Raw genomic sequence first — 72089 nt, forward strand, 5'->3', positions numbered from 1 at the left:
GGTGATCCTATACAAATGTATAAGACAATGAGGGGAATAGATAGGGTGAATGCACTGAGTATTTTTCCCAAGATAGTGGAGTCAAGAACTAGAAGCATAGGTTTAATGTAAGAGAGGAAAAATTCAGTAGGTTTTTCAACAGAAGATATATGCAACAAGCTGTCGAGGCAGGAACAAAATCAACTTGTAAAAGACACTCAGACAGGTACATGGATAGGAAAGGTTTAGAGCGATGTGGGCCAAATGGGTATAAATGGGACCAGCTTAGATGCCACATCTTGGTCAGCATGGACATGTTGGGATGAATGACCTATTTCCATGTTATATGATCCATGTTATATGTTATAGTAGGCAGATGCTATAGACCTGCACGGAAAGGTAGACGCACCCACCCCCACGTGTCTTGGGTAGATGGAGCTCGTCAGCCTGGGAAGGCAGTCCATCTAGGAGAGGGAAAACTCTGATTTAAAACCTCCACTGCCTTGTGGCCATATCCAGTCATGGAAAAGGCTCCAGGAGTAAACCTCAAGAAAATCCGGAGTTGGAGCCCCTAAGGCAGTTCGTCATTGTCTACAACCTCGCGCTGGCAGCTCCTGCGACGGTGCTGGTGCCAAACTGTAACAGCCCTGCTGTTCCTTTGGATCGATCAGCAACGTGGAGAGGGGGGTCGAGCTGCATGGGCAACAGCCTGTCCTCCATAGGACATCGCCCAGGCTTGCATCTGACCAGGATGCATCACCCATGGTCAATCATGACCGAGGGGGGTCTACTACTGACCCTATGACTCTGGTGGCTACAACAAGCTTCACCATTTGACCCACCGTGGCAATAGTTAACATTCTAGGTATAATCTACCAGGCATTGACTACGGTGGATAGCTGGTGCCATGTCCTGCCAGGATATCAATGGGTCTAAGCGATGCTGTAGGTTAGTCAGGTCTGTAAAATCCGTTCCCCAGGGGCAGGATAAGCTGCAGAGAGCCACAGCCATCTCAGTTTCAGCTGATTTACATTTTGTTGTTTTGCGATCTTGCTCCGGGCCTGACTCTGCAATGAATGGTGGGCTGCGGAAGGCAGCTTGTGGCTGGCAAAATGAAGATGCCAGATACAGGCTGCTTCACTGATCGGCTGCACTGTGCCAGATACAAAATCCTATCTGGGCATGGTGCAGAAGAGGTTTATTTAGAAAACAACCGCACAGCGAGAAACAGATTTGTACCAAATCCATACTCGCCTCTTACTCAATAACGTTGGAGAAATTTCAGCCTCTATTCAATGATCCATTAGTGACCCCTATGGGAAGGTTTTCCAGCTGTTTATGTCACAATATGCATTGAATGCAAATGGTGGGAAATATGAAAATATTAATATTTCAAAGGTTTAATGCTTTATGAAAATGCACAGACTTTAGCCAGTTTTTAACACAATATCTCACAAGGCCAGAGATCAACAATTTCTAAAGTGACACAAGATCATAACTGTTCCTCTGACGATTGATGAGAGGAGGTGCTGAATACTTCACTTTATTGCAACAATATTCCTCTGCACACCAATTTGAATCAAACATTAATTCATATAATTTTAATGGTTGCATGCCTCTGCTAAAATAGAGAGTAAAATAATTTCATATAGAGAGTAACTGTAAATGTACATGCCATTGTTTGGCCAATATGACTGAGTTTGGAAAATCGTGGCAAGCCTTTCTGTGGGATCATAATGGCACGTAGGTAATATGAAATTTCTATCTTCCTTTTGCTCTTATCAGGAAATCAAGATCGATCTTCGAGGCAAACTTCATATGTGAAAGATAATGTTACACAAAATATATCACTAATTATGGTGGAGTCTTGGAGTCATACAGCAGGGTTGAGTTGTGCCACCCTTTTACCCAACTCAACCCTGCTAACCAAGATACCCCCATCTAAACTGGAACCATTGGCCAGTGTTTGATTCATATCCCTCTAAATCTTTTCTATCCATGTACCTCCCCAAATGTCCATTAAGTGCTGTTATTATACCTGCCTCAACTACATCCTCTGGCAGTTTGTTCCATATACTACCATCCACTGAGTGAAGAATTTGGCTCTCAGCCTCCTCATATATAATTTCCCTCTCACCTTAAACCTATGCCCTCCAGTTTTTCATTTCCCTATGCTGGGAAACAAGACTCTATGCATTCAACCTATCTATTCCCGTCATGATTTTAGACACCCACCTCCAAGGAATAAGACCATGGCCATAAGACCTTAAGACCAAAAGATATTGAAGCAGAATTAAGCCATTTGGTCGATCGAATATGCTCCTCCATTCGATCATGGCTGAAAAATTGTTCCCTCTCCACCCCATTCTCCTACCTTCACCCTGTAACCTTTGATGCTTTTACTAATCGAGAACCTATCAATCTCTACTTTAAAAATACCCAATACCCCAAAAATACCCAATGACTTGGCCTCCATGCCATCTGTAGCAATGAAGTCCACAGATACACTCTCTCACTAAATAAATTCCTCCTCCTACCCAACCACTCACTATAACTTAGTCTTTCATCCTAGCAACATCGTAAATCTTCTCTGCACCCTTTTCAGCTTAATGTTATCTTTCCAGCAGCAGGGTGAGAACAATACTCCAAGTGCAACCTCATTAATGTAAATTGGGATTTAAATATATTTTGATAAGTTTATGATTCTGGTGAAAAAGTGAAGATCTGTGGTTATTTTCATTTCTACAGTGATTGTGTGTGAAAGGATACTATATTGGGAAGTCGAAAGATCTTCTAGTATTCATCCTCGAAAAATTCTATAAGCCGTCAGCCTTTCGTAAAATGCTGAACCATTTTCACCACTTTCCAAAATCCCATGCATTGATCGTGGCATGATCGTAAGTATGAGAATTTAAGAATTCCAAAGCAAAGACAAAGATATGACTAATGCATAGAGTATGATTGGAAAGCCTATCTGGCCCTGGGGATTTACTATCAATTTAATCCCGAAACCTGGATTCAATTATGACTTTATACTTATTGTCACGTGTACCTGGTACAGTCTTCTTCATCTTGAGTATGGCGTTTACTACCTAAAGTTGTAGGTCAACTTGTTCTATTTGATCTATTTGTTTGTACACGTCGGGTTGATTGCATTAGTCGAAACAGCGTGGAAAACGTGAAGGTTGCAATCTCCCACCCCATTACATTTTTAAAACCATTTATACGTGGTACAAAGCCAGGTACATTAACTCACAAAGATAAATAAAGTGAAAATGGCTAACAAGTCAAATCTAAAACCAAATTTATAGGAGGAATATCAAATAATATAGAGCAAATAGCAGTCAAGACAATCTAATATAACTACGTTTTTTTGATTGGCAAAATAGGTATGCAAAGTTAATGGAAATGGGAACTGATTTAATATAACTGATCAAAGATTTTTGTTCAAGAGAGTCAAAGGTCAAGAGCATTTTATTGCCACATGTCCCGAAAAGGATCAATGAAATTCTTATTTGTGGCAGCACAACAGATACGCAAACATAGTACTCAGGAGACACCATGATAACCAGCAAAAATAAGTTGAATATATAAAAATAAACAATATAGTGCAAAGATAAAAACAAAGTCCCAAGTCCCTAGTGCAATCGTAACGCAATATGTAGTTTGGAGTTTAGTTGGAGTTCCTTGGAATTAAATTGGAATTAATTATTTTACATCAGAAGTGGCAACTGTAGTTGATGTGGTTCTAATGCTGAAGCATAACGTTGAAAGTCATACTGAATTTGTAAAATTAGAAATCTAAAATCAACTTGAGCTTTTTGCCCTTACAGTAGTCACCATAAAATGCATGCTCTATTATGTAAATCAATCCGTCATATAATGTTGACTGAGTGGTATTTGGGACTGGAACCAATGTCTGGAGAGAGATCTGAGACCTCTCTATTTTTTTAAACGGTTTCAAGGTCAAGGCCAGTTTATTGTCATGTGTGCCAATTAAGGTACAGTGAAATTCAAATGACCATACAGCCATACTAAAACAAAAGCAAGAAAACACACAACTACATAAAAGTTAACATAAAAATCCACCACAGCGGATTCCCCACATTCCTCACTGTGATGGAAGCCAATAAAGTCCAATCTTCTTCCTCTTTATTCGCCCACGGTCAGGGCAGTCGAACCATCCGCAGTCAGGGTGATCGAAGCTCCCACAGCCGGTGGTTGAAGCCCCCGCGTTGGGGCGATCAAAGTTCCCGTGTCGGGTTGATTGAAGCTCCCGCGTTGGGGCGATCGAAGCTCCAACAATCGGGGCGGTCGAAGCTCCTGTGGCTTGGTTCCCGAAGTCAGTCTCTGACAAGAGACCGTGAGCTCCACGATGTTGAAGTCCGCAGGCCCTCGCGGTTGGAGCCCAGAGGTCCATCTTTGGCAAAGAAGGAAAGGACAGACAGACTGTTGGCGAGGCAGCCATTGCTCGCGCCACCCGGTGGTCAAGCACTCCATGAGTCGTATGAGGCAACTAAAGAACCATTTTCATTAATGCAAGTTACCACATGATATTTGTAAGAAGGAACTGCAGATGCTGGTTTAAACCAAAGATAGACACAAAAAGCTGGAGTAACTCAGTGGGACAGGCAGAATCTTTGGAGAGGAGTTTGATATCTATATAATTAAAAGTCACATCTTGACCACTTCCTCTCTGCACTATACGGTGATTTTAGAAAAAATGATACCCTGTATCGCTGTGAATTTTGGCTATCTTACTCACAGTCCTCCTCTGCTGAGCCAGCCCGAGGATTTTTCCCATCGATGAAAAAAAAAGTTATGAGTGTTTAAAAAACCTTGAGATCAGCTGATTGGTCTTCTCGCCTGTTAAGCACCGCGATTAAGGTAACACCCCTTCTGGAGTGCAGGACTATAAAACCCCGGATGCCTGGACGTGAGTCAGTCACTCTGCAAGATTGCGAGGGAGAGGACACGAATGTCATTCTAAGCTGTGAATCAACTGAACTGTGAGTCTGCAATGTACTTGCAATAAATGATTTGTTAGCTCTTAATGACAATGCCATGAGTTGTTTGGCCTGCTGCCCTGCCTGTGCTTGAAAGTGCAATGCTTAATTGGAAATGAAATGAAGTGACAATGCCATGAGTTGCTTTGACCTGCCGCCCTGCCTGTGCTTGAAACTGCAATGCTTTATTAGGTCCCTGCAGAGAACACCTATAGTCAGGATTAAACACGGGTCTCTGGCGCTATAGGGCATCAACTCTCCCGCTGCGCCATCGTGCCTGTTTTGGACATAAATCCCTATAGAGACCGATTCTGAATTGCTTGCTCCTGTTTACTGAATTCCATCTTTACAGCACTGCCCATTTGGTCACCATGTGAGAACAAAGGCTATATGGTCTTTCCCATAACTTGTCTCCTAGAATGGGAACTGATGCCCACACCAACTCTGTTACCCTGGAAGGTTAAATTGCATGGGATCCAAGCAGAGGTGGCTGAATGGATAGAAAATTGGCTTCATGGAAGGAAGCAGATGGTGATGGCGGAAATGTGTTTTACGGACTGGAGACCTGTGACTAGTGAAGTGCCTCAGGGTTCGGTGGTGGGCCCATTGCTGTGTGTAATCTATGGTTTGGTGAGAATATACATGGCATGATTAGCAAGTTTGCAGATGACCCTAAAGTGAATGATATTGTAGATGGTGAAGACAGTTGTCAAAAATTGCAGCAGGATCATGATCGGTTAGGCAGGTGGACTGAAGATTGGTTGATGGAATTTGATACAGAGAAATGTGAGGTGTTGCATTTTAGGGAAGTCTAATGTGGGCAGGACCTACACAGTGAATGGTAGGGCTCTGGGGAGTGTTGTAGAGCAGAGGGGTCTAGGAATCCAGGAACATAGTTCCTTTAAATTGGTCACAGGTATATAGGATGGTCAAAAAGGCTTTCAGCACATTGGCCTTCATCAGTCAGAGTATTGAGTATAGAAGATGGATGTCCTGCTGCAGTTATATAATATGTTGATGGGGCACTGTTTGTAGTATTGTGTTCAGTTTTGGTCACCATGTTATAAGAAATATGTTGTCAAGCTAGAAAGGGTACAGAGAATATTTACAAGGATGTTGCCAGGATTTGAGGGCCTGAGCTATAGGGAGAAGTTGAGCAGGCTTGGACTTTATTCCTTGGAGTGCAGAATGATGAGGAATGATTTTATAAAGAACGTACATAGTAAATGCACAGTCTTTTAACCAGAGTTGAGGAATTGGTAAAACAAGAGGAGATATGTTTAAGGTGAGGGGGAAAGAGTTAATGGGAACTTGAGGGGTAACCTTTATACACAAAGGGTGGTGGATAGATGGAACAAGCTGCCAGAGGAGGTAGTTGAAGGTAGAAGGTAGAAGCTACTAACAATTATTCGAGGTGAATCATCAAAGTCCATAATAAGGATTGTGAAGCTTTTAATTCAGTGTGTGCTCATATAGATAGTTAGAATAATTAAAAATAAAGATTCAATTTCAATATAAAACAATACCCTCAGCTTATATGATTCTGGTTATTTGACATCTCGAATACTGTCCAAATTGGTCCGCTTGCATGATAAGGGATATTGAGAACTTCTGAAATGTTTTGAGGAGGGCCATTCAATTGATCCCTAGTTTAAGGGCCCTTAATTATCAGGCCAGCCTTAAGAGCCGTGGCTTTGTCTTGTGAAAAACAAAGAGGCATTGGGAGTTATGATTGAAGTCTTTATAATGATGAAAGGATTAGATTCTGTCTAAGTGAAGAGGTCATTGAAACTAAATAGACAGAGAAGGATTAGGGGGCATCAGTACATGTTACAAAGGCAGAGTATTAACTTCTTTTCACAGATAGCCTTCAAACTCTGGAATAAATTGGCTACACATGCGGTGAACCTGGATTCACTGCAAGGGTTCAAAGGAAGCTGAATGAATGGCTTTGAGGTTTAGACCTCTCATGTTGCAGAAGGTAAGGTGGTTAATGGGGACTAGTGATATCAGTGACTGTGGTCTCTTGGAACTTGCTTGACTGATTTAAGGAACAAGTGAGGGATTTCCCACAGATTATTCCTCCTGAATTGATCTAAGGACTGTCAGACTGGGAAGGATGACAGTGGCATGGTGGCACGGGGTTGGTGAATGCATGTGAGAATAACATGGTGGTAGAGTTGCTGCCTTACAGCGACAAAGACCCGAGTTCGATCCTATTGTAAATTATCCCTAGTGTGTAGTGTTAGTGTTTGTGGTGTTCGCTGGTTGGCTTAGTCTCAGTGGGCCAGTTTCCATGCTGTATCTCTAAAGTTTGATCATCCTTTCCAGTAATTGTTCACTCACAATATAAACATGGGGGATAAAATCGGAAACATTCATTTTTTGAAATTTCTACTGTATGTGATAATTTGTTGAATGTCCTGGCTTGTTATGGTTTGTTCACCATGTCAGCAACTAATTAATGGGCAAACCACAAAGTGATGGAGGAACAGCAGGTCAGGCAGCATCTGTGGAGGGAATGGATAGGCGGCGTTTCAAGTTGGGATCTTTCTTCTGACTCTGGAGCCGTTACATCAGATGTACCCTCGGCTCTGCAGTAGGGTCTCAACGCAAAACATTGCCTATCCATTCATTCCACAGATGCTGCCTAACCCGTCTAGTTACACCAGCACTTTGTGTTTTGCTCTAGATTCCAGCATCTGCAGTTCCATGTCTCTCCAGTTAATTAATGGGAATGCATGAGAACCTCTGGTGTATCACAGTGGCATAGCAAAACAGTTGCTGCCTTACCGCACCAGAGACCCGTGTTCGATCCTAACTAAAGATGCTGTCTGTACAAAGATTTCACATTCTCACTGTGACTGCATGGGTTTCCTCCGGGTGCTCCAGTTTCTTCCCACATTCCAAAGATGTGCAGGTTGTAAGTTAATTGGATTCTGTAAAACAAAATTCCCTGGTGTGTAGGACAGAATTAGTATATGGCTGAACTGTTCCCACTGTGCCAAGGGACCAAGTTATAGGAGAGGTTGAACAAGCTAGGATTTTATTTCTTGGAGTGTAGAAGGCTGAAGGATGATCTTACAGAGATGTATAAAATCATGATGGCATAGATAGCATGAATGCACACAATCCTTTCTCCAGGGTTGGAAAGATCAGGAACTCGAGTGAATAAGTTTAGGCTGAGAGGGGAAAGATTTAAGAAGATCCAGAGGGGGCATTTTCTTCACACGAAGGGCAGTGGGTATATGGAACAAATTGCCAGAGGATGTGGTTGAGGCAGGTACAATGACAAACATTTAAGAGACATTTGGGCAGGTAGATGGATTGGAAGGATTTGGAGGGATAGGGGTCAAATGGAGAAATGGGACAAGCACAGATTGGTCAGCATGGACAACTTGGGTAGGAGAACTTGTTCCCATGCTCTCTGATGATGGCTCAGACAAAACTGTTATTGACATAATTCATAGGTAGACAAAAAATGCTGGAGAAACTCAGCGGGTGAGGCAGCATCTATGGAGAGAAGGATTAGGCAACGTTTCGAGTCGAGACCCTTCTTCAGACTGAATGCTAAGTGTATTGCTAAAATAAACAATGTTACATGATCTAATTTCTAGTCTGATGAATGTGAACATTTTCAACTGGCTGGTAACGTTAAATATTTCATTCTACTGGAGATTTATTATAAGCTAATTATTATATGATGTGGGAATGTGGAATACAGAATCCATATTAATTACCACGATAAGCTAATAATTCATGAATGACAAAGCCACAGGTGAGTAGAGATGGATTTCAACATATGAAATAAATAATACATTTTTTAGTTCTACATTGAATGTTTTCTTTAGGCCTGCTGCTAACCCATATTGATCAATCTCTAATGAGATTCTCAAGGTCTACCAGCGTAGACGGCCATCCAAACTACTCTCAATGGAAGCCTTCTCCCTCCCAAACTGAATCTGTTCGGAAAACAGTACGTAGCAGCACCAAGAGAAATGAATTATTATCTGGCCAGTGTGACTAAGTGAGTGTGACTATGTGACTTGAACTTAATAATTTCTGTAAGTCTATTAGATATACGTGGAGACGCAAGAAACTGCAGATGCTAGAATCTTGTGCAAACACAAGGTGCTGCAAGAACACAGCTAGTCAGGCAACATTGGAGGATGAGGTGGACAAGTGACTTTTTGGTTAGGAATCCTTCTTCAGACTAATAGGACTAGGAGGGAGAAACCCAGAAAAACGATTGGGTAGATGTGGATTAATATTGCATGAGAAGTTAATTAATCATTTTGAATAGTCGGTGTTTAGTTTAGTTTAGTTTCAATGATTCAAAGATACTTTATTGTGTACCTAGGCATAGCACAATTCTTTGTTTTTGCATACAATCCAGTTAAATAATACAGCAGACTACACCTACACAGTACACAAAGAATCGTCACATTGACTGGTGCCGACAGACTTTCAGAAGTGCTGATTACAGTCTTATCTTCTTGCAGTGGGAAAGTTTTGGAAAGGGATTACGCTATCTCCAGTCTGGAGATACTTAGTACACTAGGTCAATGCCCAACAAACTAGGGACAATTTACAGAAGCCAAATAACCTACGTACCTGCATGTCTTTGGAATATGGGAGATGACTGGAGCACTCGGAGAAACCCATTCGGTCACAAGGAGAATGTACAAACTCGGAAAAGACAGCACCCATAGTTAGGAATGAACCTGGGCTTCTGGAAACTATGTTTATATTGACCTGAAACAAGGCAATTGATGTGGTCAGTGACATGGAATATAGAATTATTGATGGATGGAGAATCTTTAAAGTGATGAAGGTTTGAATGAACTCCACACTGAAGCTGTTGGTACTGATGGCTGTGATTCCTCTTGCCCCTGCTTCTCCTCTTGTTGAATTTGCTGTTGTTCAGCTGTTGATAAAATCTAGGTCATTATAACACAGTAATGAAGTATGCCAACTATCTGCTTGGTATTGCTTTTGGCCGCTCAAACAGGCCAGCTGTGTCTGGGTTCCGAACATGAGTTAGAATCCAGGTTTGGAGGAATAGTCCTGGTCACCAGGTTGCCAACCAGGAACTTATTAGCTTGGCTGGGACAAAGGTGAAGCAGATGACTGACACAGTGTGAATGTGTTACTGGGCACAGATCTGCATGCTGCATTGCAGATGACTGCAAACAAACTGAGTACTGGGAAAGTGGAATCCTTTTTGATTGGAATGGAAGGCAGAGCGTTAAGGGGGAATACTTAAAGCAACAAAGCTCCCTCCCTGACAGTAGGGAGTTTGCATGTTCCCCCCATGACCTGCGTAGGTTTTTTCTGGGTGCTCCAGTTTCCTCCAGGACTCCAAACATGTGCAAGTTTGTAGGTTAATTGGCTTGGTAAAATTGTAAATTATCCCTACTGTGTGTAGGATAGTGTTAGTGTACGGGGATTGCTGGTCGGCGCGGACTCGGTGGGCCAAAGTGCCTGTTTCCATGTGGTATCTCTAAACTAATCTAAGCTAAAACATGAGGACGGTCTGTGTTCTCTTGCAATAGGTTACAAACTAAAATGCAGACAAAACCTTGTGTTCTCGATCCTCATATTGTCCATGGTCCACAGGGGAAGTGATATGAATGTTCTTACCAGTGTAGAGGTATTTAATGTCTTCACAATGCAACAAAAAATGACACCAGTTCTTATTGATATCAGGTTGTCTCGTCTGGAAGAAACCTGTTGCATAAATATTAAAGTTCATAATTGTCAAGGCAGGTCTGTGGAATATCCTTTAAAACACTTGACCACGGTAGAGCTGCTACCTTGTAGCACCAGAGACCTGGGTTCGATCCTGACTATGGGTGCTGTGTGTATGGAGTTTGCACGTTCTCCTTGGGACCACATGGGTTTTGGTTGGGTGCTCCGGTTTCCTCCCACATTTCAAAGACGTGCAGGTTTGTAGGGACAGCAGATGCTGGTTTACACCAAAGTTAGACATAAAATGCTGGAGTAACTCAGCGGGTCAGACAGCATCTGTGGAGAAAAGGAGTAAGTGAAGTTTCAGGTCGGAAGAAGTGTTCCAACCCAAAATGTCTCCTATACCTTTTCTCCATTGGTGCTGCATGATTTGCAGAGTTACTCCAGCATTTTGTGTCTATTTCAGGTTTGTAGATTAATTTGCTTCTGTATATTACCCCTGATGTGCAGAATGCAAAACTGGGATAGAGCTAGTGTATGTTGGCTGGCATGGACTCTCGATGGGCTGAAGGGCCTGTTTCCACACTGTATCGCTGAACTTGAAATAAACTTGAAGTGTGGGTCATGTGCAGAAACAGTTCTGGCAATCCAGGAGTTGTAGATATGGCAATTGGTTTAGGTTGGTGATGGTCTGGTGGCAAATCTATGCGTGTGGCTGCTCCGTTCCAGACCCCAATACAACTCTACAGGGCAGGCTGCATCTGGAGTGAAAACAGGTAAAAACAATGGAGATGCTGATCAATTTTTCAGGAAATTTGTTTTATAAACTATTTTTTCAGCAATCAAAAGCATAAAATTATAGTCAGAAGAGCATTATAAAATATATTGTTCCACAGTCCTTCCTTCCTGTCAGTCCACACCATAAGTTGTTTGCTGTCTGATTCTATTGTTCCGGTGTGTACCCTGAAAGGGTCCCAACCCAAAAATTCACATATTCATGTTCTCCAGAGATGCTGCCTGATCTGCAATATTTTGTTACTGCAATATTTTATTTTATTTTCTTATAGACCAGCATCTGCAGTTCTCTGACACGCCAGTAGAACACCAAACTCAACGCGCCTTTCTGTGAAAAGGACAAAAAGTGCTGGAGTAACTCTATGGGTCAGGAAGCATAGCTGGAGAACATGGATAATTGACGTTGCTGGCCAGCACTCTCCCTCACGCGTCTGTCAAACCAGTTGTCTGTGATGTGCGTTTGGAATTTTTTTACCACGTTAAACCTCCAAAATAGATATGTTTTTTGTTGTTATACTTGTGCTCTACTTATTGAAGGAATAGCTGCTGCTGAAATGGGAACTCTTATCCTCACCTGGATGAGCAAAATGGGTTGTACAACACATATCAGAGGGCTTTTACAGCCAATAACGCTGAATCTATTTTAGATTTCAAATCTGTCTATTGAGAAAAGTATTAAGGGATGGCATGGTGGTGCAGTGGTAGAGCTGCTGCCAAACAGCACCAGAGGCACCGGTTCGATCCTGATTACGGGTGCTGTCTGTACGGAATTTGTAGTTTCTCCATATGACCACGGGGGTTTTCTCCAGGTGCTCTGGTTTCCTCCCACACTCCAAAGACATAGATTAATTGGCTTCAGTAAAAATAGTAAATTGTCCCTAGTGTGTAGGATAGTGTTAGTGTACGAGTACAAGATACAAGATACAAGAGATACAAGATAGATTTTAATTGTCACATGTGCCAGATGGCACAGTGAAATGAATTCCCATACAGCCATACAATAAAAATAAACAGGACTCAACACACTATAGAATTTAACACAAAACATCCTCACACAGCAGAATCAAAGTTTCCCACTGTGTGGGAAGGCACCAAAGTCAGTCTTCTTCCTCCACTGTTCCCCGTGGTCAGGGTCTCCCCAAGCCCTCCGCAGTTGCAGCTACGGGCGGCTCGATGACCAGGACCGCTCGCCGGGATGATACCAGTCGGGGCTGCGGGACGTCCTCCGCTGGTCAGCGTGCTCGGTGGGCTGAAGGGCCTGTTTCCGCGCTGTATCTGTAAACTCAACTAAAAATATGTGAAAATACCATGCTGAAAAAGAGAAGATTATGTCCCGCACGTCACTTGCTTTGCTGGTTATGCCAAACTTACTTTGAACCTTGGAGATGCCAGATGACAAGCTTGGAAGTCATTGACAAATGCATCAAAAAACATGCTCAGTAGAAAAGAAGGCAGCTTCTCCATTGCAATGGCCGCGTGCTCTGTTGCTTAGCAACCTTCAGAAACCATCTCAACATCTGCAAGTTCAGAACAGTTTTAACCATTTAGCGTACAGCGGGAGGTGGCGAGTAATGACAGAAATGAAAACTTGTGGCAGAGAGTTCCAGAGATTCACCATTCTCTGTGTGAAAATGTTTTTCTTAAAAGATTTCCCCTTTATCCTTAAACTGTGACCCCTTGTCCAGGACTTCCCCCAACATCGGGAACAATCTTCCTGCATCTAGCCTGTCCAACCCCTGAAGAATTTTGTAAGATTCTATAAGATCCCCCCTCAATCTTCTAAATTCTAGCGAGTACAAGCCGAGTCTATCCAGTCTTTCTTCATATGAAAGTCCTGACATCCCAGGACTCAGTCTGGTGAACCTTCTCTGTACTCCCTCTATGGCAAGAATGTCTTTCCTCAGATTAGGAGACCAAAACTGTACGCAATACTTCAGGTGTGGTCTCACCAAGACCCTGTACAACTGAAGTAGAACCTCCCTGCTCCTATACTCAAATCCTTTTGCTATGAATGCTAACATACCATTCGCTTTCTTCACTGCCTGCTGCACCTGCATGCCTACTTTCAATGACTAGTGTGCCATGACACCCAGGTCTCGTTGCAACTCCCCTTTTCCTAATCGGCCACCATTCAGATAGTAGTCTACTTTTCTCTTTTTGCCACCAAAGTGGATAACCTCAAATTTATCCACATTATACTGCATCTGCCATGTATTTGCCCACTCACCCAGCCTATCCAAGTCACCTTGCAGCCTCCTAGCATCCTTCTCACAGCTAACACTGCCCCCAGCTTCATGTCATCCGCAAACTTGGAGATGTTGCATTCAATTCCCTCGTCCAAATCATTAATATATATTGTAAATAGCTGGTGTCCCTGCAATGAGCCTTGTGGTACCCCACTAGTCACTGCCTGCCATTGTGAAAAGGACCCGTTTACTCCTAATCTTTGCTTCCTGTCTGCCAGCCAGTTCTCTATCCACACCAATACTGAACCCCCAATACCGTGTGCTTTAAGTTTGTACACTAATCTCTTATGTGGGACCTTGCCGAAAGCCTTCTGAAAGTCCAGATATAACACATTCACTGGTTCTCCCTTATCCACTCTACTAGTTACATCCTCAAAAAATTCTATAAGATTCATCAGACATGATTTACCTTTCATAAATCCATGCTGACTTTGTCCAATGATTTCACCACTTTGCAAATGTGCTGCTCTCCCATCTTTAATAACTGACTCTAGCAGTTTCCCCACTACCGATGTTAGACTAACTGGTCTGTAATTCCCCATTTTCTCTCTCCCTCCCTTTTTAAAAAGTGGGGTTACATTAGCTACCCTCCAATCCTCAGGCACTACTACAGAATCTAAAGAGTTTTGAAAATCTATCACTAATGCATCCACTATTTCTGGGGCTACTTCCTTAAGTACTCTGGGATGAAGCCTTTCTAGCCCTGGGAATTTATCGGCCTTTAATCCATTAAATTTACCTAACGCCACTTCCCGGCTAACCTGGACTTCACTCAGGGTTCAATCCTGACCTTGGTTCCTGTGTGTACAGAGTTAGTACGTTCTCCCTGTGGCTTCTGTAAAATTGTCCCTAGTGTGTAGGATAGTGCTAATGTACAGGGTAATTGCTGGTGGCACAGACTCGTTGGGCCAAGGGGCCTGTTTCCACGCTGTATCTCTAAAGTTTGATAGTAGAAGAATTGTGCTCAGCCCGACTTTTCAAAGGAAATTTCTATGTGAATGATTTTGCCAGTTTTATACCAGAACCTTGATGTGTTAATTCCCTCAATCACTTCTGCTGCTCCAGAATAATGTGAAAATCCGACACAGCTTATTAACATTTTTTGCTCCTCCCTTGTAGACAAATGGAGAATGGAACTCAAGTTGTCTGTATTGTCCGAAAGGAAATGTACCTTAAAAATTTGTAGCTGCATCTCATCCCTGTCTTACCTGATGTCTGTGCAGGTGAGACTTTGGCCTTGAACAAGATGCCAAAGCTTTTACATTGACCACTTAATGCTGCTTATTTTATTACATTTTTGAATTATTTATAATGGATTTATGGTATCTAAAACTTTAGTTTAGTTTATCGTCTTGTAGACTGAGGTACAGTGAAAAGCTTTTGTTGCGTGCTCACCAATTAGCAGAAAGACAATACATGATTACAATCGAGCCAACCACAGTGTACAGATACATGATAAAGGGAATAATGTTCAGTGCAAGAAATGAATTTTCTCAAACTTGCCTCCAGGGTTAATATACAAGGATAATTAACAGAAGCCATCAAATTCATTTCCTAAAATCTAGATAAAGGAGGGAGATATTTGTCTTTTCAGGCCCTTAAAAGTTATGAAGTTCATTTTGAGGTTGTTGTTGGTGCTTCTCACTTACAATAAACTCCAAAGAAAAAATGTGAATAGTAAAATTGGTTTAAGTGTTCCAAAATATGTCAGCGGAAATCATTTCTGTCAACTTTTGGCACAATGTATAATGTCCTAAAACAAAAATAATTTTAAGGAAATAATTAAATTTGAAGAGATCAAACCTTTTACCTTACAGTATTTGTGTTTAAATGTGCAAATATAATTTTAGAAAATAGCATGCAATGTCATATTTGCATGCAGGTGAGTCAGCAAGTAAATAGATTAAAAACTCTCTGTTTCGTTTCTCTCCAAATGGAAAAAAAAGACAAGGGAAAAAAAGAATCTGAAATTGTTGATGATGAAAGAGCTAATAACTTGAATAGTGAGCAGATTAAAACTGTGCTGGTGCAGATCCCCACGTACGTATACCACCCTGCCTCTGGCAGTAATCCTGGCTTTATGGATCTGAAATTTCCTAAAGATGTATTAGTGTCTCATACACATGTGCTCTTGTGCACTCTTAATCCCTTTCACCAGCTTCTTAGCTGGTTTCTTTGTATTTAAATTTTTTCTCTCTGACCAGCTAAATCCCTTTGGACAAAGTGACAGGAGCTTTTCAGAACTCAGGCCTGGGTGACAGCTGGTGTGGAGTTTCTAAAAGACTGCAAAGTGTTCCTTGTGAGCTGTCTTCAAGAACAGTGTCAGCCACCAACTGAGCGATTTGTTAGCTTCTCCCCTCGGGCGGCAGTGAATCGAGGAGCCTCACATCACATACTGAAATAAGATCATGGTTGTCCATACCGATATACAAAAAATATATATAAAATAGGCGATAGGACTTCTGCAAATTAAAAAAAAAAAAGATTAAAATTAATTTAAAGGAAAACAATGACTGAACGGACTCCTGATTCACTAATCGTGGATGATAATTTATTTCCTTAATGAATTACCTTAAAGGCATTGCATGGATAACACATGTTACAAAGAAAAGATTTGCATCCCTTCCTGATGGCTATGTGTGTTTGCCATTGATGGCCATCATACAGAAAGAAATGGTTTAAATTTCGGTATTCAGCCTGTATTGATTTAACTGTTCTCAGGGGAACAGCAAGGCAATGCTACAACTGGTCTTGGTGCTCCTGGGCTGGGCAGAAGTGACCCCTACTGGAAGTCTGTCTGCATGTGGGTCTACTTCAGTTTGTGTTCTTAAATAGCCCACTGCTGCACACTATACTAAAGCCTACACATGAATAATGGTGGGGGACAGATACTCAAGGAATAAAACATTTAGTGAAACACCAAATAATTTATAATTTATGACAAAAGCTGATTAATATTAGCTAATTAAATTCAAATCTAACATTTAACCTACAAAGCACTCCAAACCTGACGTGTTTTTTTTTCTCTGTGGTTTGACTTGCTTGCTGATAATAATTTGTATTAATATATTTAACCAAATGCAAACTGATGCCCCAGAATCAGTTCTGGAACAATCTGAACAGCGATCTACAGCAGTACAGTGGAGCAGTGGTAGAGTTGCTGTTTTCCAGCACCAGGATTTGATCCTGACTACGGGTACTGTCTGTATGGAGTTTGCACGTTCTCCCTGTGGATTTCCTTTGGATGCTCCGGTTTCCTCCCACATCCCAAAGACATGTAGGTTTGTAGGTTAATCGGCTTCTGTAAATTGTCGTTAGTGTGTAGGATAGAACTAGTGTACAGGGCATCGTTGGTCAGCGTGGACTCAGTGGGCTGACGGGCCTATCTCTAAACTAAACTAAGAAAGGCAGCTTACAACCCAGCTGTATGAATATTTATTTTTTTAATTTCAGGTAGCTCCTGCATTCCCTCTTTCTCCACCCCTCCCATCAGTTTGCATTTGGTTAAATATATTAATACAAACTATTATCAGCTAGCAAGTCATATCACAGAGAAAAAATACGTCACGTTTGGGGTGCTTTCTAGGTTAAATGTTAGATTTGAATTTAATTCGCTAATATTAATCGGCTTTTGGCATAAATTATAAATTATTTGGTGTATCACTGAACAAAGTTTCTAGCGTAAACTTAATTTTCGAGCCAACCATGAAAAGCTAATGAATACTGCCCAAAATTATGGAAAGCCTATTGGCTTATTCTCCCTGCTCAGATGAAGAAATAGCGGTAAAGGTATTAACTTGCATACACTTTGTATTTTTCTTGCAAATGTTCTCACTTTTCAATCTCATAGTAAATTTGTTGACTCCTTTTAATTGTTTTATTCCTTGGGAATCTGTCCCCCACCATTATTCATGTGTCATCCTGTTGGTTCCACCGTTCGCATTAATATGTCCCTTCATTATCACCTCTTCCACGGCCAACAATGGACCATCGTGAGCTCCACCTTTCCTTGGTGCCGGCTCTGACTTGTTCTGAACCTTTTCATACCTCTACTCTCCATCTCTCCTGACTCACAGTCTGAAAAGGGGTCCCGACCGAAACGTCACTAATTCCTTTTGTCCGGAGATGCTGCCTGACCCATTGAGTTACTCCTGCATTTTGTGTCTATCTTCTATACAACCTATGCAGTTCCTTCCTAAGCTAAGTTATTGTTGATAGGAGATCTTTAAAAGATGGGCAAGAGAATGATAATGCAAAGCTCTCCACATTTCCATAGCTGTAAAATCACTCCATCTCTAAATGGTACAGGTGAATTTCTCTTGACCAACACACGGTAAATAATTTGCAGCATGCAAGATGCATCCATTGCCACTGCAAGAAGCTTCAAACACAGTTATCTTGTGCAAGTGTGGATTTTCTTTAATATTTTTGAAGCCTCCAAATTAAATCAGTTGGGTTTGCAGAAACACAACAAAGATCCAAGACTGCACCATTACAAGGCTGTGTAATTAAATATTTTTATGTGAACTTTCCAAGTTAAATTACTGTTTGGTCTTCAGCAATTTGCATGTGACTGCAGTGCTCACCGTGACAGGAATAGCCATGGATGCAAGGTGGTGAATTCAGGGATTTTTAATTAAGAACAAGTTATGACATTTACTGACAAAAAAAAAACAGTGCGCTACAGTTCCCAAAACAAAGGCACCATCCTGATCTTGCTGAGTCGTAGGCTAAACACAATTAATCAATTATGCAGCATGGAAGCTGGAGCGTGGGACAAGCTTGTAGTAAATGGGAGTGTGAAATCCATGAAGTCCCACTGTTACCATATTAAGTTGTCTTCTTATTTCTGATTACACTGTACACAAAAGAACATTGACTAGATTTACATCTCAAGTTCAGTTCTTCCATAAGACATAAGGAATCCCTTGTGTTGTCCGAGCAGCAACAGTCCATCTGAATTAAATATGTTAAATATTGGGAGGCCAGAGGTTAATTATTCCTTTAGTTCCAATGATTCAAAAACGTTAATGCATATATTAAAAATAATGTATTCATGTTATATTTACAAGGTATCGTGGCATATTTGTTACAGTCAAAGTGCAAATAAGACCTGATCGAATCTCCTGTTAGTTATATGTCTCTCATGGTTTGGTGATGGCAGCTCCTCGCAGCAGTGGTCTCTGCAGTCTGTCTGTCTGTCTTTTTTAAATTTTTGTCCTGTTGAGTGTATAGTTTGGTTGTAGTTTATATATTGTTTTTAGCAGTGTATATGTGGAGGGCGCGAAACTTTTAAATCTCTTCCCTGTACGGGGGACCCGACCTTTTCCCTGCCGGGTCTCCGTTGTCGTTGGGGCCTAGCATTGTGGAGCGGCCTCCAACCGGAACGACCTTGGGGCTCCAGTCGCGGAACCTGCGGACTCACCATCATGGAGCTGGCCGGCTTCGGAGCGTGGAGAGCTGTGGTGGCGCGCGGCTGTGACCCGCCTTCGGAGCTTCGGAGGCTCCAGCCACAGGCCCGGTGGACGGTGACATCGGGAGCTCACGGGTCCTTGGTGGGAGACCGCTTTTCGGAGCTCCCGCAACGGCATCTTCTCCGGCATGAATTGCGGGGTTGAAAAAGACCTGGAGCGGGGCCATACATCACCCGGCGCAGCTTTAACGGCCGCGGGACTTGCCATCGCCCACCGGGGGCTCCAACATCAAGACGTGGAGCGGGGCCTGACATCGCCCGGCGCGGCTTTAATGGCCGCGGGACTTGCCATCGCCCGGCGGAAGCTTTAACATCTGGAGAAGAATGGAAAACAGGGGACAGACAATGACTTTGCCTTCCATCACAGTGAGGAGGAGATTCACTGTGATGGATGTTTGTGTAAATTGTGTTAATTGTGTGTCTTAGTTTTTTTTTCTTGTTGTATGACTGCAGAAACCAAATTTTGTTTGAACTCCATTTGAGGTTCAAATGACAATAAACTGTATTGTATTGTATTGTGTATTGTATTGTGTATTGTATGGTTTTTGATTCCATTAACTTTACTTTAGACTAGAAATACAGCGTGGAAACACATCCTTCGGCCCGCCGAATCCGTGTCGAGCAGCGGTCACACATACACTAGTTCTATCCTAAACACTAGGGGCAATTAACAATTTTACCAAAGCCAATCACCTACAAACATGTTCATCTTTGGAATGTGGGAGGAAGCTGGAACACCCTCATTTAAACTGTTACAAAAATTACATCTTGCATCTCCCTTAATGTTAGTTAATAACTGCACTTCAGGACCCAAGCACACATGGAATCTGGCATTTCATCAATGCACAGGGAAGGAACGCTTAATTTTCTTTCCGATGATATTTTTAACTGAAAGATTTTTGCTGCTTAATTTGATTAAAAGATCCTTTGCTCACTTTCGAAGAAGAGCAAAGGAGTTTGCCAAGTATCCTGGTCAGCCTTTATTTCTCAGTTAATATCTTAGCTGGACATTGCCGTGCATAACACTATGATTACCAAATCGATGTTTACAGAACCATAGCAACTACATGTTTAAAATAAACTTAGAGACTCTGTTTTCCTTCAGGATTTGAAAAGCTTTGCAATTTTAGAATATAAAGCTACAAACATGATAATTCCTACCTTAGACTCATTTGGTAGCTCTCTTGCCTATGACTCGGAAGATTATGGGCTTCTGTGTTACTACAGAGATTATAATACAAAATATATGCTGGTCCTTGGATGTATTAACGTGAGATAGGGTATTAAAACTTTGTCTGTTCTCTCTCAGATGGAAAACCATATTGTCCCATAGCAAGTATCAACCATGGTCTGAAGAAGGATCGGAACTAAAAACATTACCTAAAGTTATCCAGAGATGCTGAAGATAGACACAAAATGCTGGAGTAACTCAGCAGAACAGGCAGCATCTCTGGATAGAAGTGATAGGAGACCCTTCTCGACCCAAAACGTCTCCCCTTCCTTCTATCCACAGATTCTGAGTTACTCCAGCATTTTGTGTCTATCTTCAGTGTAAACTAGCATCTGTAGTTCCTTCCTGCACATTTCTCCAGAGATGCTGCCTGATCCGCTGAGATACTCCAGCACGTTGAGTGTTTTATAAATCAACTACTGCAGTTCCTTGTGTCTCAATAATAGAGATTATCTCAATATGTGGGAACATACTCTGCCCAAGTTGGCTGTCAACTTTCCCATTTTACAGTTCTTCAATGGCTAGGATGAAAAAGGCTATATATAAATTAACCTCTTTGTTTCTTGAAGGTATAAATGGGTTTGTACCGTCAATATCTCACATCACATCCCCATCACCCATGGCAACAGTGACAGTGTAATTTCTACACCATCCTCTGCATAGAAATGTCCCAATGTTATTCCAGAAATATAGCGTGTTTCTTTTTCAGAGTGTTTCCGACATTTGCGATTTTCTTCTTGTTTAAATTTTCCAGCATTGGCAAGTTTTATTTTTGTTTCCAATTCCCCCGAACTGTTCCAGGCAACCAAAGATGAACCCCACTGAAAACCCCACTGAAAAGTAACCCTCAACTTAAGCCTGTGACATGTGATAACAAGTAATTACATTGGAAGTACAGTGCTGCCGAGCTCATAACAAAACAAATGCAGGACAGTGTTGCTTCACTCCTGCAGAATGACAGGAAGTATATGAAAGCCTGAAAAAGAAAGCAAATGTTAAAGGCTCAACATTTATCTCCAAGGGAACCTGCAAGACGTTGCCCTAAATAAAAATAATATGCATTAAAAGTGTATTCTACGCATTGTATGCATCATAAGAAATTTGCTGAGGCGTAGGTGTGGAATGTACATGAACAATAGCTCCATTTCATTGAAGTACATTTATATTTGCCATTTCAGAATAGAAAGATTCTTTCTCATTTTATAAATTTCCTAACGGTAGTAATTATTCTTCTACTGGTTAAAAAAAAACAGTTTCTTAAAAAAAATGGCAAATAGGGAATGCAAATGAGAAGTTGAGACACATACACAGTGCAGCCATCAAATCATAGCAACATCAAGGGTCTGTTTCCAAGGAGTTGTTTCCTATAAAATTGTAAATTACAGTGCCCTCCATAACGTTTGAGACAATGACCCACCATTTATTTATTTGCCTATGTACTCCACAATTTGAGATTTGTAATAGAAAGAAATCACATGTGATTAAAGTGCACATTGTCAGATTTTAATAAAGAAGGAATGTTACAAAATTTTGAGATTTTAAAAATCAATTCTGTAATTTGTCCCATCAGATAAAGCATAAAAATAAGTTTAAATTGATACCTAATTCACTTAAATATCTTCAGTATTAAAAAAGTTATGGCCATTTTCATACTCGAAAATTAGCATGTTGTTCCCTATTGCTTTTCCATTGACATAACACAAAAGCTGTGTTCGAAGACAGTCAAAAGCCCATAACTTTCTTAAAAAGTAGTAGAGCCGGATGAAATTTTCCGTTATTATAGATTGAAGCATTCTGAAACCAATATGAAACATTTTACTTGGATGACCTGAAATTAAAGCATATAATTAGTTAGTTACCTAATTGTAGCTAATTACAAAATTGACCGTTGTGACGGAAATAGTAATAAACACCCAGACTGCCTTGAAAATTCAAAAATGTTATATTCTCAAGATCAGAACTTTAATATTATTGTATTATATGCTGTAAGTCCGTAACAGATAGTTAAATAAGTTACAATTTCTAGCAATAGACAAAGTCTTTATGGAGAAGATCAGTTGCTAGCAGGTACATTGGCATATCATAATCAGTAGCATCATCATACTCCTCAGATTGTAACCAATAAGCAACTCTGTACACCTTGTTTTTCCTCAACTTTTCAATTTTGGCATTGTAAACTACAGGTTTTTGCTCTTCAAACCATGCATGACATGTCTTCCTGCCCACTACTTTCCCATTAAGAATGTCCTGTAGATCATCACATTTTGGAGTAGTCCAAATTCGGATAATCTCTGCGAATGCTGTCTAAATCAGTCTCTTTTGCTGGGCATTTGGATTGACAATTTTGCATTTCTTCTTCGGAGCCATCTGTTTAAAATGTAAAGGAAAAAAAACACTGAACAGCATTAACAGAAACAAGTTATTATTTGCAGTTTTAGAAAAAAGGTAGAAATTATAGTTAAATGCTAAAACAAATAGTAAATACCCAGCTAAAAATTCATATTCATCAGTTTCATCAAATCAATTAAATTAATCTAATCAATTCATCTAAATTCAATTACTAGATCTAAACATCTATCCATTTCTTAAGAAAAGGCTAAACATTTTAAATAGCCTAAGTATTCAAATAATCTAGAAACATCCACTCAATATTATCAAAATTATTATTTTTTGCACAATACACGTGACTAAAACTGTTGTGGATATTTAGTATAAAAATATTGATTATAGATAGACAATAATACAAAATATAGACAATTTATGACATGATTGTCCAAAAATAATTAGGGTTTAAATCATCTTGCGAGTGGGTGTTTCTGGAATGTGATCAATTGGAACGTTGCTGTTGTCTTGAATTTTAAGCCCACGTCGGCAGGCAAGACACTGCCGATTCTTATGGGGACTAAATAACATTTTCACATCGTAACATTAGACTAAAGCCACCCCAAGAAGCAAGATTATATGTGAAATAAATGGCTTACCATTTGTTTTGTCCTGATATTGCGATCCGTGGCGTTGAAGACGTTGAGGGTGTCAGAAGTCGCTTTTTACTTTAATCCAACGATTAAATTTTCCAGCGATTTAAAAAAAAAAACGGGAACGGAAGTCCAATCGATTTTTCTTCATTGACTAGCAGCCCGAGGAAATCCCTCTCCGACAAGCGATACAAACCTGCATTTTAATTCCCGTCCCTCCCCCAACCACTCCCCTCAAAGGCACCAGAGTTGCACACACAGCCAGTGGCAGATCTTGCAGCACCGCTGAAGGTAGGTTTAATAACATCGCTAAATAAAGGCCATTTTTATACATTGTGGTTTCACTATGCAGAAGTGACAGCATAGTCCTCTCATTTCAGGGCACCATAATGTTTGGAACACAGCAATGGCATGTAAATGAAAGTAGTCATGTTTAGTCGTTTGTTGCGTATACTTTCCATGCAATGACTGCTTGAAGTCTGTGATTCATCGACATCACCAGTTGCTGGGTGTCTTCTCTGGTGATGCTATACCAGGCCTGTATTGCAGCCATCTTTATGCTTGTTTTGGAGGCTAGTCCCCTTCAGTTTTCTCTATCTATATAATATTAAAACTCTGTGGCTGGCTGCTGGCTGGCTGGCTGGCTGTGTGTGTTTCTGACTTGTGGCTGCCAGCCTTTGATTCGTTGCTACGCCAACGTCAGGCCCAGAAACGCCGAGTTTTTTTCCATTTCGGTAGAGATTTCACTTTTCATTCCAAGTATCCACTCATTAAATTTCGTCGTGTTTATGTACACATTTTTTTTAAATCCTTCTCGCCCTCCCAATATTTCAAAAAACCCCCCCCCCCCCCACTCACTCATTTTGTCACCTCCTGCTGGCCAGCGACCATAACTGCTGCTGGCGCCCCCATCTCGCCTCAAAGACGCCATTTAAAAACAGCCGCACTGCTGATTCCTGAGCCACTTGAGTTGGAGGACCACGTCTCCCGTGGGGGCTATGGGTAGGGAACGGCTGCGTTGGGGGAGCAGACCCAACGGGTCTGCACTTGGTCTAGTAGCATATAAAAGGCATGCTCAATTAGGTTCAGATCGGGTGATTGACTTGCCACTCAAGAATTGACCATTTTTTTTTAAGTTTTGAAAAACTCCTTCGTTGCTTTAGCAGCATGTTTGTGATTATTGCCATGCTGTAGAATGAACTGCCGGTCAATGCGTTTTGAGGCATTTGTTTGAACTTGAGCAGATAGGATGTGACTATACACTTCAGAATTCATTATGCTACTACCATCAGCAGTTGTATCATCAATGCAGATAAGTGAGCCAGTACCTTCAGCAGCCATACATGCCCAGGCCGTAACACCCCCACCACCGTGTTTCATAGATAAGGTGGAATGCTTTGGATCTTGGACAGTTCCTTCGCTCCTCCATATTTTGCTCTTGCCATCACTCTGATATGTTAATCTTCATCTCCTCTGTCCACAAGGCCCTTTTTCCAAAACTGTGGTTACTCTTTTAAGTACTTCTTGGCAAACTGTAACCCGGCCATCCTATTTTTGCGGCAGCCAGTGGTTTGCATCTTGTAATTTCTGTATTTCTGTTCATGAAGTCTTCTGCGTACAGTGGTCATTGACAAATCCACACCTTACACCTGAAGAGTGTTTCTGATCTGTCGGACAGGTGCTTGGGGATTTTTCTTTATTATAGAAATAATTCTTCTGTCATCAGCTGTGGCGGTCTTCCTTGGCCTGCCAGTCCCTTTGCAATTAGTAAGCTCACTGGTGCTCTCTTTATTCTTAATGATGACCAAACAGTTGATTTTGGTAAGCCTAAGGTTTGTTTGATGTCTCTAACAGTTTTATTCATGTTTCGCTGTCTCATAATGGCTTCTTTGACTTTCATTGGCACAACTTTGGTCCTCATGTTGACAAACAGCAAGGGGGGTTGGACTATAAATCCCCGGATGCCTGGACATGACTCAGTCACTCTGCAAGATCGCAAGGGAAAGGCAACGACTGTCATTCTAAGCTGTGAATCAACTGAACTGTGAGTCTGCAGTGTACTTGCAATAAAAGATTTGTTAGCCCTTAATGACAATGCCTTGAGTTGTTTGGCCTGCTGCCCTACCTGTGCTTGAAACTGCAATGCTTTATTAGGTCCGACTGTGTTTGGAAGGAATAAATGCTTTATTAGGTCTGACTGTGTGGAGAGGCCACGCTCAGCCATGTGAGTATTCAAGAAAGTTTACTGCCATATATATGAGGTGTGAGTCAGTGAGTGTGAGTCAGTGAGTGTGTGTGTGTGTGTGTGTGTGTGTGTGTGTGTGTGTGTGTGTGTGTGTGTGTGTGTGTGTGATTTCAGTGACTGAGCTGTCCGTTCAAGAACCCATTTGGCCCACAATGTGCCTACTAGCCCTCTGGAAACCAGTCCCTTCAGCCCACTACAACATGCTAGCATTTGAGAAAGCCCCCCCCCCCCCCCTCCACTGGCCAGCAATATTGGAATTGGTGGAGAGGTGGAAAATTGTGTTGGGGGACCAGCCCTCCTGTGTGAAGCTGGGACCCAACGGGTTCCACTTAATCTAGTTTTCACTATAGAGCGAATCACCATTTTGACATTAAAGGGGATGGCGTCCATGCTCTGCGTCCTGTTGCAATTTGGTACCACACCCATCCAATGCTACGTGATTCCTTGCATTTCAACAAGACAAGTTTATGAGTTAATGAGTTTCTGAGTCTAGTTTATCATCACATGTACCGAGGTACAGTGAAAAGCTTTTGTTGCCTGCTAACCAGTCAGCGGAAAGATAATACATGATTACAATTGAGCCATTCACAGTATACAGATACATTATAAAGGGAATTATGTGGATGACATTTAGTACAAGATAATGCCAGTATTCTCCGATCAAAGATTGTCCAAGAGTGTCCAATGAGATAGATAGTAGTTCAAGAATGCTCTCTAGTTGTTGGTAGGATGATTCAGTCACCTGATCACAGCTGGGCAGAAACCATCCCCGAATCTGGAAGTGTGTGATTTGAGGGGAAAAGAGGAAGCGGCCAATTTCTCCCTGCAGCAATCATTCCCTTGATCATGCCTTTAAATCCTCTTTGTCAGCCTGCTACATCTGAGTCCCTACCTTGGACTGCTCTAGCAAATCTACGTTGTCATCAGTGAGTGTGCATCATTGTCCTCGTCCATCTTCAGAGACTGTTCTCTGACATAATCTGTCTGAAGAAAAGACATTTTAACAGGTTTGCTGCTGTTTGACAGACCAACGTGCATGTGAATTAATGGGGAAAGTATTTTAAATAACCTAATTTGGTATGTAAATTACATTTAATTAGTATAATTCATAATGTGCTAATAGCATAATAATTATGCTTTAAAAATTTCATAAAATAGATTTGCAGCTCCTGATATATAGAAGTCTAATTTCTAACAGACTTAGCTTGGTTTGCAAATTGTTCAATTATCATAACATTAATATATTCACTCCAAGAATATAACAAAAACATGCCTTAAGGTTCAGAACAAGAAGTCTTGTTTAATTTGCATTCAGCTTAGGTTTGATGTGGAAGTGCGTTGGTGTTGGTTGATCTTTGGACAGGGGTGATTTTCTTTTTGGTTTGACAATCTTTTCACATAGTTTTTGTATACATAACATCAAATAAACCATTGTGAACGTGCACGTATTTTCTGACTCCTATAGCAGACTTAAGTGTAAGAATCAATCTCTAACTGCATGGTTGAATAGATCCCCAGAATAACAAGAGAGTCCAAGCCACCTGATCTAAAAAGATCTGATGATGCATGGTAGATTGTCACAGATCAAAGACACAAGGAACTGCAGATGCTGGTTTACAAAAAAAAGCCACAAAGCCAGGCAGCATCTCGAGAGAACATGGATATGTGATGTTTCGGGTCAGGACCATTCTTTAAACTGATTATAGTGGAGCGGGGAGGGTGGGAGAGAAAGCTGGAAGAGAGGTGCGGGTAGGACAAAGTCTGGCAAGTGATTGGTGGATATAGGTTGGGGGAGGGTGATTGGGCATGTGGTTGGACAAAGGCCAGAGATGATTTGACAAAAAGTTGAGATAAGGGTAGAAGTGATGCGAAATGTGAAGCAAGAGGAAGGAATATAGGTGGAAAGGGATGGGGAGAATGAGATGAGGAGCTAGGTGTGTGCATCCAGATTGGGCGCTGGGAAGAGAAGGGGGAAAAATGGTGGGAGAGGGTGAGGGGAGGAGTGTTTGAAGAATGGTCTCGACCCGAAACGTCACCCATTCCTTCTCTCCAGAGATGCTGCCTGTCCTGCGGAGTTACTCCAGCATTTTGTGCCTACCTTCGATTTAACCCAGCATCTGCAGTTCTTTCCTACACACAGTGTTTGTAGGTTAGTTACCTAAAATTGGAGAATTCAATGTTCATTTCTGATGCTAGCTGTTGGCTGATCAAGAAGCTGCTCTTAGGTTTACTCCAGAGGGCTAATTTTACTGATGTTCTCTGCTGGAAATGAACCCTGATCACTGGAAAATGACAGAGGTGGTGGTCAGCTCAATCCATTCTAATCTATAATCAGGTGACTCAAATCTACAAATTTCAAACATGCGCTCTCAATCATTGAGGCTTCCTCGAAGCAGGTTCCATTTGGAAAATAAGCTTATACCTGCAATACCACAAGATTAACATTGCATACCATAGACATTACATATATGGCAGGGGCCGCGGAATGTTTTTGAAAGTGGGTGGGCTGAGCGATCACTGATCACTGGTACCCGGTGAGGGAGCAGAGTGACCGAGCGGGGGGAGGGTGGCACAATCATTAGTTTTTGCTGTTGCTCGCTCTCCAAAAACTGGGGGATAATACAGGCCATCCCCCAACTCAAAAAGTGGGGGGATGTATCCCCCAACCCCCCACCCCCCCCAACTCCCTCCCTCTCTCTCTCTCCCTCTCTTTCTCTCCTCTCTCTCTCTCTCTCTCGCTCTCTCGGGACCGTCTCTCTCTCTCTCGGGACCGTCTCTCTCGGGGCCCATGCTCCCTCTCTCCCGCTCGGCGGCTAATCACAGCGCTTCGTTCACTGCCCTATATCTCGACTGTGAACCGCGCTGTGATTGGCCGTTGAGCAGAGGGGGGGAAGGGTTTCGGGGGGAGCAGTCGGTTTCCGCCACGGCTGGTCATGGTTTTGCCCAAAGATCATGGAGCGGAGCTCCGCTCTATAATCTTTGGTTTGGCTGCGCTCACTGTGAAAAACTTGTTCTGAGATTCCGGATGTCGGAGGTCCTCAGAAGAAGAGTAAAATATACCTGCAGGGCGGATAATTTTGGGCTATGAAGCATGTCTCACCAAAAAAGTGGAGGGGCTACAGCCCCCCAGCCCCCCGGTTCTGCGGCCCATGTATGGAGTCATTGATGCCTTATAAAATGTATTTTAAGTATTAAAATTCCATTGTCAATGTATTATGAGTATTAAAATTTGCTGGTAGTAGGTATGTTACAAAACCTACCTGAATCACCATTGGGAATCTGCCCACAGCCATGTGTGTGATTTTGGCGCTGTTTGGAGGGGGCGGGTTTAAAACGCGATTTTTACTAGGCTGTACTAATCGCAGATGTTCAGCCTAGTAAATCATTAACGATAAATCGCTGCAAGACCCGGTCGCAAAAGGTATTATTAGTTTTATAGGCCTCGATAATATAGTTATAATAGTTTAAAATTACTCTCTGATTCCGCAACATCTCGCAGCCCCAGGGTTTTATAAAGCAAACAATTAAAGGTATGTACCTTATTTTTACATTAAATGGGGCATATATATAACCCTATATATCAAGTTATCTATAACGAATAGTTCATTTTGGGCTTTTTATATCCCGCAGTATTTTTCTCGGCATTTGAGGGCACTAATCTAGCGCTATGTCAACGTTCTAAACCAGCGCGTTCACATGAACCCACTAGAAAGCCGATTTAAATGGGCATTTATTTACAGCAATTGAACACTAAATTCCTTCCATTTGGCCTATAAATTAATGTAAATTAGATATAAAAATCATGTTATATTGTGAATTATTTGTGAATAATCTTTGGACACTTAGGCTATTTAAAAATGTTAATCTTTCCTTAAGAAATGGGCCTTTGATTATCCAAGATCACAGCTTTTTTGTAATGTCCATTGAAAATCAATAGGGAACAAGATGCTAATTTCCGAGTATGAAAATGGCCATAACTTTTTTAATACTTGAGATATGAAAGTGAATTTGGTGTCAAATTAAACTTATTGTTATGCTTTATCTGATGGGATAAATTTCAGACTTGATTTTTAAAATCTCAAAATTTTGTAACATTGCTACTGGTAGGGTTTTAGATAGAGGTTTGGAACCCGTTTGATGACATCAGCTGTTGCAGCAAGGAGATCACCAAATACTCTTGAAAAACAACAAATTACCAAGGTGGTCAATTGTTTGTTTAGTTTAGTTTAGAGATACAGTGTGGAAACAAGCCCTTTGGCCCACCAAGTCATAGAAAACATAGGAAATAGGTGCAGGAGTAGGCCATTCGGCCCTTCGAGCTTGCACCGCAAGCCAACCATGCTAATGCCAACCAGCGATATCCATACACTACCACTATCCTACACACTAGGAACAATTTCACAATTTTACCAAAGCCAACTATCCTACAAAACCTGTATGTTTTTGGTGCTATCTGTACAGAGTTTGTACATTCTCCCTGTGACCACATGGCTTTTTCCCCGGTGCTTCAGTTTCCTGCCACACTCCAAAGAGAGACACCTCCTTTCAGAGGCTGTGACCTCTGCTGGTATGGCACAACGGATCATCCAGAAAGGCTCTGGAAGCAAGGATGCTAGAAATTCGATGGTGGATCTGTACCCAAATATTATATCACAAACAAGCCAGGAATTCAATACCACTTCCAAGGAGGCATAAGATGTCTTCTTCCTTTGATTTTAATAGAAGGGATTGGCTGCGAAAGCTTCAGGCAATAATTTAGTAATCTAAAATAAAAAAAATCTTTAAAGACTTTGTTTTTAACATCTCACATTACATTGTAATTTAGATTATTAAAAGTCTTTCAAAAATATTTTCAAGCTTTAATGTGTTTTAAATGATGTTAGATCCAAGCAAAAGTTTTCAAGATTTTTAATTTCTTATGTTATATTATTTTCATATTATCCTGCAGCAGAGAAAGATACCAGTTCCCATAGCAATTCCATTAATCCCATTATCTAGTCTCTCTCGTATGCCCAAGAACTTCTCCCTGACTGATCTGCACACACCTATATAGAGAGAATTTACATTAGCCAATTTACATTAGTGATTGCCAGCATGATTTTGTCATGTGGAAGGAAACTAGAACACCCAGAGACAAGTCCCATACAGTTTTTAGACTTCACTTTAGACTTTAGAGATAAAGCGCGGTAACAGGCCCTTCAGCAACCAGTGATCCCCATACAGTTGCACTATCTAACCCGCTAGGGACAAATTACAATGTTATCAAAGACAATCAACCTACAATGCTGGGGATAGACACAAAATGCTGGAGTAACTCAGTGGGTCAGGCAGCATCTCTGAAAAAATGGAAGAGGTGACTTTTCGAATCGACACCCTTCTTCAGAGAGGTTTTACCCTGAAACGAGTCTGAAGAAGGGTCTCGACCCGAAACGTCACTTATTCCTTTTCTTTCGAGATGCTGCCTAACCTGCTGAGTTACTCCAGTATTGTGTGTCTATCTTCGGTGTAAACCAGCATCCGCAGTTCCTTCCTACGCTACCTACAAACCTGTACGTCTTTAAAATGTGGGAGGAAACCAGAACACCCAGAGAAAACCCACACGGTTATAAGGAGGGTGTACAAACTCCAATGCCATAGGGATAGTTGACGTTTCAGGTCGGGACCCTTCTTCAGACTGGTTATAGTATGGGGGAGAGAAAACTGGGTGGAGGCAGGACAAGTGAGGGGGGATTTTGAATGGCAAATGGTTCACAAAGATCAGATGAAAGGACATAAGGTTCTGAAATAAGGAGATAAGGACAGAAGAAGCATGAAATGTGAAGGCAGATGGAGGGGGATTGGGCAGAAGGGGAAAGCGGGAGAAGTGCAGGATTGTGGGAGAAATGGGTGTGCTTCTGGCGGGGGCACAGGGAAGACAGGGGAAAAAAAGTGGTGGAGTTTATAACCTAGAATGGGCAATTCAATGTTAATGCCAACGGGTTGTAAACTACCCAAGGAGAATATGAAGTGCAGTTCCTCCAGTTTGCCTGTAGCCTCGGGCAATGGAGGAGGCCCAGGACAGAAAGGTCAGCATGGGAATGGGAAAGGGAGTTAAAATGGTTACTAATGAGGAGATCCAGTAGGCACTTGGTGGTTGCTGGGGCTGTGCAGCAGTAACTAACTGCATTGCCAATGTGACATCCCTCAAAGTATTTGAATGTCTGAGAATGTTGAATAGTGAAAGGCCCAGATAGAGTTGAAATGGAGAGGATACTTCCACTAGTGGGAGAGTCTAGGACCAAAAGCCAAAGCCTCAGAATAAAAGGATGTACCCTTAGAAAGAAGATGAGGAGACATTTCTTTAGTCAGTGGGTGGTGAATCTGTGGAATTAATTGCCACAGCAGGCTGTGCCCAAGTCAATGGATATTTTTTAAAGCGGAGATTGACATATTTTTGATTAGTACGGGTGTCGGGATTTATGGGGAGAAGGCAGGAGAATGGGGTTGAGAGGAAAAGATAGACTAGCCATGATTGAATGATGGGATAGACTTGATGGGCCGAATAGCTTAATTCTGCTCTTATAACATGAACTTCAAAGATCTGACATAACCTTAAGAATGCTCCCATTCCCTTTCCTCTCTATATCCCCTGGGAGAAGATACAGGGGTTTGAAGCCCAGATACCCAGACTCCTTCCCAGAAGTTGTACTTTTACTCTCAACCTTATGTTATTTGGTTATTCCGTTATTGCACTTTAAACAAGAATTACACTACTTCGGACGGATTTCATGATAATCTTGCACCATTCTGTTTTCTTGCACTCTTGCATTGTATTTATTGCTGTATTTATCATCACTGTATGTGTATTGTTTACTCTATGCGCTTCATGTGGACGAGGAATTTCATTGCATCCATATTGCTCCATACTTCAATAATTTCCATCATCTCTAACATCATCACATAATCTGTGCTGCTCCTTCAAATAACAATATTTCAAATCTTTTCTCAGATTTATATTTCTTCATACCCACATATTTCTCTCTCACAGTTTACGAGATTGTCTAAATCCCTTGAGGATGTAACAGATCTGTAGCATACTCACATACATCATTTATTCTTTCAGCATACAAATTATACTCTTTGTGATTTCTTTACGGGAATTTTATTTTCTAATCAACCTAATTTGCATAAATAAATTAACTCCAATTAACATAATTCATTAATATATTAGATTACTAACATTTACATTGATATTTGTGTATAAAATTAAATGAATTTAAATCAGAATTTCAATATTACTGCTGCTTTCTTTCCAAATTGTTTTGCAATCAACATACATGCTTCCAGTTATCTGCTGATTATGAAGTGCATGAAAAGTATCAAAGCTATTACCTTCAAATAACAGAAGCTATTTTCTAGACATGAAGGGCACATAAGTCTTGAAGAAAGTTTTTGTAAAATTTCAACCTGCCTTCAGTAATTAGTTAAGTTTAGTTTAGAGATACAGCGTATAAACAGGCCCACAGAGTCCATGCCAACCAGCGATCACTCCTAACCTAATTTTTCCCACACACTGGGGACAATTTACAGCAGCCAATCAACCTACAATTCTGCACTTCTTTGGGATGTGGGAGGAATCTGGAGCACCCAGGGAAAGCCCGTGCACTCACAGCGAGAACATGCAAACTCCGCACAGACAGCACCCATAGTCAGGATCGAATCCGGGTCTCTGGTGCTTTAAGGCAGCATCTCTACTGCTGTGTCACTATGCAGCGGTAGAGTTAAATGAAGTTCCAGAAAAATTATCCAACCAAAGTTGACATAACCCACATTTGGCATGTTTCCAACATTACACTATGTTGGAGGTCATCATGAAAGCTGTGTATGCCAGAGCTCAGTTGTTGACAATGAAAACAGGAAATATTCAAAATTTGTAAGATGTCTAGGATTCCTAGTGATGTGGTCGTATAGATTCCGAATTGGCTTACTGAGAGAAGACTGAAGGTAATGGTGGAAGGGTGTTATTCAGACTGGAGGTCTGTGACCAATGGACTTTCACAGGATCTGTGCTGTGATTGTGTGATACAGATCAGCTACAGAAATGTGGCAGAGAAATGGCAAATGAAGTTTAATCGAAGCAAGTGCGAGGTGTTGCACTTTGGGTGATTGAATATAAGGGGAAAGTATTCAATTACTGGCAAGACCGTTAATGACATTGGTGTACAGAAGGATCTTGGGATCCAAGTCCATAACCTACTGAAAGTGGCAACACTTTTAAGTGTCAATGTTTCAAGCCAAATAACTTACATCAGAACTGGTGAAGGGGTTTTGACCTGAATTGACTGGAATCCATTATGGAAGACATATCAATGGATTGTTTCAAAGATCATGACATGATGTATAATTTTTTGGAGGGAAAGCTGTATATTTTTTGAAGGTGCAATCTGCAAAGTAAATAAGGGAGAATATATGGAATCTATATATCTGCATTTTCAGAAAGCATTTGGTAATGTTCCACAGGGAAGATTGTCACAAACAATAATGGTTGATGGGATTGGGCAAAGGGATTTTGACCTGAAATAACCAGTTTAGTATTTTGAACATTTTTTTTTTTTAATTTCAGACTTCCAACCTCTGTACTTTATTTGATTTACAAACATGGAATGAAGAATGGTTAAAGGACAGCAAGCAGAAAGCAAGAATAGGCAGCTACATTTTGGCTTATTGTCAGGATTGTTATTGGGCTCTCAGCTACTCTGTTTGCTGTAAGGGCTCAGATTAATTTTTAATTTTCATGTTGATATGAAGATAGGTGGAAATGATACAAAGTGAATAAGAAGGGATATAGAAGGATTAAATAAGAATGCCTAGAATTGGAAAATGCAATATTATATGTGAAATTGCAGTATTATTTCAAAGGAGGAAGCAAACATTTATTTAAAATAGTTAGAAACTAGTATACATGGGAGTACAAAGTTATCTTAGTGTGGTGGCTCATGAAAAGCAAGTACAGCAAGCAGCTACTGTTAGCATTTAGAAAGACACCTGCTATATTGGACTTTATACCATAGAGTCGAAATGCAAAAACAAAACTTACTGAGATTGTACAATGTTTTAGTGAGTTTTCAGTTGAAGTACAGCATATAGTTTTGCTCTCTCTGTGCTTGTAGAAGGATTGGATTGCCTTGGAGTCAGTGCAGTGTAAATCCGTTAGATTGATTTCTGGAAGGAAAGGGTTATCCGATGAAAATAAATTGAAACTTGCAAGTCTCTGAGAGGGATTTACTGGCTAGTTGGTGAAAGGCTTTTTCCTTTAGCTGGAGATCGAGTACTCTGGGACATGTCTCAAGATAAAGGATCAGCCATTTAGGATAAAATGAGGTGAAAAATCTTTACACAAGTCATAAATCTTTTGTGCTCCTTCCTCAGAGTGCTCTGGATTTCACTGAGCAGACCCAAAGTAGAAACTGATAGGTTTTTGGACTCGTAGCAAATTCGAGGATGTGGAGATTGAGCAGAACAGTGGATTTAAAGTATTGGATTAATTGCGTCCCGGTTGGAAGGTGAAACAGGTTTAAGGGACCAAATAGTTTAACTCTATCTCAGTTTTATGTTCTTCTGCTTTCCTTTCAGTTTAGGTTTAATTTCATAACCATTCACCAGATTTAATCTATTGTTTTCCAAGGAGTTAATGGGTGCTCTATTTATTGTCTTTGCCTTAAAGTTTTGCATACATCCACTGCACATTAGAAAGGCACTTCCTATTTATTATTATCAATGAGTCCTGTTAATATTTTTTTTGTTTATATTCTCTAGGCCATTCAAGGTGCAAGCACCTACCGTATTTACAACTACAGCATTCACACTTAAAAAAATAGATTATCTCCTCTCCTTTTTCCTTTCTATTACAAAAACTACACTGGCTCTCCATGTTGTTGAATGCTTTGCTGCAAAGTATATATATTGTTTTTCTGTCAATTCGATAGGAGACATCAATTGCCCTTTGAAGTTAAGTGTTCAAAATATACACAATTATTATTATAAACGTATACTGATTAAAGATCTAAACATGCTTAGAATAATTTGTTTAAACAGATTTTTGATTGCCCTTTTGATTTGCTGTGGATGTGGATATCGTTCCTGCTTGTAGAACAAACGTCATGGAAACAGGCCGATCAATGGTTCAATGGTTCAATGCTTTATTGTCACATGTGTGAAGTGCTAACACAGTGAAATTATTTTATCTTACAAATTGTCCTGTATATTCCCATACCCCCGATCCCCAATTAGCAAGTGTACAGACATAGTCTACTGAGCCCGCATGCCAAATGGCTCCAGTTTCAAAGTCCACGAACCAGTTCTTTTGAGCAGTGGCTGTTCCAGGCAAGTCCAAGCTATTGTGGGCCCCCAGCCATCTCCTTCCTTGGTGGTTACCTCCCTCTCCTTGCCCATCCTTTGTACCCCAAGAGCACCTCCCACAGCTGACCACAAGGGCATGGTCGGCTATGTAATGTTTGAGACCAGGTAAGGCCCTGTTGTGACTAGCACAAAGAAACACGTCCACCACCGAGTAAGGTATGTTTTAATCTCCAATGACTGTTATTTATCTTGAAGGTAACTTGACCTCAGTCACGAGGCACAGGTACACTTGCCAGCGTCTGCTTTTGGCCTCAAGGGGCACTGGCATTTATATTATATATTCCACTGTATATATATTACATATATTACATTACAAAGACATCACATCTCCCTCTTCACTTTAAAGACATCACAGGCTAGACCCTGGTTCCCTCTCCCCCACTACCAGCCTCGTTCCTCTCCCATCATCGTCACGGTCTCTGGTCTTCGGGGTGCGAACAGCGGCCAACATAGCGGCTTCCCCCTTTGGTCCACCAGGTCCAGCAAGTAGAGGACCAGCTTGGCGAATTCCTCCTGTAGGCCCCGATTTGCCGCACCTTGAGTTTGGCCGTAGGGGACTGGCTCGGTGGGCTCCCCTCAAGCTCTGATCCGCTGAGTCTTCCCTTCCGCTCTGTTCGGCCAAGCATCCGAATCCGTGCCGACCAGCGATCAACCCGCCCACTAGCATTATCCTACACACTAGGAACAATTTACTATTTGCAGATGCCAATTAACCTACAAACTTGTATGTCTTTGGAGTGTGGGAGGAAACCGGAGCACCCTGAGAAAACCCACATGTTCACAGGAAGAACGAACAACTCCTTACTGACAGCACCCATAGTCAGGATTGAACCCAGGTCTCTGGAGCTGTAAGGCAGCAATTCTACCGCTTCCTTACATATAGTACATTACAAAGACATCACATCTCCATCTTCACTTTAAAGACATCACAGGCAGCCTTGTGTAGTGTTTGGTGTTGGAAATGAATTTTGAAATGAGTGACAGCATCCCTATTATTTTCCCTTTACTTAAAAAATAATGGCAGGTACTTTGAGCTGAGGCTGGTCATTGTATCTTGATCCATGCTGTTGGTTGGCAAGGCTCTGTGCTGGAAATGAGGACAAAACTTGAAACCTCGATCTGCAGTGATTCTTTGATAGGGAAATTCTGGTGAAGGGAGCTATTAATTGGCAGTAATGTAATTGGGTTAATGGAGAATGAAGAGGATTTACCAGAAAGACTGAGACTCATTGTTCTGTGTGGTTTACTCGATTGTGTGGTAGAAAATGAATGACAATGTTGCAGAGCGAGAAATGTTGCTAGAATAAGCAGAAATTAGTGGGATTCCATATTCAATGATGGTTTAATGATTTACTGATATTTTATTGTCACATTTACATTGGTACTGGGAATTATCAATTTCCACATTTACTGTAGAAGCTACTGCTTTTACTAATTACTTACAGACTTCTACAGGTGCACCATGGATAGCATTCCGTCTGGTTACACCACAGTTTGGTTTGGGAACAGCTCTGCCCAAGACCATAGGAAATTGCAGAGAATTGTAGATGTAGCCCAATCTGCCATACAGACCAGAGTCCCCATCATTGAGTTAATCTCGACCATGCTGCCTTACTCAGCTAACAAAATCAAAGACTTGTCCCACCATGGTCATTCCTTTATCTTCCCCCGTCTGCAAAAAGGCTTGAGAGCTCACAGCACCACACTCGGGAACAGCTTCTTCCCGTCTGTTATCAGGCTTCTGACTGGTGCTTCCATTAGCTAGGTCACTGTCCAATTTACCTCTACCACATTGTGGAGTAGAATGTCTACGGAACAAAGCAGAGAACTATACTCTGCACTCTGTATCTTCACTTTTGCATCATCTATTGAACGAGTTTGACCTGATTGCATTGTATATAGTATATCTGATCTGTTTAGATATCATGCAAAACAAATATTTTCACTGTTCCTCCCGACATAGGTCAATAACAAACCTAAAGCTATATGCAATAAAGAGCTGGATGTTCACCTTCCATTCCCATCCTGACATTACTGAAAGAAGCTGCCATAAAGTTGTGAATCTGTGGAATTTTCTGCCACAAAAGGCAGTGGTGGCCAATTCACTGGATGTTTTCAAGAGAAAATTAGATTTAGCTCTTAGGCTAAAGGAATCAAGGGATATGGGGTCCCAGCACTGATGCAATTACAAAGAATGCACATTAGCACCTCCACTCCTGAGAAGATTACGGAGAGTCAGTATGTCAAAAAGGACTCTCTCGAACTTCTACAGATGCACAGTAAAGACCATGCTGATTGGTTGCATCGTGGCTTGGTTCGGCAACTCACGCATGCAGGAGCAGAAAAGAATGCAGAAAGTTGTGATCACTGCCCAGTCCATCATCGGCTTGACCTCCCCACCATCAAAGGGATCTATCACAGTCGCTAACTCAAAAAGGCTGCCAACATCATCAAGGACCTACACCATCCTGGCCACGCACTCATCTCTCCGCTACCATCTCACAGGTAGGATGTAAAGGAGCCGGAAACTGGTACATCCAGATTCAGGAACAGCTACTTCCCCACAGCCATCAGGTTATTAAACTCGCAAACAAACAGACTCTGAACTGTAACAGCCTATTGCACTTTATCTGTTTATTCATGGGTGTATTGAATTGAACTGAACTGTTCTGTATTTATGCTTACAATATTCTGTTGTGCTGCAGCAAGCAAGAAATTAATTGTCCTATCTGGGACACATGAAAATAAACTCTCTTAACTTGACTTAACTTGAAAAGCAGGAACGGGGTACTGATTTTAGATGATCAGCCATGATCATATTGAATAGCTGTGCTGGCTCGAAGGGCCGAATGGCCTACTCCTGAATCTATTTTTCTATGTTTTCTATGTTAATAGTGCCTGCATTGTGAAGGGACTTCATACTGGGCAGGCCGAAGATGATTTGATAAATGTAAGATATTCCATTATCTTCCTTTCCTTTTCAATATCTGCGGAGTTCAACGGCTGGATGGAAATGGTTCACTGAGAGTTTATGGAGTAATGGGCAGAGGAATTACTGAGTAAACTTAGTGTAATATGAAGGAACTGCAGATGCTAGTTTATACCAAAGATAGACACAAATTGCTGTAGTAACTCAGTGGGTCAGTCAAAATATCTGGAGAAAATGGATAGGTGACACTTGGGACACTTGGATTGGGACACTTCTGCAGACTGAGTAAACTTGTTGGGCCTGTAAAATGAATGATTGAATGAATGAATGAATGATTGAATGAATGAATGATTGATTGAATGAATGAATGAATTGAATGAATGAATAAGTTTATTGGCCAAGTATATTCACATACAGGGAATTTGCCTTGGTGTTCCGCCTGCAAGTGACAACATGACATACAGTGACAGTTAGGAATGACACATGAAACATTAAACATTAATAATAAAACATTATCAATTAAAAATGAGAATTAAATAAAATACCAGAGTAAAAGAAGGCTACAGATTTTTGGTTATTGTGTAGGGCTGCTACTCGTGGGGAAAAAAGCTGTTTTTATGTCTGGCTGTGGCAGCTATGACAGTCTGGATTCGCCTTCCACAGGGAAGTGATTCAAAGAGTTTGTGGCCAGGGTGAGAGGGGTCAGAGATGATCTTACCCCCTTGCATCCTGGCCCTTGCAGTGCACAGTTCATCAATGGAGGGAAGGTTGCAGCCAATAACCTTCTCAACTGATTGGACGATTCGCTGCAGCCTCCGGATGTCATGCTTGGTGGCTGAGCCAAACCAGACCATAATGGAGAAGGTGAGGCCAGACTCTACGGTGGTCTTATAGAATTGGACCATCATTGCACGTGGCAGATTATTCTTCCTCAGCTGCCGCAGGAAGTACATCTTCTGTAGTGCCTTTTTGACTGTGGAGTCGATGGTGGCCCCCAATTTGAGATCCTTGGAGATGATGGTTCCCAGGAACTTAAAAGATTCCATAGATGTGACTGTGGTGTTGTTGATGGGGTGTGAGTGGGGTGGGGGGGGGGGGGGGGGGGGGGGGGGGGGGGGGGACACTCTCCTAAAGTCCACAATACATTCCACTGTCTGAAGAGCATTGAGCTCCAGGTTGTTGTGATGGCACCAGGACGCCAACTGTGTCACTTCCTGTCCCGTAGGCAGATTCCTCCCCATCCTAGATCAGTCCAATCAGGGTTGTGTCACCTGCAAACTTGAGAAGCTTGACAGAGGAGTCACTGGAGGTATAGTCATTGGTGTAGAAAGAGGAGAGAGTACACAGCCTTGCGGTGCTCCTATGCTGAGGGTTTGTGGGTCCGAGATGTGCTTCCCCAGCCTCACATGCTGGTTCCTGTCTGTCAAGAAGCTGATGATCCACTGACAGATGGGTTCAGGCACAGTCAACTTGGAGAGTTTGGAGTGTAGTAGCTCTGGCACAATGGTGTTGAATGCAGAGCTAAAATCAACAAACAAAATCCTTGCATAGATCCCCTGGCGGTCTAGGTGCTGGAGGATGAAGTGCAGGCCCAGATTGACTGCATCATCCACAGATCTATTGGCCTGATATGCAAACTGCAGAGGGTCCAGCAGGTGATTCATGATATTTTTCAGCTTGGCCAGCAAAAATATAATGCTTATTCTCCCATGTCACAATGATGCTTCTTGCCTCCTCTTCCTTGCCAGATTTACCCACTCTACAAAATCCAGACTGCTTGTCTTTAGACATAAAAGGCTGCATATGGTAATGGGCTTGTCCCACTGTACAAGCTAATTCAAGAGTTCTCCCGAGTTTCCACCAATTCGAACTCGGAAAATTACGGTAATAGCCGCTCATAGGTACTCGGGGCTATCGTGGACATTTTTCAACATGTTGAAAAATCTTCACGAATCTTCACAAGCTTACCGCATTTCCCGAGTACCTGCCGTTAGTGTTACGAGCTGCTAAGAGACGTCCCGAACTCCAACATACCTGCTACGTACATTCTACGTGCTTACCACGAGTTTGATTTTTTTGAAACTCAGGGGAACTCTTGAATTACCTCGTACAGTGGGACAGGCCCTTAACCAGTGCCATATTTTGCAAGTGTGGAAATAATTTGTTCACTCCTTCAATCAAGTCAAGTAATCAAAATGTTGAAAGATTCATGTTGTGCATGTAATGTGCATGTAACTATTCTATACTCAATGGATTCTATTCAGAAATTACCCTACTTCCAATAAGCAAAGTTGCTGCTGTTTAAGATTTCTTTTCATTGCTCTTTAATCGAACCCTTTTGTTTGAGTAATGTTTTTGCCAGTGCTTGCTCATAACCAGATGCAAATGTTGTCTTCCCTTCAACTTACACATTGACACACCATTGTCCATAGGCTTTCTGAATATTGAAAATAAGACATCAAGCTTCTTTAAAATACTTCTGTGAAAACGGGCTGGATGTCCACCTTTATTCTGTCTCCATTAAAGTCCAAAAAGGCAAGTTCAAGACAGGCTGGATTTGGATTAGAAATGTTGGTGAGAGCAAGGGGAGAGCAGGGGGTTTACCCCAGGATGGAACCTGACTCATGCTCAACCACTAGTTTCACTGCGTCTATTAATTTCTGCAAGCCAATCTTATGCTCTGCTTGATATTATCATTGATATTGTGGCGCCGTTCTGGCGTTCCAGCGGCAGTCTGACTTGGAGCTGTGGCGGCGTTCTGGCATTCCGGCGGCGGTCTGACTTGGAGCTGTGGCGGCGTTCTGGCGTTCCGGCGGCAATCCGGCGGCATTCCGGCGGCGGACCCGACTTCAGAGGCTCGGCCGTGGGCCCAGTGGACGACATCGTCGGGAGCTCGCAGGTCACAGGTTGGTGACCTGTTTTTCTGGAGCTCCCGCAACAACAGCTTCGTCCACTGGACTGGAGGGCGGCAGTTTCGGCAGCTTCGACCACCCCGGGCCGCGGACTTACTTACTTACCATCACCCGGCGGGGTCACAACATCGGAGGCCTGGATCGCCACAGCCCAGAGGGAGAACAAGGAGGGAAGAGACAAAGACTTTAAGACATTTTCCTTCCATCACAGTGAGAAGGTGCCTGGTGAACTCATTGTGGTGGATGTTAAATTTGTGTTTATTGTGTGTTTTTGTTATTTTTGTTATATGTATGACTGCAAGGCAATGACATTTCGTTCAGACCGAAAGGTCTGAATGACAATAAAGGATACATTGACTGACTATTTAAAGCAGTCCATGGTTAGACAAATAAACAAGTCTCATGTACATGAACGTGTGCGTGTGCCCATCTTAAGTGAGCAATAAAGTGTAAATACTATGGGGCTCACCAAAGTCATTGTTCACCTGGATAATTGTCGGGAACCAAATGTCAGTAATTTCAACCAAATGTCACGTCCAAAACTAGAAAAATGTTTAAGACATCCACATGAAAGATGGCTATGTCTATTTATATTATGGATATGTATCTGAGGACTTAATTTCTCCATCATATTCAAAAATATGTGCTGGAGAAAAGGTCCTGAAATAATGTTATCAATGTTGAAGTCTTTTTCATTATGGAATTGCGTCAATGCATCCAAAACAAGGCAATAATTATTAAGCATCAAAATTTAAAAAAATACTAAGAGCAAGTCTTACTTTTAAGTTCGAAGATCTGTTTAGCTGCAATTTAATAAAAACCTGTGTTACTGATTATCAGTACCCAAGGAACATTCGCCATATTCCTTGGATAAAGGATTGAAAAAATAATGCAGGAAGGATTAAAACTCTTTAAAATGCAGCCAAACGAAAATTGAAAAGGTGGCTGATGTTGATTCTCTCCTACTCCTGGGCCAGCATATGCAGTGTAGCATTGTTTGATTCCAGGGGCTGTGATAATGCAATAAATGAAATAAAAGATTAAATTTAATTTAAAAAAAAGCAGACAGCACCACAAAATTAATTCTTCCCAGTTTAAAAAACTGGGACACAGCAATTTCTTAGTGAATCCACCTGCAGCGTTCAAATTATAACGTGCGTTCAGTAGATTACAGGTCACTCACACCAATCTGGAGGATATTATTTTCCTTTCCTTGCTCTTATTCTTCACATTCAGACAGTATTATTGATGAAGACCTCAGCAAAAAAATAGCAAAGCCCAAGACACGCCGATGGCCTTTCCTCAGTGTAATTATGCCTATTCTTGATAACGCCACAGACATGTCTTATTGGTATTGGCACTGGCTGGTTTCCTCTTCAAATACAAGAATTGTTTCTGGGGGGAGAGGGAGGAGGGGGGGGGGGGGGGGGGTGGTGGTGGTGGGGGGGGGGGGGGGGGGGGGGGGGGGGGGGGGGGGGGGGGGGGGGGGGGGTTGATGGCCTTCAAATTATCCGAGCAGAGTAACAGAAAGCAGAGTAATTTTATTTTAACTCATTTTATTTCTAAATTTATTCGCTAGTAGCTGGAACGTGATGACTGCCCCAGCAGTCAAGCCAATTGTTATCTGTGAACTTGATTATGTTTAGGCCCAGTCTCTCATTTTGAGAAAGACACAGTTAATGAGGAGAGAAATGAAAAGTGCATTGAGTCAAAGTGTGTTTGCAGTAATTTGTGACACATTGAAGCCAGTCGGTGCTTTATTTATTCCACCTTCTACAATCACGGTTCTTTGAAAGGGAAGAAATAAAGAGTAGATAAGCAAATTCACTGGAAGACTGTTAGCACTGTGGCAGTTAATGAAACTATCTGTATCTTTTCTGCTATTGTTGGCAGTAATTGGAGTAGTGTTCTTCCATAGAGCGAAATGCCAGCAAAGCCCTTCCGAACAAAACATCTTTCCCCATTATTTCACAACACATTTTTCATTGCTGCTTTTATTCTCTGTGTGTGTCTTTTTAACTGGATCTTTTCTGCTTCAGTAAATAATAGATCATTAAACAACCTGCAAGAGCTCTGAAAGCAAACACATGATAGTAAGAAGGTGATTGGAAGATGCTAATTAGGAGAAAAATCATTTCCCTTACAGCAATTAATGTTGAGAGTATCCGTTTGAAGCACCTGGAGCAGACAGCATATTCCTCACATCCGGAAAGTAATATATTTTACTCATTAAATATATAACAAATTTTGGGCTTTCATTGGCAGTGATTTAGACTTTAGACTTTAGAGATACAGCGTGGAAACAGGGCCTACGGCCCTCCAAGTCCGCAACAACCAGCGATCACCCATACAGTAGTTTGATCCTACACACTAGGGACAATCTACAGAGCACAAACCCTGCATGTCTTTGGGATGAGGGAGGAAACCGAAGCACCCGGGGAATACCCACACAGTTACAGGGAGAACGTCCAAACTGCACACAGACAGCACCCGAGGTCAGGATGCAACCCGGGTCTCTGGTGCTGTGAGGCAGCAGCTCTACCAGCTGTGCCACCTTGCTGTCTCACTGATCTTGATTTCACTGAAAATAAAAATGTGAAGGGATATAAATCAGCCAATTGCTTCAATCACATATTTTAGACTGTTGCATAAAAGCAAGATCTGATCTAGTGTTGGTATTTTATAATCATAATTTAATTGTCTTATATGATGATCATCATAGTTGATGGAGTTAAGTTTAGTTTAGTTTAGAGATACAGCCCCTTCAGCCCATCGAGTCCGCACCGACCAGTGATCCCCACGCTTTAACACTATCCGACACACACAAGGGACAGTTTACATTTATACCAAGCCAATTAACCTACAAACCTGTACGTCTTTGGAGCGTGCCGGTTCACGGGGAAAACATACAAACTCCATACAGACTGCACCCGTAGTCGGGATCGAACCCGGAATTCTGGGCTGTAAAGCAGCAATTCTGCCGCTATGCCACTGTGCCATCCTAGAGTTGATTTCAATTCAATTCAATTCAATTCAATTCAATTCAATTCAATTCAATTCAATTCAATTCAACTTTAATGTCATTGCACAAATACGAGTATGGGTACAACGAAATGCAGTTTAGCGTCAGTCCGTAGTATAGTGCAATATAGAAATAAAAATAAAAATACAGAATAATCAAACAATAATCGAACAATGTGGACGGAGAGACTGGAGAAGTCTATCGGCGGGACTCCGAGTTCAGCAATGTGATGGTATTATTGTAGAAGCTGTTCCTCATCCTACTGGTACGAGACCTGAGGCTCCTGTACTGCCTCCCTGATGGGAGGAGGGCAAACAGTCCATGGTTGGGGTGGGAGGGGTCTTTAATGATCTTCCCTGCCCGTCTCAGACACCGTTTTCGGTGGAGGGCATCCATGGCAGGGAGCGGGGCACCGATGATGTACTGCGCGGTTTTCACCACCCGTTGTAGTGCCTTCCTGTCCGCTACGGTGCAACTGCTGTACCATACCGTGAAGCAGGTCATCCTTTCTAGACTTAAATGCAATTAAACTCTAGTAAGAAAGAAAGGAGCCCTAACCTAGTAGGAGAGTAATTCTATTTCAAATCGGCAAAATACACACTGATAGTACAATTGCTCTTCTGATTTATCATATTCATTAATTCAGGCTAAGTAACTAACTAACTAATACGATTATTCAAATAGCTATGACATAAAGTCAAACACCAAAGAACTTAACCAGAATAAACATTTCAGAATTCATCTTGTCCAGCAAAAATATCACTGAACACACTGATAAATAATTTGTTTTCATTAATATGGTGCGGCACGGTGGCGCAGCAGTAGAGTTGCTGTCTTACTGCGTAGGTTCGATCCTGACTTCTGTGTTGTCTGTACAGAGATTGTACGTTCTCCCAGTGATTGTGTGGGTTTTCCCTGGGTGCTCCAGTTTACTTCCAACTTCCAAAAACATATAGGTTTGTAGATTACTTGCCTTTGGTAAAAATTGTAAATTGTCCCTAGAGTGTAGGAGAGTGCTTGTGTACGCGGATTGCTATTCGGTGTGGACTCGGTGGGCAAAGGGCTTGTTTCTGCGCTGTATCTCTAAACTAAACTAAAAAATGAATCTGAACAATGACTGGGATACATAAGACTCTGTGGTGTTTATTTATTTTCCATTTGACGACTTATGATTTTGACGAACAACTTTCCAAGTAATCTTATTATATACCTGTATTGTTGTGGAAGAGGTAATGTAACAACAGTGATGATGCAATTAGAGCAACATTACATTTATGAGCATTGCTGATGATAATTGCTGCAGCAATTCTAAAATATTAGAAGACAAAACATATCATAAAACACTCACAGAACACACACCAACTTTTAATGCTCAACAGATTGCTAAGTTATACTCCAATACATTTTCTTGCTGCCAATTTGATTTATAAGCACTGTTTCTAATGTCATAATTTGCTTGGATCTGCTTTTCAAGACACAGTTTCTTTGTCATGCATGCCTGTTGTGGGAATTGTTTTGCTTCATGTAACAATGTGTTACACAACTTCATGCTTTTCATCTTTACTTTCTCCATAGCAGCCTTAATAACTCAATGGTACAGCTCGTAAGCCTCTGCCTCGCAGTACCAGAGATCCAGATTCAATCCTGATTGTATGGAGTTTGCATGTTCTCCCAGTGACCATGTAGGCTTTCTCCAGATACTTGTTTTTTTATTCACAGTCCAAAAACTTGCAAGTGGGCAGGTTAATCTAGAGGATGTTGATGAGAATTTGGGAGGCAGAACAAAAAACAGGTTAAATGGTGAAATAGTAAGAATAAGTGACTAATGGTTGGCACGGATTATTGAGCTGATATTTCTGTAACTATATATCTCTACTGCAATGCTAGCACTGGGTAGACAATTACATGCAGTTATTGTTTAGTTTAGTTTAGTTCAGAGATACAGCGTGGAAACAGGCCCTTCAGCTCAGCGAGCCCGCATTGACCAGCGGTCCCTGCACATTTACACTATCTTACACACACTAGGGACAATTTACACTTATACCAAACCAATTAAACTACAAACCTGTACATTTTTTGAGTATGGGTGGAAACGGAAGATCTCAGAGAAAAGCCACACACTCACGGGGAGCATGTACAAATTCCGTATAGACAGCAACCGTAGTCAGGATTGAACCCGGCTCTTCGACACCGCAAGCGCTGTAAGGCAGCAACTCTACAGCCACACCACAGTGCTGCCCATTGCCCATCTGTTGTATACAAATGCAGAAATAAAACAAATCATAGAGCTATATGCGTAAAAGTCATAATTGTTAATTACATATCCATTTTTTTTAAACTGCAAGGGACTAGAGTGGAAGAGAAGTAGGAAAACAACCATTTTACAAGGTAGGGGAAGGAAGAATGAAATAAATGTTTTGGGTCCCGATGAGGAGAAGAACATGGATATGCACATTTAATGTCCTGGAGTCACTGGTGCAATGGTTTGTTTATTGTTATATGTGTAAAGTGCTAAAATAGTGAAATTATTTTCCTGTATGGGTATTGCCATACCCCTGATCCAATTCCAGAATAAAATTATTATGAGGTGGCAGCTTCAGAGACAAATTTCCCTGGAAAACCTCTATCTCCCAAGATGTCTTGCAGGCAACACAATCGCCTCATTCAGTTGCATCTAAAGGAACATAAACTATATTACTTTCATTGCATTCTATTTTTAGCTTGCATGCAATTTCCATCCCAAGATTTTAAAGAAAGTAGGTGATAATATTGAGGGTGGCACCATGCGCTCTTCCACAGCGTTCTTCCACAGTGGTAATTAGTATAATGCAAGCCTGAATCAGGAATTGCCTCACAGTCCTCTGACTGAAAACCCCTTGCCTGAGTCGCCAGAGTGCATAACACAATCTCTTCGACCAGCCACTCAATCACGAATACTGGTATTGAGAGCCTACGGATTATTATAAATACATTGTTGATTCACAACATGAACCTGCAGATCAGATAAAAAATATATATTATATGCCAGACTAGCTTCCTAGCTTCCTGCTGGTAAATACCTAACCCAGAGAGGATGGCAATGATGATTCCAATGAACCGGAAACTCTAACTGAGGAGAAATTAAACCATGTGTTGAGGAAGACTTCAACCACTTAATTCCTCATATCACCTCAATCACAGATGATGAGGCAGTGCTTCCCTGGTCAATATGACCCATATGGCCAGCCAGTTCCATGATGGTCTACCCTGAACCAGGGTAACCAAACTGCTCCTACTTGGAACTTGCAGAGGTTACTATGCAAGGCCCCTGCCAATGTCTCTACATCAACCCGATCTATCCCAGAGACAGTGAAAAAACACTAGACAGCCCATGCTGCCTGTAAACCCAAACCTGGGCTGACAGACTGCTCCATTTGTGGTTTTACGGAGGTTAATAAAGAGACCTTACCTGCCAGCGTCTCTGACCCCGGGTCGATCTGCTTGTTGGAGCTTCAGCGAGGTTCCATTTGCAGACCCTGTCTGTCATGTTTGTCATTTCTTCAGCTGGTGTGATGTTAGATAGCTGATGCTGCTGGCCAACTCCTCTTGTAGTGGCTTGCCCGTCCCCGAGGGAACAGCAAATTTAGAGGCAAGAGCAGGCAGCTCTTCCTTATGCAACTCTCATACATCATGCATTAAAGCATGGGATACCGGCACATAGCCATGTGCGGAGTCATGTTTGGAGTCAGTTCCATACTGATCTCTGACACTCTCTTAGAGTGGGAGAAATAGTGCACCCCGAACCAGGCATTACCACAGGCGTATGCCTCGGACTGCCTGTGCATGCTTCCATAACATGGAGCATATTTAGCGACATTGTCTTCCAGCCCTGAACCAGGGGTAGCTACAGGCATATGACTTGAATTGCCTGCGCATGCTTCCGTAATATGGAGCATATTATTTGGTACCATCTCCACCACTCCTTTCATCTGAGTGGGAGGAATATTGCAACCCTGAACCAGGAGCTGCCTCAGGCGTATGACTTGAACTGCTTGTGCATGCCTCCGTAACACAGAGCATAATATATGGCACCATCTCCACCACTCCTTTCACCCGAGTGGTAGGAATATTGCAACTCTGAACCAGGAGCTGCCTCAGGCGTACGATTCAAACTCCCTGTACGTGCCTCTGTTAACACTGAGCATTTCTCGTGCCACCATCTGATTCATCAGATGTTCCAATTGAGACAAACGGCCAATCATATCTGGCATAGATGTAGGGACAGCATCCTGTTGACCCAAATCGTCCTACAGGACAGGTCCCTGCTAGACTCCCTTTGACTTCAATGGAGTATTCAGGGAGGTCAAGAGTGCAACCCTGTACTAGACAGAATGGGAGAAATACTGCAACCCTGCCAGGCGTTGTCACAGTTCATATGATTTAAGCAGAAGCATAGATCAAAGATTTGACTGCTTAGTTGATCCCCATGTTTGGGGTCTTTTATGAAGGATCCCCAACAGTCCCCTCAATGAGCGGAAATTATCATGACGTACCCTGCACTAGGTATAGCTCCACAGGTGTCTAATAGACAAAGCTTCCCAAGCCAGGAGCTCTTTTCTGGAGCCTCAATGGAGTTCTGCCGAACAGCCACCTGCTCCAGTGGAGTCCCATTCTGTGTTGAAATGGCAAGTCAAATTTGTCTACACCATATGGTGTATGATGATAAATGTCCTATCTGCAGCGATAGTCACAAACGTGATCGAACAGCAATGGCTATTACAAACTGCCAATTCTATTTTCAAGATTCAAGATTCAAGATTCAAGAAATTTATTGCCATGTCAACAAGTTGATAGGAATGTGTCTTGGTTCGCTCTCAGACAGATACAATACAGTACAATACAACCACCACATACACCACAATAGATAATACAGACAATACCGTACGAAGGACAATATATACAGGAAGGACAATACCCAGCAGCGTCATATTAAGTGTAAGTGCAAGTGCAAAAGAAAGTGCAAAGTGATTAGTGCAAATTCAAATATCTGATGGCTTGGAGGTAGGTGCTGTCTCTGAAGCGAGATGTTTTACTTTTAATGCTTCTATATCTCCTTCCTGATGGGAGGAGATTAAAGAGATAATGTGCCGGGTGAAAGTGATCTGCTATGATTTTTTTGGCCTTTCTGGTGAGTCTTGTTCAGTAAAGTGATGTCACTGAGGGAAGTCTGCTGCAACCGGTGATCTTAGAAGCTCGGCGCACTATTCTCTCCAGCCGAATCTTATCCTGCGAGGTTGTGTGACCATACCAGACAATTTCACTACCTTAACCAGTTCTTTTGACTTAAATTAATGAACTATGTGTAATATAATAAAATGCCCCTATGAATAGAGCACACACTATATGCTGATACCAGCGTATGCTGCCTCAGCAGCATTTCTATGTTTATAAATGTTTAGGTGCTATGGCTGCTGAGGTTACCTATCGTTCGCTGCCCTGGCTGCGGCTAACACTGGTCGCTGTAAATTAGCAGCGATTCGAAACGTAGCGGCGGCTAAATGTAACCGTCTGCTGCTAATTTGAGCAGCGAGCTCCCAAGCCGCACCGGCAGCCCCAACTCCTGATGGGGTTCCACAGTGGCTTCAAATCCAGCTGGCAATAATGAAACAGAGCTCCTATGGAGCTTCCATGGCGTCCTCCAGAAATCGGCCACCTACTCCTGTACGGAGCTCCAATGGCGGCAGCCGCAAGAGCGGCCGCCTCCATCCGCTACTCCGGGACCACTGTACGCAGCTGCCCAGTGAAAGTAAACTTTACTTACCTGCCAGAGCAGTTGCAACCTGCTCCGACCCGCCGCATTGCGTCTCGCGTATTGACGCGCATGCGAACTGGCGGGCTCTTCACGCAGTCACTCACGTGACTTCGAAATAAAATAAACTGACAAACTGCTGAACACAGATTTCAATGAAGGTATTCATCTGAAAATGACAGATCTGAGTATTTTCTAAATTCCATTAAGTTGGAAGATCATATAAACTTTGGGGCTGCCAGTAACTGTTAAACTGTTAAAGTGTCATGGACAGGTATAAATATGAAATATGAAGACAAATTATAAATAAATGAAGACAAAATGCAAGATGATGCACTTTAGGAAGTCAAATATTGGTGCATCATAGACAGTGAATGTTAGGACAGGAAAGAGTGCCGATGAACAGAGACAAACCGGGTTGTCCCCTGCAGATAGCAACAGGTAGACAGGGCAGTGAAGAAGGGAGGTAGCATGCTTGCCCTCAAAGATCAGGGCATCAAATATAAGAATTGCATTATTTTGCAACTTTACAAAACACTGGTTAGGCCGCCCTTACAAAGACTAGCCCTAATCAAGTTATCTTTCTAAATGCATGTATATCAGCCCTCAGAATCCTCTCCACTAACTTGTCTACTACTGATGTTAGGTCTCCTGGCCTACAGTTTCCAGGTTTTTCTTTGCAGCCCTCCGTAAATAGAGACATAACTTTACCCACCCTCCAGTCTTCCAGCAGCTTCCAGTTTGAAGAAGGATCCTGACCAAAATTTTGCCTGTCCCATTCCTCCACAGATGCTGCCTCACCCACTGAGTTCCTCCAGTATTTTGTCTTTTGCTCAAGATTCCAGCATCTGCAGTTCCTTGTGTCTCCACAGAACTTAATGGGCCTGTCCCACTTAGGCGATTTTTTAGTCGACTGCAGGAGACTATGCAGTCACCACATGGTCGCCACATGTTCGTGGTTGGTTGCCGGGGAGTCGCCTTCATGGTCGTGAGGAGTTCCCGCATTATGGTGTAATGTTAATGTCCACCGAGCTTCACAGCCGTGTATCTCTGGCTTCTTAAAAGTTGTCTCCACTCCTTCTTCTTCCCCCCCGACTTCTCCCCCCCCCCCCCCCCCCCCCCCACCTCTTTTAAAGGACTTACCATACACTGTGCTTTAGCCGTCTTAATTACAGCGCCAACCTTCCTGTTCATCGCAGTGTGTGTCTTTATCACCTTGGCTTTGCACCATGTGAATTTCACTCAGACAGCACTCCCCCCGCTTGCCCCATCCCCCGCCAGCATAATGGGCTGGTGAAGGAAGCGATGTGTGTGAGTGTGTGTGTTCCACTCTGACACTCGCCGTTCCAGTTGCCGATTTTTCAGGCGACAGCTGGCAATTTGACAGTCGCCGGCAGTTGCCTGAATAATCGCCTAAGTGGGACAGGCCCATAAGGAAGTATAATTTTCTGGAATGATGCATGGACTTCAATATACAATCATGAGGAGAAGGTATATGAAAAGAGACCACGTGATATCTTGTAGGTTCATTTGTGCATGATAACAATATGCATCAGGTGCACAGTTATTTTTCCAGAAAATGTATCCTACTCTATAGAGAATAAATTGAATGAAAAAAAAAACAAAAGAATATGTGTCAGAGAAATGTTGATTTTATTTCCAAGTAAATAGGTATTTGGAAAATAGGGCAGAGTATATGTCAAACAATTACGGAGATTTATGTCAGAGGCTGTGCAAAATGGAGTAAGAAATAAAGCTGAAATAAATATAACCAAAGTAAATGTTAATGTTAAAAGGGCTGAATGATAATTAGAACAGATAAAAGCATTAAATAAATCAATGCTTTTCTTTTTCCATTGTTTTCTGTCCTTGAAAAGGCTCATTAACATAGCAGCAAATGCTGATGGTGGAATGGGAGTAATGCCTGCTTCAGCAGGGGATGCAACAACATTGGTTGCAGCAAGGATGGAAATGAATGTTGAACCAGATTCTGGATGACAAGACAAATAAGATCTTTTCTCACCCTATATTATAAGAAATTACCTGTTGAGATATGCACCTATCTTTTTAATTGAAATAAAACATTGATACATGCCTTCCACATACCTTATATTTTTAATCTACCAGTTTGTTAATTAGCTTGCCAATAAAATACACGACACGATGAAAACTAAATGTTGACAGTAATTTTACCCTGGGGTAATATTCAATTAAATACAATAGGGTTAATTAATAAGAATGTAAACATCACATAGGTCTGCTGGAAGCATCGGGCCAGTTAGGCCTAATGACTATCTCTTGTGCTATGCTCTTTAGACTTTAGACTTTGGAGATACAGTGCGGAAACAGGCCCTTTGGCCCACTGAGCCCGTGGCAACCAATGATGCTCGTACACCAACACTATCCTACGCACTAGGGACAAATAACAATTTTACTGAAGCCAATTAACCCAATAACCTGTACGCGCTGGAAGGTTAATTGGCTCTGTACACCAGGGAAATATTTTGGATCCTACAAATTTGCAGATGACACAAAGCTGGGCGGCAGTGTGAACTGTGAGGAGGATGCTATGTGAATGCAGGGTGATTTGGACAGGTTGGGGGAGTGGACAGATGCATGGCAGATGACGTTTAATGTGGGTAAATGTGAGGTTATCCACTTTGGTATCAAAACCAGGAAGGCAGATTACTATCTAAATGCGCTGGAAAAGGTTAATTACAACTGGATCTGGGGGTCGTTGTTCATCCCTCTAGTGTAGTGAAGCATGTGGCACAGCAGGCAGTGAAGGCGGGCATGTTGGCCTAATAGAGGGAAGAGTTATAGGAGGGAAATAGGATAATTTGCAGTTGTAAGGGATTCAAGAGTATTGTAACATTAGCAAATTTGCAGATGGACACAAAGCTTTTGAGGGAGTGCATCAGTGTGAACTGTGAGGAGGATGCTATGCTGAGAGAATGGAGGGTGGGCTGGACACAGGAGTTTAGGGGAGTGGGCAGATGCATGGAAGATATACGATTTAATGGGGTTTAAAGGGAACTGAGATGCTATCCACTTTGGTATCAAAGAAAAGCTGGAGAAACAGATTGCACTATCTAAATGCGAAGGAAATAGGCAAGTTTCGGGAAAAGGGGAAGACAATCGGGGGTGGGGGTCGTTGTTCATCAGTCTATGAAAGTAGGCATGCCAGAAGGCAGGAGGGTGGGAGGAAAGCGAATGGCTGAGGAAGGGGAGGAGACAGCTTTACTAACAAATTGGGAGAATTCGAGTATAGGGGGTGTAGACAAAGAGGGTCCTGTCTGCAGTTTCCGTACAGGACCCTAGTGAGACTACACCTAGAGTATTGTGTGCAGTTTTGGTCCCCTAATTTGAGGAAGGACATTCTTGCTTTTGAGGGAGTGCAGCGTATGTTTACAAGGTTAATTCCCGGGATGGCGGGACTGTCATATGCTGAGAGAATGGAGTGGCTGGGCTTGCACACTCTGGAGATCAGTCTGAGAAGGGTTTCGGCCCGAAACGTTGCCTATTTCCTTCGCTCCATAGATGCTGCTGCACCCGCTGAGTTTCTCCAGCTTTTCTGTGTAACCTAAGATTGTAAAGGATTTGGACACGCTAGAGGCAGGAAACATGTTTCCGATGTTGGGGGAGTCCAGAATCAGGGCCCAAAGTTTAAGAATAAGGGGTAAGCCATTTAGAACAGAGACGAGAAAACACTTTTTGTCACAGAGAGTTGTGAGTCTGTGGAATTCTCTGCCTCCAACTGCGTTCGAGGGCGGTGGAGGCTGGTTCTCTGGATACTTTCAAGAGAGAGCTAGATGGGGCTCTTAAAGATAGCGCAGTCAGGGGATATGGGGAGAAGGCAGGAATGGGTACTGATTGGGGATGATCAGCCATGATCACATTGAATGACGGTGCTGGCTCGAAGGGCAGAATGGCCCACTCCTGCACCTATCGTCTAAGAGGGAGGATGAACTGAAGTTATTGCTCTGAAAGTTGACATCAACTCAATGGGTTGAATAACTTCCTTCTGTGTTGTGAGATGATATGCAAAGATGAAAACTACCTGCTGTGAATGAGGGATTGGTGGCTTGCCTGTAAAGGCTCTGACAGTGACTCCAACAAATACTCACCTTCAATACATGTATATATTCCTGCAACCTCAAGTCAAGCCAAGTTCAATTATCATATGCACAAGTATGGTGAGGTACAATTACAATGAAAATCGTGCTTGCAGCAACATCACAAGCATGCAAACACAGACAAATCACTGAACATAAATAATACATAAATTATATAAAACAGCGGAGAGAAAAAGACTGTGCTAAATAAGGCATTAGTGCCACAACACAATTGGAGATGAGTCTGTGGCACTGCATGAAATGATTTGTTGTGTCCCTTTGCTGAGGTAGGATGTGGGTTGCGCAAGTCGTTTCAAGAGTCTGATGGTTATAGAATTGGAGCTGATTCTGAACCTGGTGCTGTGGGACTTCGGGTTTCTGCTTTCCTGACTGATGTTAGCATTGAGAAGACAGCATGAAGGGGATCCTAGATGATAGATGCTGCCTTCCTAAGGCAGTGCCTCATGCAGATGCTTTAATGCTTTTGATAGGGGGGGGGGGGGGGGGGGGGGGGGGGGGGGGGGGGGGGGGGGGTGGGTTGTGGGTGGGAACCTCTCGGTGTTAAACTGATGGTCGTAATTTACCTATGGAAACCTAGGATTGGCAACATAAAGCATTTTGTCAAGTTTAGAGACTGAAAATATGATGGTAGGAGGTAAAACTGTTGATTAATGAGTGTAGTATAGAAATTGATTATGATCGAATGCTTCTCTTTGATGCAGTACATACTGAGGAAGTAGTTTAAACAAATTATATTAATTTATTGCTCTTCAGTGCTGAGGGAATTGTTAAGGCTAGAGAGCCTGAGGATTCCCCCAAATTTTGATCTTTCTGCGGCATGGTTCAATAGACGTTAGACTTTAGAGATACAGCAAGGAAGCAGACCATTCGTCCCACCGAGTCCACGCCACCAAGTCATCACCCCGTACATTAGCATTATCCTACACACCAGAGACAGTTTACAGAAGCCAATTAACCTACAAATCTTTGGAGTGTGGGAGGAAAATGGTAATCCGGAGGAAAGCCAACGCAGTCTCGGGGAGAACGTACAAACTTCGTACAAACAGTATCTAAAATCAAGATGGAACCCAGGTCTCGGATGCTGTAAGGCAGCAAATACACTGTGGCACCACTGTGCCACTCCGAGATGAGTATCTTGTCAATATTAGGTCAGCATTCTAGCAGATTTCTCTCAGAGCTTTTGGGTATTGTTGACATGAAGAAATCAGGTTTAGCTTAGAATGGACAGCTAGCTGGCAAGTTCTTAATTGGGCAAATCTGCAGATTAGAGTTACCTACAGAACCAGTACAAGTATGAGGGATCCCCCTCAGACCGCATCATGAGATTCACATTAGACTAGTGTCTTGGTGATATTCAGCACGGAAACAGGCCCTTCAACCCAACCAATTCATGCTGTCCAAGATGCCCCATCTAAGCTAAACCCACCAGACAGAGACAGGTGTGGAAAATATCCTGATGTTGGTGGACGACCATTCAGATCAAATTGAGGCAAAGCACTGGAGTCATGCTGCCAGACCCAGCCCCCTGCTCACCCTGGAGACCGGAGAGAAGGGAGTCAGAGTCGGAGTCGAACAGAGGGCCGGTAAGCAGGCCAGGTGTGGGAGGCTGTGCAGAGCACCTCCTCAGTGGAGTGGGTGGCCGAAGGCCGTGCAGCAGCCTAGGGCTCGGATGGATTGGGCGCCGCCCCAAAAGGTAGAGTGGGTGGACCGGACGTGACCTGCAATTGCACGGAGTGGTGGAGCAGCAGTTGAGGACACCATTCGCTATGCTTGGCCAAGCCAACCTTGCAACGCTCCCAGGACAACGAGTCTTCATAATCAGGTTACAAAACTCTGCATTTATAACAATTGGGACTTGAAAATGGTATCAAATCTGGTGCACCATATAGTGCACTATTTCTATACACTTATACTGTATCTAATATGTGGTATGTATAGTAATACGTACTGAACTGTATGGAAAGATTAATTTCACTGTACCTCTGAACATGTAACAATTAAGTTACATTGAACCATTGAACCATCTTATTCATGCCAAGCAGAACATCTAAAAATACAACACTGTCTTCCTACAATTTATCCCTATATTTTTATAATATAAATGCATTTATTTTCTGATAACATTTTGTTTTAATTTCACCTGCTACCATTTTTCAAACCAAGTTCACTTTAGTACCATCTCCCCATTGTTATCGGACACTGCAAACTCATTCAATCAATTAGTAATGTTCAACATTAGTTGTAACTATTATTTAAGAATTATTATACACTAGTTAAGGTTGATTGCTCCATGGAGCGCATAATTGTAAGTACATATCAGATTACAATACAAATCATTTATTATGCAGCTGCACATCTTATATCAGCAAAGTAAAACAAATACTTACAGACCCTTGAGAGGAGGTTACATGCCCATTAAATTTTGGTGTTAATCAAAATGAAAATTATACACATGACCTATATGGCCATCTGAAAGGAGATGTGTCGTGCAAGTTATTTTACAAAGTGAGTGGTAGGAGCCCCAAACATACTGGTCGGGATGGTGGAAACAGATATAACAGTGTTGTTTAAGTGGCTTTTAGATACGTACATGAATATACAGTGAATGGAGAGATAGGGTTAAGGTGCAGAAAGAGGTGCTTGGTTAGATCGGCATTCTGTTTGGACATGATGGGCTGAAGGGCCTCTTCCTGTATTGTGTTGTTCTATGTGTGTTATTACTATACTATGGAAACAAAGCTGATTTTTTCAAAATTGTAGGAACTCGAGTTTATAGGTAATGCTTCTTATCTGGAGAATGTCTTCTGTGTACAGATACGTTTTGCAGCTGTAATCATTTCTGTGGTCAATCCTCACTATTTGTTTACTGATCAGTCTGATTTAGCATCAGTCATTAGAATAACTTCAATAAACTGTTTAGAGTGGAAGATTACTTGGGCAAAATGTGTTATCTGTTTATGACACATGACTCAATAGGTTGCAATTTAGACTTGCAACTCCGAGAGACCAGCAGATGAGTGGAGTTTGTGCGTTCTCCCTGTGACCGCGTGGGTTTTCTCTGGGTGTTCCGGTTTCCTCCCAAACTCCAATGACGTACAGGTTTGTCGGTTAATTGGCTTCTGTAAATTGTCCCTGGTGTGCAGGATGGAACAAGTGAATGGGTGATTGTTGGTCGACATGGACTCGGTGGGCCGAAGAGCCTGTTTTCATGCTGTTCAACAGTTTTCTTGGCACACGTAGTGACATTGCAGGACATTGTTAATTCAAGTTGTGCAGCTATTATTCACAATACAAATTGTATATTTGATCTGTAATGGAAATATATTTTTAAGCATTTAGAGATGAAGAATTGCATTGATCCTCAACCCATAGTCAGAATCGAACCTGGATCTCTGGCGCAGTAAGGCAGCAACTCTGTCACTGCACCACAATGCCGCTCTTTACAAGTTTGCAGATGACAAACGATAGGTACTATCACAAGGTTTACGAAACATTTGGACAGGTAGATGGGTAGGATAAGTTTAGAGGGCTATGGGCCAAACTCAGGCAGGATGGATTAGTGTGGATGGGACATGTTGGTCAGCACGGGCAAATGAGCCGAAGGGCCTGTTCTTCAGACTGATGGATTGCAGAGAGTTGTGGATGGGCTGCGGTTCAGCACACAAACCAGCCTCTCCCACCATTGAGGCAGCACATTGGTGCAGCGGTAAAGCTGCTGCCTTAAAGCGCCAGAGACCTGGCTTCGATCCTGACTACGGGTGCTGTCTATATGGAGTTTGTACATTCTTCCTGTGACCACGTGGGTTTTCTCCGGCTGCTCCGGTTTCCTCCCACACTCCAAAGACATGCGGGTTTATAGGTCGAAAGTCTAAAGTCTGTAGTTCACTCACTTATTTATCTAACTAATTTAAATATTGAAGGCCTATAATCCAATTAATCAGCAACATTGGAACCAAGACAGCACAGTTGCAATTGTAAACTTTTGTCAAAAGTCAGGAGTCAAGAGTGATTTATTGTCATATGTTCCAAAAACGGAACAATTACATTCTTACTTGCAACAGCACGACAGGTGTCTGTAAACACATTAATAAACATAGTGCTCTGTAAAAACATTAATAAACAATGCCTCCAAGTCTACGTGGTTTGTAGTTTATTCAGGGGGTTATAGTGTTCTATAGCCTGATGGTTGTGGAATAGGAGCTGCTCCTGAACCTGGACGTTACAGTTTTCAGTCTCCTGTACCTTCTTCTCGATGGCAGGTGTAAAATGAGAGTTTGGCCGGGGTGGTGTGGGTCTCTGATGATGCTGGCTGCCTTTTTGAGGCGGTTAAATTGTAAATAACTAAAACCCCAGCACATATTCCTATAGGGCCTGTCCCACTGCGGCGACGTAATTTGCTAATTTAGAAGAGTTTGCTCTTGATTCAAACTCACAGCATGGTCAACATGTGGCCCTAGGAGGTCCTAGGAGGTCACTGGACTTGTCTTTCATGCTCGAGGGAAGTTCCCGTATACTTTCGGCCTCAGTTTGGTCGAGGAAGATTTTTCAGCATGCTGAAATTTTTTTCGCGAGTAAGAATTGGTCGGCATGGTTCTATTTAACTTGTAGTGCAGTGGAGTGGAGTGGGGTCACTCGGCAGCCGAGGTAGCCACAGTCAATCTCCTTTGCTGATCGGGCATTTTGATTGGCTAATTGGAGTTTTCAGGTGCAAGGGAAACCGACCGGTAATGTTAAATGCCCGCTAAACTTTATTATAAGTTGTCTGGCTTCTTAAAAGTGTCTCCATTCCTTCTTCCCCCCCCCATTCTCTCCCCTTCTCCCCCCCCCCCCCCCCCCCCCCCCCCCCCCCCCCCCCCCCGCGCTCTCTAAAGGACTTACCGTACACTTGGGGCAGCCGTCTTTTACCTTCCTGTTCATCGCAGATGTGAATTTCAGACAGCACTCCCCCGCTTTCCCTGGCCCCCGCCTTTGTGGTGTGGTGTGGTGTGGTGTGGTGTGGTGTGGTGTGGTGTGGTGTGGTGTGGTGTGGTGTGGTGTGTGTGTGGGGGTGTGGGTGGGGGTGTGGGTGTGTGTGTGTGTGTGTGTGTGCACGGTCGATCCAGCACACGGTTTCATCGCTGACTGTCGATCCAGTTCCAGTTTTTTCAGGCGAATGCCCTTGAGCTTGAAGGTCGAAGAGAGTTGCTGAAAAGTCGCGTTAGTGGGACAGACCCTTATCAAGTCAACTTTATTTGTCACATACACATACAAGATGTGCCCAGTGAAATGCCCAGTGAAGTGGCAATGCCTGTGGATTGTGCAAAAACTACAGAACAATAGAACAGAATCAGTATTTACTTAATAGAAAAAAAACAGCAATTTAAAAAAGACACATCACAACAGTAAATTAGTCCCTGGTGAGATAAGAGTTTACAGTCCTGATGGTTTTCACAGCATGACAGTGGAGGCGTTTGCCTGACCGTAGCAGCTGGAACAGTCCATTGCTGGGGTGGAAGGGGTCCCCCATAATGTTGCTGGTTCTGGATCTGCACCTTCTGATGTAGAGTTCCTGCAGGGGGGGGCGAGTGTAGTTCCCATAGTGCGTTCGGCCGACAGGATGTTGCCGGACAAGATGCTTTCCACAGCCCCAGAGTAGAAGCACTGAAGGATCCTCAGAGAGACTCTGAATTTTCTCTGCTGCCTGAGGTGGTAAAGGCGCTGCCTTGCCTTACTGGCAGCGTGTGTTGTCCATGTCAGATCCAGGCATTTAAAGCAGCTCACCCTGTCCACAGTAGCCCCATTTATCTCCAGTGGTGTATACGTCCTCGGATGTTGTGCCCTTCTAAAGTCCACAATCAGTTCCTTAGTTTATATGACATTCAAGAGGAGGCTGTTGTCCTGACACCAGAGTGCCAGATCAGCCACGTCTTCCCGGTAGACCTTCGCATTGTTATCGGAGATCAGGCCCACCACCAGTGTCATCAGCAAACTTGATTATGTAGTTGGAAATGAACCTGACCGCATAGTCATGTGTGTACAGGGAGTACAGTAGGGGGCTGAGGACGCAACCCTGGTGGGATCCTGTGCACAGGGTGAGGGTGCTCGATGTATGTCTTCCCATCTGATTTATATTTCACTCTCCATCCCATTTTCCTGCATTCTCCCCATAATCCGTGGCAGCCATACTAATCAAGAATAGGTCAATCTTCACCTTAAAAATATCTATTGACTTGGACTCCACAGTCAGAATGAATTCCACAGATTCAACAGATTCAACACCCTCTGACATGAAATTCCTCCTAATCTCCTTTCTAAAGGTACATACTTTTGTTCTGAGGCTATGACCTCTCGTCCTATACTTTCTCACTAGTAAAAATAATCCTCTCCACATCCACTCTATCCAGCCTTTCTCTATTCGGTAAATGTTAATACCTGCGTATTGTCCTGGTATTTGGTAAAAACCTGGGTCCATTGATAATGAAAGTACAAATTGTCCAACAAAGGCAAAGAGTTTTGTTTGCTATCCATGGCTCAATTGTGAATGATCTTACAATTTCCTTCAAGCGGGACATTGTGAAGGGGAATCCTTGAATTGTGAAGCTTGTGGGGTAGAAGGAGAGGACCAGGGAGACTGTCCTTGCTCTGAACAGGAGGAAAAGAGTAGATGAGACCAGAGATGCGGGACTTATATGAGTTAATGTCATGTACTCTGTCCATGGTTCTGGAAGAGGAAACTTACAAAATTCTTAAGGGGTTGGACAGGCTAGAAGCAGGAAGATTGTTCCCGATGTTGGGGAAGTCCAGGACAAGGGGTCACAGCTTAAGGATAAGGGGGAAAACCTTTAAAACCGAGATGAGAATAACTTTTTTCACACAGAGAGTGGTGCATCTCTGGAACTCTCTGCCAGAGAGGGTAGTTTAGGCCAGTTCATTGGCTATATTTAAGAGGGAGTTAGATGTGGCCCTTGTGGCTAAGGGGATCATGGGGTATGGAGAGAAGGTAGGTACGGGATACTGAGTTGGATGATCAGCCATGATCATATTGAATGGCGGTGCAGGCTCGAAGGGCCGAATGGCCTACTCCTGCACCTAATTTCTATGTTTCTATGAAAGAGAACTCTGAGGCACCTGTCTGGAAAATCTCATCACCAGAGCAATTGTGATGACAGAGGAGGACTGGGAGAATGCAGTAGTGTCTATTGGGCAGGGTGGCTGTAGGTCTCGTCTATAATTCTCCACTTCTGAAGCATTATGAGAAACCACACATCATATCTGATCTGTATTCCGTGCCCTAGAAATTCACAATAATTTCCAACAATGGTGATTAAACAAGATTTTAGACTTTAGAGATACAGCAAGGAAACAGGCCCTTTGGCCCACCGAGTCCATGCTAACCAGCAATCACCCAATACACTAGCACTATTTTACTCAATAGGGACAATCCAGAATTTTTACTGGAGCCAATTAACGTACAGACCTGCACATCTTTGGAGTGTGGGGGGAAAACTGGAGCACCCAAAGAAAACCCACGCAGTCTCAGGGAGAACGTGCAAACTCCACACAGACTGCACCCGAAGTCAGGATCGAATCCAGGTCTCTGGTGCTATAAGGCAGCATTTCTTCCGCTGCGCTACTTGTACGCTCCTTGGTGATTAATACTGATTAATTTCCACTAATTGTTTAACCTCATGGTTTGTGTATGTTTGACCATAATCAATTAATCAACAATCACATCAATAATTGCATCTATATATCAGTAATTAAATGAATCAAGGCCAATTTATTCAAGGCCAAGACTGACAGATTGTTGTTCTCTATGGGAAAGTTAAGGGTGAGGACAACCGATGGGAAGATTAAGCTGAGGCTTAGATAAAAACAGTCACAAGCTGACTGGTTGGTGGAATAGGGCAACATGGCCAATGCCTGATTTTGCCGAAAGTTCTTAAATTTCAATGTATGCTTTAAATTGCTATATTTTCCATTATTGCTGCTGAAGATATTTGTACTATTTGAACTTCACTCTTCATCTTGCTCATCTGTTCGCATGTTATCCAAGCCTCTACCTTTTGGCTTTCTGTTATCAGGAACCAACTACATTAACATTATTCTCTTCATCTAAATGAATACAATGTGATCATTTCTGTGTAAATCTTTGTTAATTGTCCTACCAGTGCTGATAGAGCTGATACATCACAGCGCCAGAGACCTGAGTTTGATCTTGACCTTAGGTGCTGTCTGTGTGGAGTTTGCACGTTATCCCTGTGACCGCTTGGGTTTTCACCAGATGCTCCACTTGCCTCCCACATACCAAAGATGTCTTGAATTGTGGGTTAATTTCCCTCTGTAAAATTCCCCCTAATGTGTCAGCAGTGGATGAAAAAATAGGATAGCATAGAGCTGGTGTGAAGAGGTAATCGATGATCCTGTTTCCATGCTGTATTCCCAAATTAGATGACAGATGATAAGGTCTAATAATTTAATTGCACAGTCAATTGTTTAGATTTCCAGATAGAATACAAAAATTAAACGAAAACTTACCGTTTGAAGTTTGATCTTTATTTTATGAGAAGTTGAAGTGAGGGAATACATGAAGGGCCCGCCATCAATCTTCAGAGCAGCTGTATGAAACCACAGACTAGTTGCTGAACTTAAGCTATAGAAAGATTAATGACCTTAGAATTACCAAATGATATTTATGAGAAGTAGAGTTGGGAATGGAGGGCATGTATTCCCTCACTTCAACTTCTCATAAAATAAAGATCAAACTTTAAACGGTAAGTTCTCGTTTAATCTTTCTATTTTATATTAAAGTCACGTGAGTGACTACGTGAAGCCTTCAAAGCTCTGTTGTTTCATGCAGTAACCAAATCTGTGTTTGAAACACTTAAACAGATAAACCATTAATGGTAGAAAAACATGGGTTATTAATACCATGATGCTAACTTGCATACATGGCCATTGCTCTTAACCGGACCATAGTCCCAATTGACTTTGAGTTAGACAATAACTCATGCAACACTGTTCAGAATTCTTTTTTTTTTAATCCATTTATTTATTTATTTATCTGTTTATTTATTTATTTATTTATTTATTTTTTAGAGCGAAAGAGAGAAAGAGAGAAAAAAGAGTTACATTGGAGATAGGTTCATAGATTGTAAAATATGACTTTTCATCTAATCCTAAGTTTCAGTTGGGTTTTCATGCTGGGCCAATCTATCCCGTCAGATAATTAATGAATGGAGCCCATATTTTATCAAAAAGTTCCTGTTTGTCCATTAAGACAAGTCTAATTCTTTCTAAATATAGGGTCTCCGACATTTCCACAATCCACATTTTAATTGTGGGGATTGTAGGGCCTTTCCAAAATTTTAATATTAATTTTTTCCCGGTTATTATAATGTAGTCGAGGAAATTTCTTTGGCTTATTGTGAGTGTTAAACTTTGCTCTGATATTCCAAGTATTATTAATTTTGAGTTTGGATCCAGTTTTGTATTAATAACTTCTGAAATTATTTCAAAAATATTCAGAAATGTATCTGCAAATATCCAGACATATTCAACCAATTTTTTATAACTTTTTAACACACACTATGTAAGCCTCTTGCTGTATGATGAAAGGGAACTATCCAATCTATTGGCTGCTAATGAGCCATCTGCAAACTCTTGAGAGACTATTAAATAACAATAAAGTAACTATCTTTCATTTCATAGGTTTATAGCAAGCTCAGTGTACTTGTATACCTAATAACACCCCCAATCTCTGCTCTGGTGGGTATGCTGTCAACTCCAAATGTACGCAATCATGCCCATTTTGCTTATGAGATCATTCCCATAACAAGCTACCCTAATCTCAGTAATGACCCAGAGACCGAGCCAGAGATTGAGTACAGACTGTGTTCTTTGTGCTGAAATCAGTTGCTAAAAGCATAACCAACTTAAAAAATACTGCTCCCATTAGGAATACAGTAGAAGAATATTTGCATAATAATTTACTGATATACCTTGCACACTACAATGAGTGTAGGCTTTTAGAGTGGTCATATAAAAGACACCCTGCATAACAATAGTGAACAGTGGGTGAATAACCAATCATTTATTGTCCCACTTATGGGACTATAGAGAATGACAAAGCAGCACAAGCAGTGTCAATTGTGCTATCACATAAACGCTTCTCTAAGCCCAAACTGAAAGCCACACAAACCTCTGTTATGTCCGTTTAAAAGTAACTCACATATTTTGTTCACAAACTTCCCATACAATCGTGCAGAGCTAGCTGCCCGAGAAAACAGGCTGCCCCATCTTAATATCGTAAGAGGTATCAACTGATAAACCCCTAAGTTTTATCAGCTGCAAATTTGCATGTTATCTAAAACCTCGATGACACAATGCCCTAATCTGTGCCTTGTGTGTATAGATATTGCAAAGTATGCATCTTCAAGATCGATTCTCTGAATCAGCTAAATTGCTGAATAGCCAATCGTCCATCTTAAACTGGGTAACTAAACACATGATTAGATTAGCCAAATCCTAACCTGATTTGGCATGCTCCACAATTCTGTAATCTTGAGAAATATCAGAAATATACCCCTCTTGTTCTTGGGCAGACTACTCATCCTCTGTGAGATGTCACTGATTCCACTTAGAACCTCTATTGACCATACAGATGGAAATGTTTTGGCTTATCTTGCCGTGGAAGATGCATTATCTATTTATTCATACATTTTGCTGATAACATATAATCAGAATCTTATGACTAGAGCTGAAAACACAGTATCCACATGATGTGGGAATACGAGTTCCCTGTCAACTCTTGACAATTAGAGTCACCACGAATCCTCAGTGTTCTTCCTCAGAGTGGAATTTAGCATAATGCAAGCCTGAACCAGAAATTGCTCTGACTGAAACCACCTGTCTGAGTCGCCAGTGTGCGCAACACAATCTCTTCGACCAGCCACTCAATCAGGAATACTGGTATTGAGAGCTTACACATTATTATAAATACATTTTTGATTCACAACATGAACCTGCAGGTCAGATAAAAATCCTATGTGCCAGACCGGCTTCCTGCTAGTAGCTACCTATCCCAGAGAGGATGGCAATGATGTTTCCAACAAACTGGCGACTACACTAACTGAGCAGAAATTTAAACATGTGTTGAGGGAGGCGTCAACTACTTCACTCTACTGAGCAGCCTGATAACCTCAATCACAGATGTTGAGGCAGTGCTTCCCTGGTCAATATGACCCATATGGCCAGCCAGTTCCATGATGGTCTACCCTGAACCAGGGTAACCAAGCTGTTCCTACTTGGAATTTACTTCATATGATTAAAAGAAGCATATCCCCATTAGATCAGATATTCAACTGCTTTATCGATATCCACATAGTTGGAGTCTCTTATGAAAGAATCTCCAACAGTCCCCTCTACTGAGCGGAAATTATCATGACTCCACCCTGACGCAGGTGTTGCTCCCACAGGTGTCTGATAGACACAGCTCAAAAAAGGCTTCTCAAGCCAGGAGTTCCTTTCTGGAGGCTCAATGGAGTTTTTATGGGGAGGAAATAGAACGCAACACTGAACCAGGCATTGCCTCCTCAGGCCTCTGGTTAACTCCCTTTCGGAGCATTAATCTGTACAGGTAAGATACTCCGAACAGCCGCCTGCTCCAGTGGAGCCCCATTTTATGCTGTAATGGCAAGTCAAATTTCACTACACCATTTGGTGTATGTGATAATAAATGTTCTTTGTATTCAATTTCAATTTAAAAAAAATGTTATTGGCATGATAAGGTACATCGTTATATTGGCAAAATATTAATCATGACCTTTGTATCCTAACTGCTAGGATAGTCACAAACGTGACCGGGCGGCAACCGCTATTAAAATCCTTCCAACTATTTATAGCTGCCCTATAAATAGAGCATACACCATACGCTGCTCTACAGCATAAGCTGAACCGACCTCAGCCGGCAGCATCTATGTTTAAAATTGCTAGGCGCTACTACAGCTGAGCTTACCTGGTGGTTGCTGTCCTGGCCGTGGCTATTTTTAAACCACCGGCAGCTGCTAATCTTTTGCAGCAATTGCAGACCTGACCGCGCCGGCAGCCACAATATCGAATCCCAGCTCCTTACAGAGCCTCCACGGTGGCCTCCAAATCCGGCCGCCTGCTCCCGTTCAGAGCTCCAACGGCGACAGTCGCACAGGCTGTGCCCGTCAGCTAATCCGGAACCGCTGTACCGCAGCGGCCCGCTGAAAACAAAATTAACTTACCTGCCAAAGCAGTTGCGAACGGCTCCGACTCCTGCGCCATGCGTCGACGTATTGACACGCATGTGGGCTGGCGGGCTCTTCACGTAGTCACTCACGTGACTTCGATATAAAATTTCCTGTTGGGTTAGTGCTTTAACTTGTCATTATTAGTGATTGCCTGAACCCTTCCCTTCTCCCCTCTCCACTTTCTCCTCTCCTTCTCTCCACTCACATCTCCCACCTCTCCCAAAAGGCTTGCCACCTTTGGCCTTGCTTTTCTTTCCGCAGTTTAACATTTGTTCTGCTTTAAGCTGTATTATCTGTGTTGTGTGATCTCCAATACATCAATCAGTAGCAGCTCTATCCAATGCTCCCACTTTACCTGAGAAGCACTCTTGTGTGGCTCAGCCTTAATGTCAGAGCTCCTGTCTTTCCTGCTCTGCTTGACCAAACACAGCTCCAACACTGACATTACACATTGGCTGAAACTCTTTGTCCTTTCTGGTAACCATTTCTATTCTGCATTTTTTCAACCTGATTAGGTTACAATTCTGATGTATCAGAAGAGGTAATCCTTTAAAATAAAATTCACCCTGGGATCAACTTTATATCACATTTACCATCAGGGCTTCAAGTTGACCAGTTCCATTGCAACATTGACATTCGCCCAACAAAATGGAAGGTTATTCTGGTGTGCACTATGGACAAAGAGCAGGTCAAATCTAATCCAGTCAATTATCATCCAATCAATCTACTCGCATCTTCAGCAAAGTGATAAAGGTGGTGTTGACACTGCAATAAAAAAAGCACTTAATCACCAAGTGCTAGGTTCTGGATTTCATTATAGTCTATCATTCAATCATCAACAGAAGAACACAATTCAAGAGACGAAGATAGAATCAGGGCAGCATTGACTACGCATGCTATCAGGAAACCTTGTTAAACCTGAGGATGGCAAGAATTTGGGAGATAGCTCAACACTCTCTGGAATGCATCTCAATGAAATATGGCTATGGTTGTTCACAGTCACACATTTCAACCCCAAGAAATCACTGCAGGAATTCCTCAGTGCAGCGTCCTCAACTCAACTCTTTTGCAGTGCTTCATCAATTACTGTTCACTATCAAAGATAAGAGGTTCACTGATAATTCCACAATTTAACTTCCACTCTCCATTTCATAGGTAAATGCCAATCTATCCTTTTATGATTCAAGCCATGGACAGCATTGCTCTGATATGTGTAAGAATCATTTAGTTCAGTTTAGGTTAGTTTAGTTTAGAACACAGCATGGAAACAGGCGATTCAGCCCACCAAGTCCACCCCGACCAGTAATCACCCATACACCAGCACTGTCCTACACACTAGGGGCGATGTACAGAAGCCAATTCACCAATAAACCCACACGTCTTTCGAATGTGAGTGGAAACTGGAGCACCTGGGGAAAACCTACACGGTCACAGGGAGAACATACAAACTCCATGCAGACAGCACTTGTATTGAGGCTCAAACCCGGGTCACTGGCGCCGTAAGGCAGCAACTCTATCACTGTGCCACTGTGCCACCTCCTGTTTTTGTTTCTCTCTTCATATTTGACAATGGCCATTTCTAGTTAGGAAGAACCGTATCATCTGTTGTTGATATTCAGTAGATTCATAGCACCCAGATGCCCCCCCATCATCATTATCCTGGGGGTGAGGAGGATGAGGGTGGCAGTATTGACCTGAAACATCATTCAATCTTCCATATCAATGCTATTGCTACAACCAAAGCTTTCAGACTGAAGACCCTTCTTCAGTCTGAGGACTTTGGATGCTCAACAGATCAGTGTGAAGAAAGATCCTTACCCAAAACATTATCTGTTTGTTGGCCAATGTGATAAGGGCTGGAAAGCTGCGTTTTTTATTTATTGCCAGTGCTAATGTCGAATTATCAGCTTAAAACCCTATTATTCTGAAATGGAGGGCAAGGAAAATTACTGAACTGTTGTTTAGAGACTACAGTGCGTTGTGACAGCATATGTAAGAAAGGCCTATGAGAGTGTCAAAAATATTATACACCAGGCCCATATGAAGCTTTTCAAAAACGGGGGTGGCATGACAGGATTACAAAAATGTTATGTGAAATAAGTGCACACAGCGCCTATCACAAGTGTGAAGCTCAAAGACCCTTGCGGCTGGGGTCCAGGGCCCACTTAAGGGCCCTGGAAGCTCTGGGGTTTTAGATGCTCTCTGGTGCATTCTGAGCCTTATTTTGGAGCATTTTTGCACCATATTTATGACCGATATTTCTGAAATAATTTTGGTTGAGTCAAGAGTAATGAGTGGTTGGAATGGGATGATTGAGGTCATTGTTGTATTCATTTTTTTTAAATCAAGAATTGAAGTTGTCCTTGTTTTTATAATCACGTTGTACTGTAAAATGTTATAAAGGAGCATGCAAACACTGCAAATAAAATACTGTAAGTTTTTGCAGTAAATAAAACTATTTTTTAGAAAATGTTTTGTGTGTTGATTTGATTGCCTGTTACTGTTCGACTGTGTTAGTGTGTGCACATTGAAAATATGATGCAAAATGAAAGTCGCAAACTATGGAATGCATATTTTTCAGTATTATTATCTAGGAAAAGAAAGCAGTTCCAATTGTTTGATATTATTCATATGGAGGAGAAAATATAATTGCTCGAAAATCTAACTTAATTTTGCAATCTCACTAAAGATAATCCCCTTTCCCTCCTGCCCCTCATCCTTCCCCCTCCCGCTCCCTCCACCTCTCTCTCTCCCCCCTCGTTATTATTGCTGAGTTTTAAGCTGCCCAAGGCTTTGATTTGACCTTTTGCATATCTTTCATTCATTTGTTCTTTGGGCCTCTTCTTATCTTTAGTTTCCCTCTCCACTCACTCTCATTCTGAAGAAGGGTCTCGACCCGAAACATCACCTATTCCTTTTCTCCAGAGATTCTGCCTGAACTGTTGAGTGACTCCAACATTTTGTGTCTATCATCGGTGTAAACCAGCATCTGCAGTTATTTTGTCTGTCCTGATTCAATATCAGTGAAGATAGATACCCAGCAGGGGATATGGTTTGTAATGTTAGACAGAAAACCTTTACAATTTCCCATCACAAGCACAAGCCCATTGAAGTCTATTAGTCTATTGCCAGCATTTTAACTGAGATCATCCGTTATTATTCTGCTCTGCATTAGCTGGACAAGCCACCAAGCCATTAGGGAAGTTTATGTATTGCGATTTATGTTAAAATTCATGGAAATGAAAGGAAAATTGTAGTCACGTTTCACATTGCTTCTCCAAATGCTTTGATATTGTTCATATAAATTAAAAACAGATTATTTCATTTGTGATTCTGCTGACTTCATTATGCTATGAAATGGTCACTGTTAGTCAGTGAAATGGGCTCGTGCCTCGGATGCAGTGATTATCTTTGAACAATAGCTGCTAAAGATATGTTTGTTTTAGTTTTATCAGTATAAAATGTTATTATACTTTACCAATTTGCTGTTGCTATTCAGTGAGTATAGGCATGCTTCATTCATGAAGCTGGTGGTATAACATTGCATCCAGATCCTAGGAGTTTGACACATTATGAAACTCCATCAAAAATATTATCCTTCTGGCCAGCATTTAAGGAGTTTGTTCTATGTGGGGATCCTATTAATAGCTAAAGACAAGGGGAAATAAGGTGGGGTTGGGGGGGGGGGGTGGGGGGGGGGGGGGGTGGGGTGGTGCTGTTAGTTAGATACAACACGCATGTTTCTACTTACATAAAGAATAGATGTATATGCCTTCACATCCTGAGATGAGTAGGATCTTCTGTTAGGAGATTTTCACTGGAGTTTGAGTGTTAAACTATTTCAAGGACAAGATTCGAAGACGGACTGTCAGTGGAGGTGCTGAGAGGATGATTCCACTGGGCTGGAGAGTATAGAACGAGGGATAACAGTCTCAGGATAAAGGGTCAGCCACTTAGTATGACTCAGGTAATGTGAAATTTCTTCATTCAGAATATTGGAATTCTCTCTTGAAGTTGAAGACATTCAAGAGGCTGCAAACCCCAGACTTGGGAAAGATCCCTTTGTGGGGATCATATTAATGGCTAAAGAGAGGGGGAGATAAAGGGCAGGGGGTATGTGGTGTTGTTAGTTAGATACTATAGACCCCCCCACCCCCTTGCTTCCCTGTGCCCCATCTGATGCACCCCCATTTCTCCCACTATCCCGCCCCCCTTCTCCATCCCTTGTCCTCGTCCACCTTTCTCCCTGTTACTACAATCAGTCTGAAGAAAGGTCACGACCCAAAGTGTCAACTATCCATGTTCACCGGAGATGCTGTCAGACCCGTTGAGTTACTCCAGCACTTTGTGTAATTTATTTTGCCAGTTAAGCACACAAAGCTTTTCCCTGTACCTCGGTACACGTGACAATAAAGAAACCAAGCTAAACTAAATAAACTAAAGTAAAACAAACAAGTAGTGAAGGTGAATATGATGCTTATGTACAACTTTGAACACTTCCTGCCCCAGGAAACACTGGGACACACCAGTAAAGGAAAACTGAAAATGACAAGCTTTTTAAATGATTTTTAAATATCACTAATATTTATAGAAAGCCGATATTGGAAAAAGGATTTAGCAAAGCAGTGCAGCATTCTGTTATTACAATACAATCGGAATCCACCCAATGGAACTTAATTTTTTAATTGCACTAAAATTTGAAATATCTAATAATTCAATTAAATAATGTAAGTAGCATGGTCGAATGGAAAGATACTGTTACAGTGAACTTACAGATCATTTATATTAATCAACTTTGAACTGAAAGGAGTGTCATCCTCATCATCACTGAGTCCTTTCTGTGGGTTAGAGGTTATAGGTGATATGTTCCTCCAGGTAGACACCAAGATGTAACATCATCTTTCTTTACTTTGGAGATACAGCGCGGAAACAGGCCCTTCAGCCCACTGAATCCGTGCCAACCACCCATCACCCCGTACACTAGCACTATCTTACACACAAGGGAC

The sequence above is a fragment of the Leucoraja erinacea genome, chromosome 6 (genome assembly GCF_028641065.1).
Source record: "Leucoraja erinacea ecotype New England chromosome 6, Leri_hhj_1, whole genome shotgun sequence".
NCBI lineage: Eukaryota > Metazoa > Chordata > Chondrichthyes > Rajiformes > Rajidae > Leucoraja > Leucoraja erinaceus.